This window comes from Coregonus lavaretus (genome assembly GCF_964263955.1).
Source record: "Coregonus lavaretus genome assembly, chromosome: 34".
NCBI lineage: Eukaryota > Metazoa > Chordata > Actinopteri > Salmoniformes > Salmonidae > Coregonus > Coregonus lavaretus.
The window spans coordinates 20,078,535-20,150,623 of NC_140021.1; the positions used below are offsets into that span (position 1 = coordinate 20,078,535).

General features: G+C 41.9%; 1 protein-coding gene across 5 annotated transcripts; it reads left to right on the forward strand.

Annotated features, from left to right (window-relative positions):
- The first annotated feature begins 12,208 nt into the window (after nt 1-12,208).
- On the forward strand, nt 12,209-49,352 carry pfkpa (phosphofructokinase, platelet a). 5 transcript variants are annotated; one of them, XM_084151855.1, is made up of 23 exons: nt 12,291-12,469; nt 15,598-15,671; nt 18,818-18,898; nt 19,310-19,499; nt 20,178-20,343; nt 20,456-20,500; nt 20,712-20,820; nt 21,542-21,637; nt 25,365-25,457; nt 26,181-26,306; nt 35,687-35,751; nt 36,526-36,595; nt 37,207-37,353; nt 38,402-38,472; nt 42,314-42,401; nt 43,333-43,485; nt 45,066-45,218; nt 46,029-46,193; nt 46,561-46,622; nt 46,804-46,915; nt 47,033-47,132; nt 48,091-48,196; nt 48,376-49,352. In XM_084151855.1, exons 1-23 carry the CDS (start codon nt 12,373-12,375, stop codon nt 48,533-48,535), a joined length of 2,529 nt encoding a protein of 842 aa, XP_084007981.1. In that variant the 5' UTR covers nt 12,291-12,372; the 3' UTR covers nt 48,536-49,352. The 5 variants fall into 5 exon arrangements, with proteins under 5 accessions (XP_084007977.1, XP_084007980.1, XP_084007978.1 ...); XM_084151851.1 differs by lacking the exon at nt 43,333-43,485 and having other exon boundaries at nt 12,209-12,469; XM_084151854.1 differs by lacking the exons at nt 21,542-21,637; nt 45,066-45,218 and adding an exon at nt 21,123-21,218 and having other exon boundaries at nt 12,231-12,469.
- The last annotated feature ends 22,737 nt before the right edge of the window (nt 49,353-72,089 follow it).

The window sequence follows — 72,089 nt, forward strand, 5'->3', positions numbered from 1 at the left end:
GGGACAAGAAAGAGAGAGAACAAAGGAAAAGCATGGTCTTATAACTTGCGGGGCCCGACCCCCTGCCCAGACCCCCCCCCCCCCCTCCCCTGATGTCCACCAACCCAAAGGCCGCCTGGCACCGAAACAATCCAGGCATCCCCTTGATTGGCAGACAGCAGGGTGACTGGCATGCTGGACCCTGCGAAACTCATAAACATGACCATAAACTCATAAACAGTTACGCATAACTGACCAGGAAGTTCGCTACACAGCCCCCCCACCACAAAGTCCCTCGTCCCGAGGGAACAAACAAAGTGCCGGAAGTGACCTGGAGGTCTCCTTTGTCTGTGTGTGCGTGATGGGGGCAAAGTGTCCACTCGTGGCAAAGGGGGTTCAGTCTGTAGTAGGGGGATGTCCCTATGGGGCAAATGGGATGAGGGCAGGGACGGGGATGGGGACGGGGTGAAAGAATGGGGTCATAGGGGGACACCACTCAGTGACACAGGGAGTACAGGGGGAGTGGGCCGTCTGGAGCCCTGTCTGCGGGGCCTGGCTGTGTGGGGAATGTAATTGCCAGAGGAAGGGGTTGTTGGGGGGGGTCGAAGAGGCCCCTCTGTATGGGGCTTACCTATCCCGGTGCAGTTTCTCCCCCTGGGAGGCAGCTGGACACCACCTGGCCCATCCTCTCTAGGACCCTGTAGTCATTCATGCATTCCTGGCACACTCCCAATCCGCCTTACTGGAGTACCTAGCGGTTAAGAGCGTTGGGCCAGTAACTGAAAGGTCGCTGGTTCGAATCCCCGAGTCAGCAAGGTCGAAAAATCTGCTGTTCTGCCCTTGAGCAAGGCAGTTAACCCCCAACAACTGCTCCCCAGGTGCCAATGACGTGGATGTCAATTAAGGCAGCCCCTCACACCTCTCTGATTCAGGGGGGTTGGGTTAAATGCGGAAGACACATTTCGGTTGAATGCATTCAGTTGTGCAGCTGACTAGGTATCCCCTTTTCCTCTTAACAGCTACGGATGTGACCGGGGACTGGGTGCCGCCATGTTTGTTTACATTCTGAACCCCAGCCTTCCCGTCATGCAGTGTCGACGTCACACCTTCAGTCCGCCCACCAGAATGCGTGCGAAGAGCAGATGAGGATGCACCCATGCCCGCTTCAGCTGCCATCCATTTCGCGGTCTCTCTCAAGCGGGATTTGTGCCCCGATGCCCTTGTGAAATCCTCAACCAGATCCTTCTGTCCATCCACAAGCACCCCCATCAACGTGATCGTCCTCTGCTTCCTCCTTCACTCTCGGGCCGCCTTGAATCATTTTCAGTCCCCTCTATTGCTAGGCTAATCCACGTAGCAAGCCATCATAGTCAGCTAGCTAGCTCAATTTTAGCTTTTACTTCTGACACCAATGTAATGACCTCGATAAATCATAAATGAGCGAATGTCCACAACAGTTCTTGTGTTCACGAATGAAAACGGTTTATTGAACCAAACTCTCACAGGCTACTGTCTGGCCGTAGCCAAACAAACCCCTAAAAAAACAGCAACAACTAAACACGCACTTGTCGGGAGAAGAAAAGAGAGAGAACAAAGGATAAGCCCCCAAGCTGTCCACCAACCACAAGGACACCTGGCACTGAAACATTCCACGCATTCCCTTGATTAGCAGACTGCTGGGTGACTGGCATGCTGGACCCTGCGAAACCCTGTGAAAGTCATTAACATAACCATAAACTCATAAACATTTACACATAACAGACCAGGAGGGTCGCTACAATAAAATTGATTCCTATAATGAAGATATTCTGTAACTCTTTGACTTACAAAGCCCCAATATCCTCAACCAACCCTGTGGCTATTTTAGGTGTGGATTTGAGGAAACTTCTGGGTTCCGACTGCTTATTCAAACTGAGCTGAGACGACTGAGTAGGAGGAAGGTGCTGTATAGGAACTCATAACTCCTGCACTGTGAACCAATTCAAATTCACTTTGAAGAGAACTCTGGGGTGGAAGAAATCCTGTGAAGAACAGAGTTTGGTTTGTGTGTAGTATTCACCTAACGGGAGATGGAGAGCTAGCTACCTCTCCTTAGCTTGCATATCTTTTATTAGCTCTATTTCAACTATGGGGGTGGGGGGAGGGATCTGTTTTTTTGTCAATCTTTTAGGCCAATTCTGGGATAAATAATTCAGGGAAGGAGTAGGCATCATGCTAATGAAGAAGACTGTTTTCATTGGATATATTCAAACTGAAACACATTGAAGGCTGAGGGTGAATTTTCGGTTTTGTCTTTGTATAAACTTTACATTTATGTATTTTTTTAACCTGCAATCAGTGGTTATACTGCTCCTGGCTCATCCTCAGGTGAAGTCTTCTCTTCATTAGGCGTTTCAGCTCCCGTTCACTATACCTATAAAGGTAATAACAAAAAAATAAAGGAAATATGTCAATACGAAATACAATTCTCATTGTCCGTTTCTGTTATTTGATTGGCTGTTCCATTTAATTGAGGCCAACACAGAATACCTCTTATGGAGACAGTCCATAAATGTCTCCCGTTGGATTCCTAACCTGGTTTGTCACAGGTGGACTTGTGTGTGTAACATTCTGGAAAGGAAATAGACCAGGACACCAGGTGCTGACAACAAGTGAAATGTGATTATTCCTGAAATCCCTCTCCCACAAGTCACTGCCGATGCCAGAGATGAGAGTGCAGTCTGGTAACAAAGAGACAGACCTCACCACCGAAACTGTCAGCACTCAGATAGGACTCACAGCATTGGACAGTTTGTCCCCTGTTATATCCAATAACATTGAATAATGTGGACCTAGTACAACTATTTTGATGTCATAGTGCATTGTTTTATAGTGCATCTCTTTGGATATCAAACATAATATTATGTAAAAGTGAAGTATTTGAGGAGAAATAGTAAGGATATGGAAGTTTCCTAGAAAGAGTTAAGGAAAGGCACCACACCCTAATAGTCTTTTTTTTCACTTAATCATATCACAATTAACTTTTACCAGTTGAATAAAGACACCAATATAACACTTTTCTGCATTAAAACTTTTCTGAAATTTTTTATTAGAATATGCAAATGAGGCAATATAACATTAAATATGTGTATATTTGTATATACCACAAATCCATTTTTCAGTACACTGGATGAAGTCAGCCGTAATATTTTCATTTCATTTTGTCATGACAATCCAGGATCGGACTTCTATAGAGCAGATTGTGGATACATACTTTTTTCATCTTTCTATCTGTAAAATACTAAAGACATGTACATCAACTGCATTTTTGGCACGTTTCCTTCTTTAAAAAAAATCTAGAATCAACATTTGACAACATATCAACAATCTACATATCAACAATTCCATCTATACAAGTCTGGATAATATATCTATGGACAACCACACAACACTTGGTGAATGCAGATGCGTCTGAAGCTGAGAAAAATGAGTTGGCGTGTGGGAAGAGTCTGACTTAAAGGGAAGTACAATGAATTTAGCCTACCAATCGCTAAACGCCCATTTAGACACACTCACGATCTCTTTAAAATAAGTTACTACTTATAGTCCAGTTTGTAACATTCTCAATGAAATGGGCTTTTAAATGGTGTATGATTACATGCAGTGAGCTTTGAAATGATTAATTTCAGTCCATTTGAATGTGGTTAAAATTCATGACATTTTGATGATGGTAGTACTATGATAAACAAAATAAAATATACATTTACATCAGGTTTTCAAAATATATATTTTAAATGTTTTATACTAATATTAAAGGACCAAAATACTCCAAAATCAAAAATGTGGTGCCTCGCCTTAAATATGTATGTTTTATTTCACATCATGAAATAACTAAGGACGATTATCCGGACAGATTTTAACTTGAAGAGAGGCTTGAAGGTTACAATATATCAAATGCATGTGCGTAAACCTGGGACCTCAAAAGAAAAAAAAAACGTTATCATTAAATAAAATACAAATGGTAATCCATATTCATATCAACAAGAACTGTAAACTAGTTCAGTCTATTTAACATAGTCAAAGTTAGATCAGGATATCAAATAAACAAGACTTGTTGTGTTTCAGTGTGGTTTTACCACTCTCTAGTGGTCAGAGAAATGAATTGCATACAATTACACATCTATAGAAATCTACAATTTAGTAGTAACCATTTATAAAGTCTTATCTGCTATCTATGCACATACAGTGCACTACATCATTGTAATACTTTTACCTTGAACAGTTTAATGTATTCTGGAAGGTATTCTAAAAATTCTATGTAGCTCAGTTGGTTGAGCATGGTGTTTGCAAAGCCAGGGTTGTGGGTTCGTTTCCCATGGGGGACCAGTATGAAAAAAAAATGTATGCACTCACTAACTGTAAGTCGCTCTGGATAAGAGCATATGCTAAAATGACAAAAATGTAGCAACATACACTGCTTCCATTGTCTAAGAAAGAAGGCCACATTCCCTGTTATATCAGCCATTCTTGTTACACCAATATAACTCCCATTATCCTGGACTAATAGCTTGTCCAATGGTGCAGTAAGTTATGTGGCTTCTCTAGTCAACCAACGCACAACTCATTAGCACAAGCGTTACATTGCAATGCAACATAAAGCCCATGCCTTTTGTGAGGATCCAACACATTAACTTTGCTATATGACATATTCCAACAACAACAGCAATATATCAAATGATTTCTGGGCTGACTAGCGTAGCTTCCACCACGACTAGTGCTATACCACCACCCCCCAGTCTAAACGCCTTTTCCCTGATCCCCGTTTGAGTATAGAGGCAGTAAATAAATTAAACATCTGTCATTGAGCATGCTAAATGGCTTGCAACCAAAATTATCTAAATAATTATGAGTATACCATTAAAGTGAGCTAGATGAATGGTATAAAGGGTTTTATGGGAAAAAAAGGTAATGGGGCAACATTTTATATGGGGAGAAAAAATAAAATGAAAAGAGGTGAAGGAAAGGGAATGCAGCTTTCTTTGCCATCGTTCCTTTTCTTTCTCATTCGGGTAAAAGACGTATAGAGAGAGAGTGCTGGGTGACAATGGGTTGATTAGGCTAATCAGAGACATAGTGGGAGTCTGGGTAGTGGGTACAGCTGCTCAGTGCTGTCTTTCTATCCACACACACACATACACACACACAGACACACACACACATCCACATTGCATTAATCAGCAACCTCAGGCGCTGGAAATCAGTTCAGCAAATCTGATTCGCTCTCACTTGTTCCCATGTGGCAATCTAAGAAAGACAGAAAGAGAGAGAGAGCGCGAGAGAGAGAAATCAGTCCAGACTATAAGTAGTCTCCCCCATTATCTGTACATTAAACTCAAACATTTTCTTTCCTTTTTTCCTTCTCTTTTCTGTTTTTACCCTTGACAAATCAGTGAAATTCAACTGTGCACGATTCACTGTGTGACTATGGGATGTGACCTCCATGTAACCCCAATTAACTTTCAGCTACAGGCAGTTCTCCAGTGCATCTTTGACAAAAGTATTACATTCATTAAATTATTAATGCATTAGAGAGGGACACATTGTTTTGTCTCATATCATCACAGTAATAGAGAGACAGATACTTATGTCTGTCATCCGGTGTTACTCCTGTCCCGATTAGGAAGGTTGGAGGTCATGGTAAGACAATCAGACTTGGCATACTAATAGCAGGGTAGGGGTCAATTCAAATTGAAGCCACTCAATTCAGGAAGTGATTTTAATTTAAAATGAAAAATAAAATACAACTTTTGAAATAAATAGCTTCTACTACTCAGTTTATTGAGAAGTAATTGAAAATAGATGCCTTTTTTTCCATTTTTGAATTGTAATTTCAGTTTACTTCCTGAATTGACTGCCTTCAATTCGAATTGACCCTAACCCTGACTAGTTGGTCTTAATGTAAATTGTCCGTCAACTAAATGCACATTAGCAGAAAATGATGGCAACCATATTAACCCAAACTTGCACTGTGTGCACTGTATTGTGAACTGTATGTACAATAAGATGATGATGTCATTCATGTGCAGTAAATGGATCAAGTGATGTACGATAGCACTAACTGACTTTGTACAAATTCCTAAAAGCATTTCCATTTAGAAGAAACGCCTCAGGAATCTGGCGCATCAAAGCTCCAAGCTAGCTCCACTATGTTCATTCTGTAACCAAACTCTCCAAATCACACTATCTCTAATTCTGGAAAAGGAAACTCATCGACGGTGTGCCTTAGATCTCGACCTTGATAAGCATTACAACATGATGCAATTTACATTTCCTGCAAACCATGTCATCTCTCCAAGGTATTACATTAATCACAACTGATCCAAACTATACTGACTCTATGTTGAAATGTACTTTGCTTAGTTAGTAGCAAATGCAGTTATAGTTACTTTTTCTATGAAAAGAAAGACAATAATATATTCCATTAATGGTTTGCACCATGTGCAGCTGATTCTAAGTGGGCTAATTGTCACTAGGCGTAAGATTGCTGACTGGGAAAGGGTTGTTGATCCATGAAATACAATAGTTAGAAATCCCAAGTCAGTCTCAGGGGACTGGGGACAATCTTGAAGCCCATCTATTTGGCAGCAAACTCATCCTGGACACTAGCTATATTCTAACTAGAAATAAGGCAAACTTCAGTAGGTAATCAATTTAATCCAAACCCACTGGTGTGTAGGCTATATAGTATGTGATTTCCCTTTGGACACAGCCAACCGTCATACGATGATTTCAGAGGTGAGCCATTCCTTATAATACCCCTCATCTCCACAAACAGCCAATGTAATTTATTGGACAGGAGGTTTTCCTCCCAAGAGGACTCTGGGTCAATAATGCTGTCTGGAGTGACCTGTGAGAGATGTGGTGGCCATTAGCTTAAGACCAAGTCCCACATATTTACTAATCTATCTACCACACTACAATGACTCAAACTCACTAACAATTACTTGGCAGTATCCAAGCAGACTTGGCAGACCTATTTTATTTTCTCTATGACCACAACTGGGGGTAATATTGTACATGGCAGAGGCATGTTTTCTCTAGTGAACCTGTCTTTGACATGCAGGTGTTCCCTGGATTCCCAATGCAAACAATAGTGACGGCAATGAGCAATGGCTGCTTGACATATCATCACAAATGGACCAACTGCACTCTACAGTACCAAGCAACCTCTACTACAGTCCTTGTCTGCATCACAAATGACACCCATATGTGCCCTGGTCAAACGTAGTGCACTATATAGGATATAGGCTGCCATTTGGGACACAGTCCTTCTCTTTAGAGAGCTGGAATTATTATAACAGATATGCTAGTCTCAGGCCTTTCATTTCCAGCTCAAGCCACAGGAGAGGTTAGCTTGACTTCAGTGCTCTCTGTGAATGTGGTGATGGAGTTTCAGGGAAATTACACCTGTCACTCCACTTTGCAGCAGTGCATGTTAGGACATGCCAGGCTACTTCAGGCAACTTCCTTCTGTGTGTGTGTGTGTGTGTGGGGGTGTGTGTGTATGGGGGGGGGGGGGGGGGGGGGGGGTTGACTGGAAAGGTTTCCTCTCTACACCCACACAGAAACAGCTCGGAAGTGCTTGCAGTGCCCGTTCCGGTTTTACAAATGTTTACACATCATTTTAGGAGAAAAGGAAACTTACTGAGAAAATTGCACACAATATTTTAAAAAGCCATTTATTTGTATGCATTTTTGTGTCACATTTGACCTCTTTCACCATCAAAGTAGGTATATTGCCAATTACACTCAACAATAGATAGATCAATACTTTATTGTATACTATTGTATAGCAGTATCAGAGTCCCTTTAATGAAGACGACTCTAAAATGACACCAAGGCTATTGTAATGGACAATTCCAGCAATACCTACAAGTTTCCGTTAGGATATACTACCTGCAGCTTCAGCTGTGATGCAATATCTTATGATATAATTCTACCTGTTCTCAGTTTCATTTTCAAGTGAGGCACCAACTCATATCCTTGGCAAGCATCCCATGGGAAACCATATTATTGCTGTCAATGCCTTGGGGGGTCTGGGGAAGCTGTAACTAAATTATAGGCATGGAGACCTCTCGCTGTAGATAGATTGGTTTGTGAATAACTCTCAGTTATATGTGAGAAATGAAGAGTATGCCAACATGCCATGATAAAATGGCAGACATGGGCAGGAATCAGATGCATCCTGGAGGTATGAATGAGTTTCACCACCAATGGTTCAAATGGATGCAGTCCAATTAAGAATACACTGATTTACAAGAGCAGGAGATCTGACTCTAGATCCAATTTTTTTATTACATAGTATTACACATTATTATAACCCATTTAAAGCGATGTTAGTCATATACTGCAATTAGGCCTGATTCTAATAAAACAGCATGAAAATAATATGATGCACTTACAATAGGATGTTTGGACAGCAACATTCCTGATATTACAGATCACTATTTTTGGAATGGTGACGAGAAAACACCTTTTTGTGCCCGTTTGGGATTTCCACATGAGGTACAGTAATAGCAACATCAGGTAAGGCACAAAGATACAGTGTAGTTTCACTATGTGTAAGCCCAACAGGTGTGGTATCCCAGAAACAGCATCACTTTGGTATAAAAGTACCATGGACTTGCAACGAAGAGCATCACGAAATCATCATCTAAATCAAGGAACCGAACCAGACGGAGCATCTTACTGCTGAGAAAGGACATCTACTCTGAGGTAACGTTCACTTATTTTTTTATACATTCTGTTGATGATAGAAAAACATAACATTTTAGGACAAAATCATTATTATAACCTTCAATGGATCTGACCATTCTAGATGATAGATATACTACATAACCAAAAGTATGTGGACACCTGCTCGTTTAACATCTCATTCCAAAATCATGGGGATTAATATGGAGTTAATATGGAGTTGGTCCCCCCTTTGCTGCTATAACAGCCTCCACTCTTCTGGGAAGGCTTTCCACTAGATATTGGAACATTACTGCGGGGACTTGCTTCCATTCAGCCACAAGAGCTTAGTGAGGTGGGCACTGACGTTGGGCGATTAGACTTGGCTCGCGGTCGGCGTTCAAATTCATCCCAAAGGTGTTCGATGGGGTTGAGGTCTGGGCTCTGTGCAGGACAGTCAAGTTCTTCCACAACAATCTCGATAAACCATTTTTGTATGGACCTCACTTTGTGCATGGGGGCATTGTCATGCTGAAACAGGAAAGGGCCTTCCCCAAACTGTTGCCACAAAGTTGGAAGTACAGAATCGTCTAGAATGTCATTGTATGCTGTAGCATTAAGATTTCCCTTCACCTAGCCCGAACTATGAAAAACAGCCCCAGACCATTATTCCTCCTCCACCAAACTTTACAGTTGGCACTATGCATTCGGGCAGGTAGCGTTCTCCTGGCATCCGCCAAACCCAGATTCGTCCGTCGGACTGCCACTGCTCCAGAGTCCAATGGCGGCAAGCTTTACACCACTCCAGCCAACGCTTGGCTTTGTGCATGGTGATCTTAGGCTTGTGTGCGGCTGCTCCGCCATGGAAACTCATTTCATGAAGCTCCCGACGAACAGTTATTGTGCTGACGTTGCTTGCAGAGGCAGTTTGGAACTCGGTAGTGAGTGTTGCAACCGAGGACAGACGATTTTTATGCGCTTCAGCACTCAGTGGTCCCATTCTGTGAGCTTGTGTGGCCTACCACTTCGAGGCTGAGCCATTGTTGTTCCTAGATGTTTCCACTTCACAATAACAGCACTAGCAGTTGACCATGGCAGCTATAGCAGGGCAGAAACGGTGTCACGTTGAAAGTCACTGAGCTCTTCAGTAAGGCCATTCTATTGCCAAGGTTTGTCTATGGAGATTGCATGGCGGTGTGTTCGATTTTATACACCTGTCAACAATGGGTGTGGCTGAAATAGCCGAGTCCAGTAATTTGAAAGGGTGTCAACATACTTTTGTATATATAGTGTATCAACGTATCTTATTAAAATCTAAATACACCTTTATTCCAGGGATCATGTGTTGGATAAGAGTTGCTGTCATCTGTGTTCTGATAAGCCTGGTGAAGGCTCAGAAAGAGTGCTTTAAACTTGTTGTATGGCGCGATCTCCTCCACAGCTTAAACAGCTTGGTAAATATCCTATACAATGCATGAATATAGTATACAATGATACATTTAAAAATTCATGCATAACCTATCCACAAAATATTTTTCGATATCCTTTCCACATCCATGTGACAATATGCTATGTTTTGTACCTCTCATCAGGGCAGTAAAATCTCCCATGAGTGTGTGCATCACTATGATAAGGCCAGTCTCTGTGATCCTCAACTGATGCTCGGTCAGGTAAGAGAAACAGGTTGACATTGTCATGAAATAGTCCATCACTTTCCATGTATATGATTTTGACCTCTGTAATAAAACATAGGATCACTCAAATTAAACTGCTCCTAGATGCCTATTAGCCTGGATCCAACTTCAATTGCTAGGTTTTATCATTGTTCTGAGCAATTGAGTTTGGATCCAGGTTGATGTGTTTGATAGCCTACTAACATAATTAAATCAGGGAGATACAGAGTTTGAAGTGCTTTTCTCTATTTTCAACAGATGGAACACAAAGAGGTAGTTCTGGCTGACATCATGAAGAAGGCTATGATCATGTATGAGAAAAGCCCTCACTCTCACAACTTCAGGGAACAATTGGCCATTGCGCAACATAAGCTAACATCTTGTGTGAGTGGCTAGAACAAGCTTTCGCCTGTATTGCTAAGATCATATTCACATTTTAGTTTTCCACTTGTTCTTTTAAATTTACTCATAACTCACATTTATTCTGACCATAGGCAGTGGCACAACTTCCTTCAAATGCTGACCATGAGCCAGTGACTACATGCTTTAACAAACTTGAGAATTTTCTCAAACACAAAAAGGTCAGTCTCACAATATTACAAGTGATCAAATGGTGTTGGATAGACTGAATCCAATATGTGATGACAATGGGCAGTAAATGACAAATTAAGCTGATTATAAACTGTTATATCTTATTCAGGCTCATCTACATTGTGCATGGGAGATTATCCACATCACAGTCAGAGAAATCCTTCAGAGATTTGAGAACCGCACCGTCAGAGGACTACGGCGAAGATGATGATTGAATCATTTTGTTCATTACAGCAACATTGAAAAAAGATAGCTTTGTATTTTAATTAATTTGTATTGTTTTATTGGGGGAAAACATGTGTTAGGGCCTGTTTATCAAATAAAAATATGTTGATTGAAATGTTAGAGGTAGGCAATCATTTTTGGAGTGTGTTATGAAACTTTAACTTTTATGTTGTTTGATATCCTTGGTAGTTTGTGCATTTGGCCACCAGATGGCGACAACGCATATTGAACAAACATGCCACTAGAGGGTGCAAATATCTTGCCAAATGTATCATATACATTTTATTATAGTGGCATGAATGTTGTCTTAATTTATAAAGAATAAGATACAGTTTCAGAATGGCAGTTTAAACTGGTCAATGTGGAAATATGAGGCTTCATTCCAAACTGCAAAACCACCCTGATGGACTGCATAACATAGATTAACCTTTATATGATGGGTTTGGGGGCACCACTACAAATGAATAACAACACACACACGAACGCACATGCACCCACGCACGCACACACACATACACGATACAGAGGGAGAGAGACAGAGAGAGACAGAGAGAGAGAGAGAGAGAGAGAGAGAGAGAGAGAGAGAGAGAGAGAGAGAGAGAGAGAGAGTCAGCCATTCTGAACGTAAATACCAGTGGTAGCTTTGAAATATTAAGGGATCTCAGGTATCTGCAGAGTAGGTTTATTTTTTTGCTCAACAGTTTTGAGTTTTGAATAATATAGGTAAATAACCGAACTCATGAAGTGAACTGTCTTTTATGGGCAGCCTTTATTCATTCAATGTGAGCATCCATCAAAATGTGATTAGGCCTATTCAATTTATTGCCACATACAGTAGTTTACAGTTAGGTTGGCCTACAACTGTATTGCTCATAGGTACCTCCCATTTCATCACCTAATCCGCCCACCCACAAGTCTCCGATTGGTCCAAACACGGAAAGGTGTACGTGAATCGAAAGCTCATTTGCTGACGATTATGTCAATTTATCGCGAACTCGTCACTCTATGCAAATCGCTGACTAGCCTACAGTACATGCGGAACAGACAGTTGGAGAATATCGGGCACGGGTAGGGAGAGAGGAAAGGGGGCGGACGACAATTTTAGCCCTCCATTAACGGCACAATTTATACTGTTTGAAATATAACTGTACAACTACCAATTTAATCATAAGAAGAATTGAAAGCCGCAAACATGGCACAGCCAGACAACCAAAGCAAGAGATTCTTTGAGAGTCTGTCGGGAGCGGGGAAATCCATCGCAGTGCTGACTAGCGGAGGGGATGCTCAAGGTAAGGTTACTGTGACAGATGACAGCGCGAGAGAATGTACCCTGTGACATTGTATCAGTGGAGAGGCCCGTAGAGGGCGAAAAGCACCCATTTGAACTGAAAAGAAACACATTGTTACATTGTATATTGAATCAACTAGCCTTGATACAATGTTTCAATAAAAATAGCAATTCTTTGAAGTAATGTTACAGTAGCAGATATCACAGGCGCAGTTAGCATTTTGGTGGCTAGCTAGCTCTGATTATCCACATTTGGAGCATTTTCTCACCACCACTAGGCCAGCTGCAAGCTCCCGTCAAGGTGAAACACATATGCCGACATAGCTAGATAGCTCGACGTCTATTCGATTATCAGGCCAATCATCTGATTTGTATTGATTTTACACATAACATTAACAACAATTATGACACCGGGCTACGTGTGGAGAGAGGAGAGGTGATTTAATTTTCGAATTCTTGCCACTGCATTGCAGAGTTTCGTTCTGTTAGTGTGATCACGTACTGTAGCATTTGTCCTTTAATAATATTGGTATGCTTCATAGTAATATGTTACATTATAACATCGGGTTGATGAAGGAATTAGTGAGGATGATGACGACGACTCCTCCCAACCAGGAAGTCACTAAAAACGATGGTGTTCATGCTGCTATCTTCATCATTTTAAAAAGGAATAAACGTCTATCTCTGAAAAGCAGACGTTCACTATTATGATTATTCTGAACAAGAATGTCATTTAAATATGTTATGGGACTGCAATAAGCTTCAGCGATGCCCTAGCCTGTGTGCGTTGCCTACGTGAGGAGCAGCAGGCATCATAGCAGGCTGCGTCAGAGGAAACCCATTGTCATATGCTCTGTCTACTGTTACTTTATGAATGTGGCTTGTGCCTTAGTCAAAATAGGGCACGTTTTCATGGTTATCAAAAGAACAAGAAGAAGCACTAGGAATCAGCTCAAACGACTTGAGTGAGTCATAGAGAAAGCAGAACAGCTTTCAAGATTGCTGCAGTAGGCCTTTGCTTATAATATAACTTTATTATGAAAGGCCTACTGCAGCAATATTGACTAATGAACCTTGGTTGGAAGCCTATCTATATTCCACACGGGCCATCACATTGCATTGCAGTATCTATTTGAAATGCCTTTGCCCACACACCCCTACAATGAAGACCAAATGCCCTTACCCAATGCACTGCAGGATACTACATGATGGTCATCACTGTAAAAATGGTCCCTGTAAATCTACAGCATTATACTGGCAGCAGAGTTGCCAGTTAAATACTGTAGTTTTGCTTTACGGCAGGGTTGCTGTAAAATGTTTTACAATAAGAAAAACAGTGATGAATTATACAATACAGCTCTATCTGTCTGTCTGTCTGTCTCACTCACTCACTCACTCACTCACTCACTCACTCACTCACTCACTCACTCACTCACTCACTCATCTGGCAGCATGAGGTTGGTGCCTGAAACTGAACATTTGAATCTCCATTGGGCACAAGGTATTACTGTAAAGAAATACTGTACTTTTTGGAGGAGTCTTCCAATTCCAGATAATAACAGCATTATTTGCATTTTACCCATAATGCATTTTACTGTGCATTCTACAGTGTTTTAATATTGAAATTACAGAAAAGTCATACAGTGCAGTCAAGATGCCTTTGACTCAGCCAGGAATGGCCAGGAGTACACTGATCGATCCCCTGTGGGTGGGAGGCTTTATAATGCCATAGCAATGTTGTCTACCTCACTGCGCTGCAGGGTTCACTGTAGCTGCAGGCCTTACTGCACAGCCTCTGTTAGGCCCCAAACATGAGTCTTTGGCCTCAGAATGTACAACTAGAACTCATCTGGAGGATCAGAGAGCATTCAGGCCGTCTGAAAACAACTTAGAGCCATGCATGATAGGAATGTCAGCTTCAGAAAGACATCCCACTGGGCACAGATGCCAGCTCAATGTCTAGTTTTGATGTAAATTTGGTTGAGTTGTCAACTAATGTGAAATCAACAAAACATTTCAAAATATAATTGGAGTTAAGTTAAATGTTGGGAGAAAAAAAGAAAAAATTCCCTTACGTTGATGACTTTTTGCAAATCCAATCAGTTTTGGATGTTGATTCAACGTCATCGCATTCATTTTTTTAGTTGAAATGACATGGAAACAACGTTGATTCAACCAGTTTTTGCCCAGTGGGATGAGTCAGTCAGACTTGTAGCTTACAATACCCATATGTTCTCTCTGGCTCTGCCGCACTCATAATCAGATGGTTTACAAGAGGTAATATGAATATAACTATGCTATTCATATGAATGTAGTTACATAACAGAACAGAGATGATCACTTGACTTGTAAAGTGGCAACTGATGATCCCTTTATGATGATTATGCGTGAAAAACTATGGATCTGTCATTATGTAATAGCTTTTATAATACACTCAATATAGGCTAGGCCCTATGAGGTTCATTTAGAGAAGTCTGTACCTGTTCTTATCATTTTTTTCTCCCCTGCTTTCTTGCTTTCTCTTTCATATCCTCCTGATGGTCAATCTCAGAAGTGTGTTGCTTAGTAACAGCTTAGCCGAGCTACTATGACACTGTGAAACCAAACGTTTATCAGATTGTGGATAAGCGCCTCCCCCGGGCCTAGTCAGCCAAGTTCCAAGGATCTGCATGGTCTACAGCACATTAACCATTATTCCTACTGTCTAAGAAGTTAGGTTAACCTGACATTAGAATTCTAGGCACAGAACAACATCTTTACAGTTCTCTCCAAAGCAACTGAATATGGCAGTGGGAACATGGCAGTGGGAGACTGGGATTCCTGCAGTGGAAGCGGACTGCACAGTGTTGGGATTTTTGAAAGCGAGGCTCTTTCTTATGGTGATAAAAGATTCAGACTTCGGCCTGAAAGGGGGCATGCCATTACATGTTGAGCTATTCACCACTTACGCTCATAAGTGTATGCACAGGAATCATGTGTTTCATGTGGCCATACGTTCTCTTGTTGAATATAATTAGGCTATATAGGACATGTCGCTACAGAAGTCTTAAGCAGTATTCAAATGTTGCTATTTAAAAATGCCTTATTCAAGAGAGTGCGAGTCAGTCGTTTTGTTTTTCTCTTGGCTAGGAATGAATGCTGCTGTCCGGGCAGTCGTTCGAATGGGAATCTATGTGGGAGCCAAAGTTTACTTCATTCGTGAGGTGAGTCTAGACACTCTGTATACACAGCAATACTTTACAAACCAAAAAAGCATTCCTTACCCAAGGATACGTCAACAGGTGTGACGATCCAGGCAAAGAAAGAAATAGGAGCACTCTGTCTGCATTGATCTGAGTTTTATTCATGGGACAAAATACTTTATAAACACCTTACTGAGCTGAATATGTTCCTACCACCCAGGATGGTTTTGTATGTAGACAAATAAAGGCTGACTGATGAACATTTGGAATCTCCTCAATATTTGCTGATTAGAGGCTACCACCCATCATTTGACCTGCTCTTGCATCCATAATGTGGAAGCCGAATTACAAACAGAAGGATACATGCCTACAGTAGGCTACAAGGCAATGTTTGTGTTGTATATTCTAATCTCTGGATGGAACCAGACCATCTATTTCACATATAGCCTACACACTGACAAATGGGCTGTGTTCTGCTTATGCCTAGGTCTAATGATGACCCATATGTTGATTTAATTATGAAATGTTAATCCTCTATGCAGCTCATTTCCTGAGTAGTTCAGGGCCTAAAATGCCTGCTCATTCTGTCATTTGTGTACATGGTGGTCTACACTGTTATGTCACCGACTAAAGGCATTAGTCGACAGATCACATGTATTTCCCTCTCGGTCTGCTCAGGTAATCTGTTTGGCTTCCATGTCCGTTTAAACAGGATGTGAAAGCCAAAGACCTGATACACAGTATGACATATTTGTTTTATACAGTGAGGGAAAAAAGTATTTGATCCCCTGCAGATTTTGTACGTTTGCCCACTGACAAAGAAATGATCAGTCTATAATTTTAATGGTAGGTTTATTTGAACAGTGAGAGACAGAATAACAACAAAAAAATCCAGAAAAATGCATGTCAAAAATGTTATAAATTGATTTGCATTTTAATGAGGGAAATAAGTATTTGACCCCCTCTCAATCAGAAAGATTTCTGGCTCCCAGGTGTCTTTTATTCAGGTAACGAGCTGAGATTAGGAAGACACTCTTAAAAGGAATGCTCCTAATCTCAGTTTGTTACCTGTATAAAAGACACCTGTCCACAGAAGCAATCAATCAATCAGATTTCAAACTCTCCACCATGGCCAAGACCAAAGAGCTCTCCAAGGATGTCAGGGACAAGATTGTAGACCTACACAAGGCTGGAATGGGCTACAAGACCATCGCCAAGCAGCTTGGTGAGAAGGTGACAACAGTTAGTCCGATTATTCGCAAATGGAAGAAACACAAAAGAACTGTCAATCTCCCTCGGCCTGGGGCTCCATGCAAGATCTCACCTCGTGGAGTTGCAATGATCATGAGAACGGTGAGGAATCAGCCCAGAACTACACGGGAGGATCTTGTCAATGATCTCAAGGCAGCTGGGACTATAGTCACCAAGAAAACAATTGGTAACACACTACGCCGTGAAGGACTGAAATCCTGCAACGCCCGCAAGGTCCCCCTGCTCAAGAAAGCACATATACAGGGCCGTCTGAAGTTTGCCAATGAACATCTGAATGATTCAGAGGAGAACTGGGTAAAAGTGTTGTGGTCAGATGAGACCAAAATCGAGCTCTTTGGTATCAACTCAACTCGCCGTGTTTGGAGGAGGAGGAATGCTGCCTATGACCCAAAGAACACCATCCCCACCGTCAAACATGGAGGTGGAAACATTATTCTTTGGGGGTGTTTTTCTGCTAATGGGACAGGACAACTTCACCGCATCAAAGGGACGATGGACGGGGCCATGTACCGTCAAATCTTGGGTGAGAACCTCACTCCCTCAGTCAGGGCATTGAGAATGGGTCGTGGATGGGTATTCCAGCATGACAATGACCCAAAACACACGGCCAATGCAACAAAGGAGTGGCTCAAGAAGAAGCACATTAAGGTCCTGGAGTGGCCTAGCCAGTCTCCAGACCTTAATCCCATAGAAAATCTGTGGCGGGAGCTGAAGGTTTGAGTTGCCAAACGTCAGCCTCGAAACCTTAATGACTTGGAGAAGATCTGCAAAGAGGAGTGGGACAAAATCCCTCCTGAGATGTGTGCAAACCTGGTGGCCAACTACAAGAAATGTCTGACCTCTGTGATTGCCAACAAGGGTTTTGCTACCAAGTACTAAGTCATGTTTTGCAGAGGGGTCAAATACTTATTTCCCTCATTAAAATGCAAATCAATTCATAACATTTCTGACATACGTTTTTCTGTATTTTTTTGTTTGTTATTCTGTCTCTCACTGTTCAAATAAACCTACCATTAAAATTATAGACTGATCATGTCTTTGTCAGTGGGCAAACGTACAAAATCAGCAGGGGATCAAATACTTTTTATCCCTCACTGTAACTCTATGGTTTAATTTGCGACCATTCTGATTGCATTGGCTATGCTCCTATAAACATTGGTAGTCTGTGCTGCCTGGAGTTTTGATTTGGTAGCACAAGTCCGCCTAGAAGTATATTGTCCCAGATGAACATTGAATGGCAAAATTATGTTTGTGCCATTTGGAGTAGCCTAAGCAAAGTTGCTACATTTGTATCGTTTCGTGTCGGTAGGCCTACGCTCTGGCTGTTGTTACATTTGTATAATTATTTGAGCGGTACAAAGTTGGTGCATTGTATCATTTCAACTCACCTGTGAGGGTGAACAGGAAATTCAGCAACTCTTGGAGGACAGTAGAAGTTAAAAGTCGAGTTGACTACTTGACAGTGGAAGTTTTACACATCAAAAAATGAAGGAGGCTTGTATATATTTGAAAATGTCATCCTATGGGTTCAGGGACCAATACAAATGGGAATACAAACAAAACATGATGTGATTGGTAAATTAGTTCCAAAAATCTGACTGAATTTGAAATGACAACTTGTGCTACTTCATATTGTTTGGTGGTGCTAACCAGTGCTACCAATAAAAAAAAAGTGTATGCCCTGCTTATTGTAATAGTAGCCTACATCTTGAGAAATTTAATATCTTGGACAAGGACATTTCTAATTTGATTCTATGCAGGGATAAGACATGAAGATAATGATTAATATACAAGCTGCATGTCAGTCCAGATATTACACATAGTGGGGGGTTGTTAAGCCTAAGAAGTGTGTGTGCATGTGTGTACTTTATGTGACATCTGTGTTGTATCTACAGGGATATCAGGGTATGGTAGATGGTGGAGAAGAGAACATAATGGAGGCCAGTTGGGAAAGTGTCTCCAGCATGTTACAAATGGTGAGTACTGTACCATCCATGTAGGACAGAAATACACTACCAGTCAAAAGTTTGAACACTCCTACTCATTCAAGGGTTTTTCTTTATTTTTACTATTTTTTACATTGTACAATAATAGTGAAGACATCAAAACTATGAAATAACACATATGGAATCATGTAGTAACCCAAAAAGTGTTAAACAAATCAAAATATATTTTATATTTGAGATTCTTCAAATAGCCACCCTTTTCGTTGATGACAGCTTTGCACACTCTGGTAATGTAGATGACCACACACTGAATCACAGTAGCCTATTTACAAAACCCATAGACATAGACATAGCAATAATTGATTGGTGTGAGTAGGCATCTTGCATCTGTGCTGTTTTTTTACATCCACGTTCAATGTTTGTGTAATGCCACCATGCCAGGGTGGCACCGTCATTGGCAGTGCCCGGTGCAAGGAGTTCCGGTCCCACGAGGGGCGTCTGAAGGCAGCCCACAACCTGGTGCAGCGTGGCATCACCAACCTGTGTGTGATCGGAGGGGACGGCAGCCTCACTGGGGCCAACCTCTTCAGAGAGGAGTGGAGCGGACTGCTGGAGGAACTGGTCCAGCAAGGTGGGGAATTGGGCTGGTTTTGTTTTTTACCAGGGACAGGAGAGGGGTTAGGGAAAAAAGATCGCAAGGTGGGGACTGGCACTTTGTTTCTAGTGGGGACAGGAGAGGAGTTAGAGAGAGCGGGATGGCAGAGAAAAAGGTGGACTGCAGAAGGGTTTGTTTGTAGTGGGGACAGACAGGGGCATGAGGTAGGGGTCATTGAGAGAGAGCTTAGAGAAAGGTAGGGGCTGTATAGAGAGAGGTCATACTGACAGGGTGACATATTGACCCTGAAAAGAAGTGGAAATGTCAAGTTTGGTAATGTGGTAGGCTGAACAGTCTTAAAAGTGTATTTGCAGATGAGTTAATCCATTGTGAGCTTTCTGCTAGAACAGGATAATAAATCCCCAAATGTTTTTAATCTGAAAGGATTTGTCCGGGAAGGCAAAAACTCTGTCCTATGACATTGTTTTTATTTGAGAATGAATTGGTCGTAGTTTCTCATTGTGTACCTGTGTTGGCTGTTTCATATCCTACCTCAGAATGGAGCTACAATGTCAAGTTAGTCTTTCTGCATAGAAGTTATGGCTAATCCCGCCTCACATTGAAGAGACAGGGATCTTGGAATAAATAGCTTTCTTTTATTTCAATCTTTGTCACAAAAGTATATAATTGTATTGTTTTTAAACTTTGCAACAGGGTTGATTAATGAAGATGCTGTCCAGAAGTATTCAGCCCTGCACATCGTCGGGATGGTGGGGTCTATCGACAACGACTTCTGTGGCACCGACATGACAATTGGGACGGACTCTGCCCTGCACAGGATCATAGAGGTGGTGGATGCAATCATGACCACTGCACAGAGGTTAGCAATAGTAGCTTTAACAAAAGTTGTTCGAGTTTTTACTTTATCTGGGTTAGCTGTGAACATATGATTCTCTCAAATGTCATCTTCTCACTCGCTATCTCTCTTTCAGCCACCAGAGGACATTTGTGCTGGAGGTCATGGGCAGGCATTGTGGGTAAGACAGACACAGACTTTTAAACGTATTTAAACATTGATATGCTAACACACCTTATGTGTGACCTTGTGTGTGAGTTCAGATCCGTCCCGTGGGGCCAATGGGTGCTGTTTTATGACTAGTGTGTGTTTGTGTGTGTGTCCATGTTTGTGTGTCCGTGCGTATGTGCGTGGGTGTGTGTCTGTGTGTGTCTGTGTGTGTCTGTCTCCAGATACCTGGCCTTAGTGAGTGCCCTGGCGTGTGGTGCTGACTGGGTGCTGATCCCTGAGATGCCCCCTGAGGACGGCTGGGAGGAGAAGATGTGTCAGAAACTATCTGCGGTAATGTATTAACTTAGCACTCCTTTAACCTCACAACACTTCTCACTAATATGTAATGCTCTTTCACTATCCAGTTCGCTCTGTTTCGTTGTTGTAGTATATATTGAACAATTTACAATAAATTATTACTTTTAGAATAAAATGAAGTTAGCCTAACCAAGAATTGCAACAAGTTCAGTTCAATGTCACATAAGGCTAACATTGAGATACGATCTGATCTGCAGTTATTTGGTAATGTTACAGTAATTTACTTGTGTGTTATTGTGCTGTTTTCTGTTTGGAAATAAAATGTTATGGTCCAGACTCGCTCCAGGGGTTCAAGGTTGAACATAATCATAGTGGCTGAGGGAGCCATTGACAGACATGGGAAAGCTATAACCGGTAGTGTTGTCAAGGACGTGAGTACCTTAGCGTGTTACAGGGCCAAAACCAAAAGTACAGAGGCCCAACAGCGTCAAAACAGTCCACTGGCAAACGAGCAGAGTATTATGGGGTTGGTGTCATATTATGTGTTGACACCAAGTTAGTAAATTATTTGATAGTAAGGACATTTTCAAATAAAGAGATTATGACAATCTTTGGTTAATATGTCGCCAAGAATTAACACTTGCTCTCTGGTCCATGGACAATTTTCTCACAGTCTGGCCCTCTGTCTTTTGCGAGCCAAGCCAAACCTCTGTTTTAGTTTCTGTCATGTGTCTTCCATCCCTCCCTCATATAGAACCGGGCAGGAATGAAAAGGCTGAATATCATAATAGTAGCCGAGGGGGCAATTGATTGTAACAACAAGCCCATAACGACAGACCATGTCAAGGATGTAAGTACAGCTATCTCAGGCCTATAGCAGACAACTCCTGCTAGGCCTCTATTGCTACCCTACTGCCCTTGGTGTGGCTTCACTCTCGCTGACTGTGCCCTCTGGTATGAATGCTCTGATGCACACACACACTCTGTGGTAAGACAGCATTCACCACTGCTTCCTGAGTGGCCTCAAACTTAATTTACAGCTCATAAACTGCTTTGCCCTCTACCATCTTGATTTGCTGTATGACAGCTTACCCAGATACGTTTTAGTAACCTACAGTGCCTTGCAAAAGTATTCATCCCCCTTGGTGTTTTTTCCTATTTTGTTGCATTACAACCTGTAATATAAATTGATTTTTATTTGGATTTCATGTAATGGACATACACAAAATAGTCCAAATTGGTGAAGTGAAATTAAAAAAATAACTTGTTTCAGAAAAATAATTACGGAAAAGTGGTGCGTGCATATGTATTCACCCCCTTTGCTATGAAGCCCCTAAATAAGATCTGGTGCAACCAATTACTTTCAGAAGTCACATAATTAGTTAAATAAAGTCCACCTGTGTGCAATCTAAATGTCACATGATCTCAGTATATATACAGTGGGGATAAAAAGTATTTAGTCAGCCACCAATTGTGCAAGTTCTCCCACTTAAAAAGATGAGAGAGGCCTGTAATTTTCATCATAGGTACACGTCAACTATGACAGACAAATTTAGGAGAAAAAAATCCAGAAAATCACATTGTAGGATTTTTTATGAATTTATTTGCAAATTATGGTGGAAAATAAGTATTTGGTCACCTACAAACAAGCAAGATTTCTGGCTCTCACAGACCTGTAACTTCTTCTTTAAGAGGCTCTTCTGTCCTCCACTCGTTATCTGTATTAATGGCACCTGTTTGAACTTGTTATCAGTATAAAAGACACCTGTCCACAACATCAAACAGTCACACTCCAAACTCCACTATGGCCAAGACCAAAGAGCTGTCAAAGGACACCAGAAACAAAATTGTAGACCTGCACCAGGCTGGGAAGACTGAATCTGCAATAGGTAAGCAGCTTGGTTTGAAGAAATCAACTGTGGGAGCAATTATTAGGAAATGGAAGACATACAAGACCACTGATAATCTCTCTCGATCTGGGGCTCCACGCAAGATCTCACCCCGTGGGGTCAAAATGATCACAAGAACGGTGAGCAAAAATCCCAGAACCACACAGGGGGACCTAGTGAATGACCTGCAGAGAGCTGGGACCAAAGTAACAAAGCCTACCATCAGTAAAACACTACGCCGCCAGGGACTCAAATCCTGCAGTGCCAGACGTGTCCCCCTGCTTAAGCCAGTACATGTCCAGGCCCGTCTGAAGATTGCTAGAGTGCATTTGGATGATCCAGAAGAGGATTGGGAGAATGTCATATGGTCAGATGAAACCAAAATAGAACTTTTTGGTAAAAACTCAACTCGTCGTGTTTGGAGGACAAAGAATGCTGAGTTGCATCCAAATAACACCTTACCTACTGTGAAGCATGGGGGTGGAAACATCATGCTTTGGGGCTGTTTTTCTGCAAAGGGACCAGGACGACTGATCCGTGTAAAGGAAAGAATGAATGGGGCCATGTATCGTGAGATTTTGAGTGAAAACCTCCTTCCATCAGCAAGGGCATTGAAGATGAAACGTGGCTGGGTCTTTCAGCATGACAATGATCCCAAACACACCGCCCGGGCAACGAAGGAGTGGCTTCGTAAGAAGCATTTCAAGGTCCTGGAGTGGCCTAGCCAGTCTACAGATCTCAACCCCATAGAAAATCTTTGGAGGGAGTTGAATGTCTGTGTTGCCCAGCGACAGCCCCAAAACATCACTGCTCTAGAGGAGATCTACATGGAGGAATGGGCCAAAATACCAGCAACAGTGTGTGAAAACCTTGTGAAGACTTACAGAAAATGTTTGACCTGTGTCATTGCCAACAAAGGGTATATAACAAAGTATTGAGAAACTTTTGTTATTGACCAAATACTTATTTTCCACCATAATTTGCAAATAAATTCATAAAAAATCCTACAATGTGAAGTAAATCTCATTTTGTCTGTCATAGTTGACGTGTACCTATGATGAAAATTACAGGCCTCTCTCATCTTTTTAAGTGGGAGAACTTGCACAATTGGTGGCTGACTAAATACTTTTTTTCCCCACTGTACACCTGTTCTGAAAGGCCCCAGAGTCTGCAACACCACTAAGCAAGGGGCACCACCAAGCAAGCGGCACCATGAAGACCAAGGAGCTCTCCAAACAGGTCAGGGACAAAGTTGTGGAGAAGTACAGATCAGGGTTGGGTTATAAAAAAATATCTGAAACTTTGAACATCCCACGGAGCACCATTAAATCCATTATTAAAAAATGGAAAGAATATGGCACCACAACAAACCTGCCAAGAGAGGGCCGCCCACCAAAACTCACGGACCAGGCAAGGAGGGCATTAATCAGAGAGGCAACAAAGAGACCAAAAATAACCCTGAAGGAGCTGCAAAGCTCCACAGCGGAGATTGGAGTATCTGTCCATAGGACCACTTTAAGCCGTACACTCCGCAGAGCTGGGCTTTATGGAAGAGTGGCCAGAAAAAAGCCATTGCTTAAAGAAAAAAATAAGCAAACACGTTTGGTGTTCGCCAAAAGCCATGTGGGAGACTCCCCAAACATATGGAAGAAGGTACTCTGGTCAGATGAGACTAAAATTGAGCTTTTTGGCCATCAAGGAAAACGCTATGTCTGGCGCAAACCCAACACCTCTCATCACCCCGAGAACACCATCCCCACAGTGAAACATGGTGGTGGCAGCATCATGCCAAAAGGCATGTGGGAGACTCCCCAAACATATGGAAGAAGGTACTCTGGTCAGATTAGTTAGTTAGTTAGTTAGTTAGTTAGTTAGTTATGCACGCTCAAGTTTTCTGCTTTTTTGTCTTATTTCTTGTTTGTTTCACACAAAAATTATTTTGCATCTTCAAAGTGGTAGGCATGTTGTGTAAATCAAATGATACAAACCCCCCAAAAATCAATTTTAATTCCAGGTTGGTAGGCAACAAAATAGGAAAAATGCCAAGGGGGTGGATACTTTCGCAAGCTACTGTACATGTCTAGCCAGGCCTATGGAACGCATTGTAAAGAGATACATTTTGTACAAAACGCATCAGCACAGCTGTGAAATAGACTATAAATGGAAAATAATTTAATTGCATTGTTAATAATTTAGAAAATTAAGTCCTTTATAATCTAGCACAGGATGACACAAGAATTTAGGCAAAGCATTTAATCCAGCTTGTGCTTGAATGTCTTTTTATTTATTTAGTTGTATCACATTTTGAAAGTCAACCTTTTTTAAGCATGGGATCTTTGGTCTGTGCATCTTATAAAGACCCCACTAACATGACTGAAAATAAGGAGGATAGATTGCATGTGCATTGTGTTTTTACCTTTGCTCAACCCTTCAGCTTGTGAGAGTATTTTCTCTTCGTGGTTTATTACAAATGTGTGTGTCTAGAATATCTTATGTAAAATAGACCTTCATAAAAATAAAACAATTCTGATAGTTTACTTACAGTACGTGAAGAAAAAAAAAAGTGCTTTAGTATTTAGCCTAGTATTAGATCTAGCATTAGTATTTTGCATTACCATTACTCCTATACCATTACTATAGGACAGACTTTAAAAGATTGTCGCTAAAACATGGTTCCTGTTGTCCCAGCTTGTTGTCAGATGCCTGGGGTTTGACACCCGTGTGACAATCCTGGGCCACGTCCAGAGAGGAGGAACCCCCTCTGCCTTCGACCGTATCCTGGTAGGTATTCTGACCGTATTCTGACCATATTCTTGACCGTTTTCTACATCTACAGTACTATAGTGTTCTAGCCTGGTCCCAGATCTGTTTGTGCTGTCTTGCCAAATCCTATGCTTGGCGTGATAATGACCATAAAAGCTGAGAGGACAGTACAAACAGATCTGGGACCAGGCTAGTAGTGTACAGCAGTCCCACTAGATTAATCCTGTGGAAGACATGCACTCACTAGGCCTGGGGAGGAAACAACTGCTGGTTTTAGGTTAAGCACATTAACAGATTTGATGGCAAGGCATGTGTGCTGATGTAGGCCTACTGGTGTATCATAGAGAGAGGGAGAAATCCAGGGCTGAAAAGCTCTTCCATTTTGCCTACATCCTCTGAAATACAACAAATGAAAAGAGAAAGCGAGAGAGCATGAAAACATCCAGAGGAAGAGAGAGAATCTGAGGGAGAAAGAGTGAAACAGAGAGTGAAAGAGCTAATCCTTGTGTGAGCTCAGGCAAAGAGGAAGAGATGTCGGTATCTGTTTAATGTGGTCCTGTTTGGCTCAGTTGCTAAGAGCATTACCCTAGCAATGCCAATGTCTTGGGTTCAATTCCAACAGGGATCACCTGCTGTACATGTACTAAAATGCACTCGCTGTATTGTACATTGCTCTAGAGAAAAGTGTCTAGCTGTGGCATCTTTCCTATCTTATGATGTGTGGCTGTGTGTCCTCTCCAGGCCAGTCGTATGGGTGTGGAGGCTGTCATTGCCCTGTTGGAGACTACAGCTAACACACCAGCCTGTGTGGTCTCTCTGTGTGGAAACCAGGCGGTGAGACTGCCTCTCATGGAGTGTGTACAGATGGTAGGTAGACAAGAGTACTGTAGCCAGGACAAGGCCTCTTACTACTACACACATACATACATACACACACACACACACACACACACACACACACACACACACACACACACACAGAGGAATGAGAGAATTGCCTGATTGGAAACATAAGTGCATAAATTGGGATCTGGGATAAGTGTTGTTTTGTTCTCTGAGCAAGGTGTTTTTTTGGTTCATCGTTATCCAAGGCATGTGGCTGCCTGTTGCTATTTTTTTTATTTTTTTTTATTTCACCTTTATTTAACCAGGTAAGCCAGTTGAGAACAAGTTCTCATTTACAACTGCGACCTGGCCAAGATAAAGCAAAGCAGTGCAATAAAAACAACAAACACAGAGTTACATATGGAATAAACAAAACGTACAGTCAATAACACAATAGAAAATCTATATACATTGTGTGCAAATGTAGTGAATGATGGAGGTAAGGCAATAAATAGGCCATAGTGCAAATTAATTACAATTTAGTATTAAGACTGGAATGATAGATGATGTGCAAATAGATATACTGGGGTGCAAATGAGCAAAATAAATAACAATATGGGGATGAGGTAGTTGGGTGGGCTAATTACAGATGGGCTGTGTACAGGTGCAGTGATCGGTACGCTGCTCTGACAACTGATGCTTAAAGATAGTGAGGGAGATAAGTGTCTCCAGCTTCAGAGATTTTTGCAGTTCGTTCCAGTCATTTGCAGCAGAGAACTGGAAGGAATGGTGGCCAAAGGAGGTGTTGGCTTTGGGGATGACCAGTGAAATATACCTGCTGGAACGCATACTACGGGTGGGTGTTGCTATGGTGACTAATGAGCTAAGATAAGGTGGGGATTTGCCTAGAAGAGATTTATAGATGACCTGGAGCCAGTGGGTTTGGCGACGAATATGTAGTGATGGCCAGCCGACGAGAGCGTACAGGTCACAATGGTGGGTAGTATATGGGGCTTTGGTGACAAAACGGATGGCACTGTGATAGACTACATCCAATTTGCTGAGTAGAGTGTTGGAAGCTATTTTGTAAATGACATCGCCAAAGTCAAGGATCGGTAGGATAGTCAGTTTTACGAGGGCATGTTTAGCAGCATGAGTGAAGGAGGCTTTGTTGCAAAATAGGAAGCCGATTCTAGATTTAACTTTGGATTGGAGATGCTTAATGTGAGTCTGGAAGGAGAGTTTACGGTCTAACCAGACACCTAGGTATTTGTAGTTGTCCACATATTCTATGTCAGACCTGCAGAGGGTAGTGATTCTAGTCGGGTGGGCGGGTGCAAGCAGCGTTCGATTGAAGAGCATGCATTTAGTTTTACTAGCGTTTTAAGAGCAGTTGGAGGCCACGGAATAATTGTTGTATGGCATTGAAGCTCGTTTGGAGGTTTCTTAACACAGTGTCCAATGAAGGGCCAGATGTATACAAAATGGTGTCATCTGCGTAGAGGTGGATCTGAGAGTCACCAGCAGCAAGAGCGACATCATTGATATACACAGAGAATAGAGTCAGCCCGAGAATTGAACCCTTTGGCACCCCCATAGAGACTGCCAGAGGTCCAGACAACAGGCCCTCCGATTTGACACATTGAACTCTATCTGAGAAGTAGTTGGTGAACCAGGCGTGGCAGTCATTTGAGAAACCAAGGCTATTTAGTCTGCCAATAAGAATGCGGTGATTGACAGAGTCAAAAGCCTTGGCCAGGTCGATGAAGATGGCTGCACAGTACTGTCTTTTATCGATCGCGGTTATAATATCGTTTAGGACCTTGGGGGGGCATGGGCAAGTTTCAGCGGAGGGTGCAGAGCTGGTGGCCGGGGTAGGGGTACATTTTACATTTTAGTCATTTAGCAGACGCTCTTATCCAGAGCGACTTACAGTTCGTGAATACATCTTTTTTTATACTGGCCCCCCGTGGGAATCGAACCCGCAACCCTGGCGTTGCAAACGCCATGCTCTATCAACTGAGCTACATCCCTGCCGGCCATTCCCTCCCCTACCCTGGACGACGCTGGGCCAATTGTGCGCCGCCCATGAGTCTCCTGGTCGCGGCCGGCTGCGACAGAGCCTGGATTCGAACCAGGATCTCTAGTGGCACAGTTAGCACTGCGATGCAGTGCCTTAGACCACTGCGCCACTCAGGGTAGCCAGGTGGAAAGCATGGCCAGCCGCAGCAAAATGCTTATTGAAATTCTCGATTATCGTAGATTTATCGGTGGTGACAGTGTTTCCTAGCCTCAGTGCATTGGGTAGCTGGGAGGAGGCGCCCTTATTCTCCATGGACTTTACAGTGTCCCAAAACTTTTTGGAGTTAGTGCTACAGGATGCACATTTCTGTTTGAAAAAGCTAGCCTTTGCTTTCCTAACTGATTGTGTATATTGGTTCCTGACTTACCTGAAAAGTTGCATATCCCGGGGGCTGTTCAATGCTAATGCAGTACGCCACAGGATGTTTTTGTGCTGGTCAAGAGCAGTCAAGTCTGGGGTGAACCAGGGGCTATAGCTGTTCTTAGTTCTGAATTGTTTGAATGGGGCATGCTTATTTAAGATGGAGAGGAAAGCACTTTTGAAGAACATCCAGGCATCCTCTACTGACGGAATGAGGTCAATATCCATCCAGGATACCCGGGCCAGGTCAATTAGAAAGGCCTGCTTGCTGAAGTGTTTTAGGGAGCGTTTGACAGTGATGAGGGGTGGTCGACTCATTACGGATGCAGGCAATGAGGCAGTGATCGCTGAGATCCTGGTTGAAGACAGTGGAGGTGTATTTAGAGGTTAAATTAGTCAGGATGATATCTATGAGGGTGCCCATGTTTACGGATTTAGGGTTGTACCTGGTAGGTTCCTTGATAATTTGTGTGAGATTGAGGGCATCTAGTTTAGATTGTAGGATGGCCGGGGTGTTAAGCATATCCCAGTTTAGGTCACCAAGCAGTACGAACTCTGAGGATAGATGGGTGGCAAGCAATTCACATATGGTGTCCAGGGCACAACTGGGGGCTGAGGGGGGTCTGTAGCAAGCGGCAACAGTGAGAGACTTATCTCTACAGTAGATTGCAACTCCGCCCCCTTTGGCAGTTCTATCTAGACGGAAAATGTTGTAATTCGGGATGGAAATTTCTGAATTTTTGGTGGCCTTCCTAAGCCAGGATTCAGACACTGCTAGAACATCAGGGTTGGCAGAGTGTGCTAATGCAGTGAATACCTCAAACTTGGGGAGGTGGCTTCTGATGTTGACACGCAAGAATCCAAGGCTTTTACGGTTACAGAAGTCAACAAATGATAGCGCCTGGGGAGTAGGAGTGATACTGGGGGCTACAGGGCCTGTGTTAACCTCTACCTCACCAGAGGAACAGAGGAGGAATAGACTAAGGATACAGCTAAAGGCTTTAAGAACTGGTCTTCTAGTGCGTTGGGTACAGAGAATAAAAGGGGCAGATTTCCGGGCGTTGTAGAATAGATTCAGGGCATTATGTACAGACAAGGATATGGAAGGATATGAGTACAGTGGAGGTACACCTAAGCATTGGGTAACGATGAAAGAGGTAGCATCCCTGGAGGTACCGATTGAGCCGGTCTCCGCGTGTATGGGGGGTGGGACAAAGGAGCTCTCTGAGGCTGGTTGAGCGGGACTGGAGGTTCTACAGTGAAATAGTACAATAAGAACTAGCCCAAACAGCAATAGGCTAGGCATATTGACATGGGAGAGAGGCATAACGCAATCACAGGTGTTATTCGAGAGGGCTAAGACAACAACTGGTAATGGCGACGAAAGTTTGGGCTGAGGCTAAACAGATAAACAGGATATGGTACCGTGCAAAAGAACAGTCCAGCAGGCATCAGCTGTGTAGCTGAGTGATCATAAGGACCAGTGAACAGCAATAGCTATGTCCGGGAGCAGTTTGTAGGCTGCTACAGCACAGGCGAGCAGGAGGCACGGCTGTTGATTGCGCGTGCTAGCGGGCCGGGGCTAGCAGATGGAACTTTGTGGTCGTCGCAACGGGAAGCCTGTTGGAACCACATCAGACGATTATGTCGGCAGACCAGTCGTGATGGATCGGCGGGGCTCCGTGTCGAAACTAGGCGGTCCCGTCCGGTTGACAGAGCGGTAGATAGCCGGGAGATGGGCCTGGCTCGAGGCTAGCTCAAGGCTAACTGGTGCATCGGGACAGTGGTGAATTAGCCAACAACAGCCATTTGGTTGCAGCTAGCTAGTTGCGATGATCCGGTGTTAAGGTCCAGTGATTCATTGATTCCGGCAGAAAATCCGATATGCTCTGGGTCGATAGCACGCTGTGCAGACCGATAATTGTCCAGGCTAGAGCTGGCTGGTAGGTAGTGCAGGCCACGGACAGTGGTGAAGACCGCTAACAGTGGCTAATAGCAAGTATTCATGGCCTGCGATGTGATGATGTAATGTCATTTAAGCCTGGCTAGTTCAACTACACCGGCTATTCCCCCAGGGGTACAGTTGAAGTCGGAAGTTTACATACACCTTAGCCAAATACATTTAAACTTAGTTTTTCACAATTCCTGACATTGTATCCTTGTAAAAATTCCCTGTCTTAGGTCAGTTAGGATCACCACTTTATTCTAAGAATGTGAAATGTCAGAATAATAGTAGAGATAATTATTTATTTCAGCTTGTATTTCTTTCATCACATTCCCAGTAGGATTTCTTTCATCACATTCCCAGTACCGTTGCATTGACTATGCAACGGTACCCCCCTGTATATATAGCCTCCCTACTGTCACTTTATTCTATTGTATATATAGCCTCCCTACTGTCACTTTATTTTTTACTTCTGCTCTTTTTTTTCTCAACACTTTTTTGTTGTTGTTTTATTCTTACTTTTTTGTTTAAAATAAATGCACTGTTGGTTAAGGGCTGTAAGTAAGCATTTCACTGTAATGTCTGCACCTGTTGTATTCGGCGCATGTGACCAATAAAATTTGATTTGATTTGATTTGATTTGAGGTCAGAAGTTTACATACACTCAATTAGTTTTTTGGTAGCATTGCCTTTAAATTGTTTAACTTGGGTCAAACGTTTCAGGTAGCCTTCCACAAGCTTCCCACAATAAGTTGGGTGAATTTTGGCCCATTCCTCCTGACAGAGCTGGTGTAACTGAGTCAGGTTTGTAGGCCTCCTTGCTCGCACACGCTTTTTCAGTTCTGCCCACACATTTCTATAGGATTGAGGTCAGGGCTTTGTGATGGTCACTCCAATACCTTGACTTTGTTGTCCTTAAGCCATTTTGCCACAACTTAGGAAGTATGCTAGGGGTCATTGTTCATTTGGAAGGCCTATTTGCGACCAAGCTTTAACTTCCTGACTGATGTCTTGAGATGTTGCTTCAATATATCCACATCATTTTCCTTCCTCATGATGCCATCTATTTTGTGAAGTGCACCAGTCCCTCCTGAAACAAAGCACCCCCACAGCATGATGCTGCCACCCTCGTGCTTCACGGTTGGGATGGTGTTCTTCGGCTTGCAAGCCATCCCCTTTTTCCTCCAAACATAATGATTGTGGCGGGAATGTAGTCATAGCGGGTTGTACACCTATCAGTTGGTGTCCAGTTCCTGGAGGAGGAGAAGGAAAGGACGTATTCGTTCTGTGGCACCATAGAGTACATGGCTCCAGAGATCATCAGGGGGAAGTCTGGTCATGGAAAGTCGGTAGATTGGTGGAGTCTGGGGATCCTGATGTTTGGTCATTATGGCCAAACAGTTCTATTTTTGTTTCATCAGACCAGAGGACATTTCTCCAAAAGTACGATCTTTGTCCCCATGTACAGTTGCAAACCGTAGGCTTTTTTATGGCGGTTTTGGAGCAGTGACTTCTTCCTTGCTGAGCGGCCTTTCAGGTTATGTTGATATAGGACTCGTTTTACTGTGGATATAGATACTTTTGTACCTGTTTCCTCCAGCATCTTCACAAGGTCCTTTGCTGTTGTTCTGGGATTGATTTGCACATGGTGTTTATACTTGCGTACTATTGTTTGTACAGATGAACGTGGTACCTTCAGGCGTTTGGAAATTGCTCCCAAGGATGAACCAGACTTGTGGAGGTCTACATTATTTTTTCTGAGGTCTTGGCTGACTTCTTTTGATTTTCCCATGATGTCAAGCAAAGAGGCAGAGAGATTGAAGGTAGGCCTTGAAATACATCCACAGGTACACCTCCAATTGACTCAAATGATGTCAATTAGCCTATCAGAAGCTTCTAAAGCCATGACATCATTTTCTGGAATTTTCCAAGCTGTTTAAAGGCACAGTCAACTTAGTGTATGTAAACTTCTGACCCACTGTAATTGTCATACAGTGAATTATAAGTGAAATAATCTGTCTGTAAACAATTGTTGGAAAAACGTATTGTGTCATGCACAAAGTAGATGTCCTAACCGACTTGCCAACTTGTTAACAAGAAATTTGTGGAGTGGTTGAAAAACGAGTTTTAATGACTCCAACCTAAGTGTATGTAAACCTCCGACTTCAACTGTACACGAAATGCCGTCGGGGGTACACCAAATAAAAATGTGATTCACATTTTCAAACAGTCCATTTAGATTTTACAACAGGGCTATACATTTGGGTGATGTTTTTTTCTCGCCTGAGTAGCCTAATTTCACTGCCAAAAATACAATTAAACCATATAGTGTTCAGCTAAATAACAACACAATGTCAAATACAGGTAGCCTGGTCAAATATTTAACATCCAATCACATTGACAGTTACTCTCTCGCGGGAATTCCACTAACTTTCCATATGTAGCCAAACGTAGCTGCTGCTCATTCCGTTTGCTCGAAAATGGATAAAAGGTAAAAAAAAGTACGGCCCACGTCCATAGAGACTCATACCAGCTCTACTGGTAGTGCTGCTACTACCAGCAATACTACACCTGCACCTGTCGACGACACAAGTTGTTCTGCTTCCACCAGCACATCCAATGCTAGCATCAGTAATTCTACATTTGTTGCTAGCCCAGCTAGCATGGACCCTGACAGTTATGGATCTGATGCAGCCGAAGAGCTACTGCCCCCTTACCCGGGAATGCACCGAACAACAGACAGGGACGTTGGACCATCGAAGAGGCGCAAGTATGATGAGAACTACATTGATTTGGGGTTCACTTATATTGGGAGTAGTGCCTTTCCTCAGCCACAATGTGTTATTTGTGCAAAAGTACTATCTCACAACTTAATGAAACCTTCACTCTTGCACAGACATTTAGAAACGAAACATGCCAATTTGAAAAATAAGCCACAGGAGTTTTTTGAGCGAGAATTATGACCATTTTCGATTAGTAAGACATGTATAAAAGCAATAGATACCATTAATAAGAAGGGGCTAGAAGTGTCTTATATGGTGAGCTACCGAGTGGCTAGGACAGGCAAGCCCCATACTATTGTGGAGGACTTAATTCTTCCTGCTGGGGGATATGGCTGGGACAATGCTGGGGGAAAGGCCAAAAAAACTATACCGACAATGCCTTCATCAAACAACACTGTTTCACGACGCATCAGTGACATGGCAGGAGATGTTTTGAAACAATTACTGCTTTGCATACAAGCAAGTGAATTCTATGCGTTACAGCTGGATGAGTCAACAGACGTGGCGGGCCTGGCACAGCTCCTGGTATATGTCCGTTACGTTTATGGAGGGTCAATTAAGGAAGACATCCTCTTCTGCAAACCACTGGAAACCAGGAGAACAGGAGAGGATATTTTTAAAGTACTGGACAGCTTTGTGACATCAAATGGACTTTGGTGGTCAAGATGTGTTGGTATCTGTACTGATGGCGCAAAAGCCATGACAGGGAGACATAGTGGAGTGGTAACGTGCATGCAAGAAGTTGCTCCCGACGCCACTTGGGTACACTGCAGCATCCACCAAGAGGCTCTTGCTGCCAAGGGAATGCCTGGCAGCTTGAAATACGTTTTGGACACTACAGTGAAAATTGTTAACTTTGTTAAAGCAAGGGCCCTGAACTCTCGTGTATTTTCTGCATTATGCAATGATATGGGCAGCGACCATGTAACGCTTTTACAACATACAGAAGTGCGCTGGTTATCAAGGAGCAAAGTATTGAGACGTTTTTTTGAATTGAGAGACAAGCTTAAAGTTTTCTGTACTGACCATAATTTTCACTTGTCTGACCGCTTGCATGATGACAAGTTTCTCACACGACTGGCCTATCTGGGTGATGTTTTTTCTCGCCTGAATGATCTGAATCTAGGATTACAGGGTCTCTCCGCAACTATATTCAATGTGCGGGGCAAAATTGAGGATATGATTAAGAAGTTGGAATTCTTCTCTGTCTGCATTAACAAGGACAACACACAGGTCTATCCATCATTGTATGATTTTTTTGTGTGCAAATGAACTCAAGCTTACGGACAATGTCAAATGTGATATAGCGAAGCACCTGAGTGAGCTGGGTGTGTAATTACGCAGGTACCTTCCCGAAACGGACGACACAAACAACTGGATTTGGTATCCCTTTCATGCCCTGCCTCCAGTCCACTTACCAATATCTGAACAAGAGAGCCTCATCAAAATTGCAACAAGCAGTTCTGTGAAAATGTAATTTAATCAAAAGCCATTGCCAGATTTCTGGATAGGGCTGCGCTCAGAGTATCCTGCCTTGGCAAATCGCGCTGTTAAGACACTGATGCCCTTTGCAACCACGTACCTATGTGAGAATGGATTCTCAGCCCTCACTAGCATGAAAACTAAATACAGGCACAGACTGTGTGTGGAAAATGATTTAAGACTGAGACTCTACAATACAACCCAACATTGCAGAGTTATGTGCATCCTTTCAAGCACACCCTTCTCATTAACCTGGGGTGAGTTATTCACAATTATTGATGAACAAATAAGGTTTTATATGAAAGATGGCTAAATAAAGAGCAAAACTATTGATTATTATTATTTGTGCCCTGGTCCTATAAAAGCTCTTTGTCACTTCCCACGAGCCGGGTTGTGACAAAAACTCACACTCATTCTTATGTTTAATAAATGTATCGTATAGTGTGTGTGGCAGGCTTACAATGATGTAAAAAAACAACATTTGAGAGTGTGCTGACCCTGGTGCTAGAGGGGGTATGCAGCTGGAGGTTGAATGTTTGAAGGGGTACGGGAACCACTGAACTACAAAAAGCAGCTCTCAACTACTGCCCTGCAAAACATTTTGATCTTACCTAGATATCTCTTACCATTAGAATGCATTGACTTGACGTCTTACTAAGGCAGGAATCATATACACATTCGAATAATGTATGAACTCACTGTATAAGTCACTCGGAATAAAAGTGTCTGCTAATTAGCATGCAAATGTGAATCTGCTTTGGTTCACCAGACTCAAGAGGTGCAGAAAGCCATGGATGAGAAGAAGTTTGAAGAGGCAGTGAAGCTGCGCGGCAGGTACAGCAACATCACCAACCACTGTAGTGGCTTTGTACAGCTGCAGCCACAACCACCAGCCCAGTATGAAATATTAGGGACAGTGACCTAACGGTTTCTCATGCTGATGCTAGTAGGCCCCTGACACATGACCTACTGGGGCGATGACACACACACACACACACACACACACCCACACCCACACACACACACACACACACACACACACACACACACACACACACACACACACACACACACACACACATACAGAGCGAGAGAGAGGAGCGGCCAGCGTGAAAGGACCTGGTCAGGCAGTAAATTAGATCACTATGTTACGTCAGGGTCACCCAGTTTGTTCTAGCTCTGCCTCCCAGTTTGGAATGAGTTGGAGTTCACTGAGGGACATCCTCTTCACCAGTTAGGACATTGCATCCCCATTTACAGTACAACAGTAGTGGGCTAATGGGGAGGAACTTGTTATTATTAGGGACAGGAGTTTTTCCTGACCACCTGATCTGGTTAAGAAACACTCTGGACCCTAGTGATAACCTAAAACTACTGCAGGACCTAGAAGTGTTCCTGGTCATGTGGTCATGAATCACTCCTGGTCCCACTTATTAACAGGATGCTAGGATCAATTGTATGGGTCTGTAGGGCCTTATTATATCATTGATTTTGGTCTCAGTTTGTGCTAATGTGCCTAAGTGGATTTGTATTTCTTTGTATTTGTGCAATTTGATTTGTATTGTATCTATATTGTAAGACGTCTTTCCCTTTTTTGTCTAATTGCAGGAGTTTTGAAAACAATCTGAAGACATACAAGCTCCTGGCTCATCGAAAACTAGAATCTGAACTCCCACATGTAAGTCAATCACAGGTCATGAGTTGTTTTATGTTTGCTGAAGTCTCCCTCCCCATATTCCTGTAAAATCTATAACAGGAAGAATGTTTATTTTGCACACGACTTCCACTCCCAAGTCCATTGTCCAGAATCTTTTCCATCAATGTTGCATGTTCTAACATATCAGCATGGTCTATCTGGCTGTCTAAGCTAGCAAGAGGTATGCCTATGGCCTAGCCTTAACATTTGATTTATTTAACTAGGCAAGTCAGTTAAGAACAAATTGTTATTTACAATGCCGGCCTACCCCGGCCAAACTCGGATGACGCTGGGCCAATTGTGTGCCGCCCTATGGGACTCCCAACCACGGCCAGATTGTGATACAGCCTGGAATCGAACCAGGGTCAGTAGTGACACCTCTAGCACTGAGATGCAGTGCCTTAGACCGCTGCGCCACTCGGGAGTCAACATGTGCGAATGAGGCCAGAAAACTATTCTCTCCCTGCCCAGCTCTGTTGCCCCTTCCCCCGTCCCAACCTAGCTCTGTTACCCCCTGCTTAAAAGTTGTTTTTATTGTTTTCAGTTGACCGTTTTGGTTATGGTGTCTCCTGTTCCCCTTCTCCTCCCTGCAGAGTAACTTCAACATTGCTGTGCTGAACGTGGGAGCCCCCGCGGCAGGCATGAACGCTGCTGTCCGCTCTGCCGTCAGGGTGGGCATCTCTGAGGGACACAAGATGTTCGCTGTCAACGACGGCTTCGAGGGATTCTACAAGGGACAGGTATGATAAACAGACAGACAAATAAAGTAGTATTCTAATGTTCTTCTAACAAGTTATAACATATAATTGGGACTAGAAGATGCCACACAGACTCAGAGATTCACGTACAAGAATATAGATTAGATTGACTGCAATCAAACAAGATTTGCTGCCACAGGATGACACACTGACATCACTTCCCCTCCTAGGTAAGAGCAGTACCACTCTGCACCAACAGGGGACCACATGACATGGCTGACACATAATACCACTAGTTCAGTGGAGTAGGCTTGTTTTGTTATTGTCCCCCTGTGCCATTCATTTATAAAAGAGGATTCATTCCAATGAAAGACCATGATGTGTCTTGTAAATCTAGTTCTACTGGTCTTTCCCCACTGGTACTGAACTAGAAAGTCTCAGTCTCAGCTTTAGTTGCATCTAAACTCACAGCAGTAACACAAACAATTCAGTACATGGATTTGAAGCACCTGCCCAGTAGTCCCTAGATGTATTTGACAGTCATCACTGGTGAGTTTAGAATCCCCTCCTAGGTTTCTTAGACTAATATGCACAGGTTTCTTAGAGAGGGTTACATGCAGCTATGTAGTCACTGCACTCAGTGCACTGCACTGGGCAGGCCATTGAGTCCAGGTAACAACACCTTCTGACTGTAAAGAGATTACCAGGGGGATGAAATTGACTGCTGCGCTACACTGCTTCTGAGTGGCTGTCTGCACTTTGTCTGCACACTACAGAATTGTGTTTCTCACTTCCTCTGGTCAAATTCTAACTAACTGTCTGTACCTCCTTCCTATAGTCTGTTATGGTTGACTGTCTGTTGATTGATGGAGGAGTTCCAATTGAACACAATGCAAATAGTGCCTGTAAAACACAACAAAAAAAATCAATCATATGACAGTTTACATAACATGTATTTGAAGATGTAGGCTACTGAATGTTTTTGACAAAATACTTATTTGGGTATAATTTGTATAGGGTAGACTGGTAAGGGCAATACAAGTTGAAGTAGGCTACAATATTTGCTCATGATGTGTTTTTGTCCCTTCAGATAAAAGAGATCAAATGGGCAGATGTCGGAGGATGGACTGGGCAAGGTGGATCTCTGTTGGGAACAAAACGGTAAAGGCTCCATCCCAAATGCAAACTTATTTGATATAATATGTCTAACTTGATTATAATATTATAATAGTTCATAATACAGCATTCAGAGAAACGTTCCTTTGAATTGAACCACAGCTCAGTGCAATTGGCTGTGGAATGTTGTTTACTGCTATATAGTCAGTAATGTAAGGGACAATTAGAAATGTACAAAAAGTATAATTGTAAAGTGGTTATCCCACTGGCTATAGGGTGAATGCACCAATTTGTAGTCGCTCTGGATAAGAGCGTCTGCTAAATGACGTAAATGTGCCCTTGAGCAAGGCACTTAACCCTAATTGCTCCTGTAAGTCGCTCTGGATAAGAGCGTCTGCTAAATGACTAAAATGTAAATGTAAATGTACTGGGGTGGAGGGGGCTGGTCCAAAATATGGGAGGGTTGTCAATTGTATTATTTATTTTCTTTGGGGGGGGGTTTTCGGGGGTTTACATTCCCCATTTTGTAGGATTTACTATATAATTTCTTCCATATAGCCACATTTCCTCATCAGCTTGCATGCATATCCCCTATTAAGGTGTTTTGGTACTTCCCTTATGAGCTACGCTTTTCTGTACGCTTACTATACAGTCAACTCTATCCTGCCCTCTATCCATAGTGATAATAGCGGTAGGTGGATCGTTTGTCCAGATCTGCAATTGGTTAACTAGCAATCATATCACACACAAAGTCATTCAAATCTGCACACGTTTTCAATATGAATCCACAAGAAGAACATGGAGGAGTAGCTGATTGGCAGCGCAGAGGCTGGTGCGACATTGCGTATGAAAGAACAATAATCACATGAGACACTCAGCTCAAAAAGCTCCCATATTGATCTTGTTTAGGCCATACAGATTTAAATTACTATATAACAGATGCCCCTCTTCACATTTCTCAAAATGGTAAAAACAAAAATTCCCTGCCCCACCCTTCGATACAATACCAAAAGGCTAACATCTCTTGGTGAGGTCACTAGGTGTTGCAAAAATGTTGTTTAGTATTATTACAGGGGGTACCACTTTTATTGTCATTTTTTATTACGATTGTATATTTGTTCGTTGACTTGCATCACTTCTAAATATACAAATATGTTATACAGTTGATTAAATGATCCTACCTAGACTAGCCTACAACACCACAATGCAATGAATATTTGCATTATTGTTTTCTTGTACAATTATTGTTTTGAGTACAATTACACTCTAGGCTGTAAACTGCAGTGAAAATGTCATTTGAATAATGGAGCAAAAGCCCTGAATGTTTACTTCCATTCATTCCATTTGGAACAGTTGTGGGTCTACTCTCGACAGATTATAAGGTCTAGAATGACACAGTACAGGACAGTCTGGCTGTATTTTTACTTATTTTACTGATGCGCTGTCTGTTGCCCGTCATCATTCTCACAAGTTGTCCTGTGGCCACATAGGCCTATGGGCCCAGCAGTCCCAGTTATTCAGAAAAGCTTCATATGTAACTTTTTGGCCGACCCGACAAAATCCACATAGAAATGTGTGTTATAGATCTGTCATTCTCATTGAAAGCAAGTCTAAGAAGCAGTAGATATGTTCTATGAGTGCTATTTCTATGCTTCCCGTGCTGAAGTTTCGTTTTTGCGTCTTTTACTTTCGGTTTTGTACACCAGCTTCAAACAGCCAAAAATACAATATTTTTGGGTTATGGAAAATATTTCACAACGGTTTAGATGGTACAATGATTCTCAACACTATACTATTAGAATTTTAGCAAATAAAACACAAAAATACCTTATTTACATAAGTATTCCGACCCTTTGCTATGAGACTTGAAATTGAGCTCAGGTACATCCTGTTTCCATTGATCATCCTTGAGATGTTTCTACAACTGGATTGGAGTCCACCTGTGGTAAATTCAATTGATTGGACATGATTTGGAAAGGCACACACCTGTCTATATAAGGTCCCACGGTTGACAGTGCATGTCAGAGCAAAAACCAAGCCATGAGGTTGAAAGAATTGTCCGTAGAGCTCCGTGACAGGATTGTGTCGAGGCACAGATCTGGGGAAGTGTACCAAAACATTTCTGCAGCATTGAAGTCCCCAAGAACCCGGTGGCCTCCATCGTTCTTAAATGGAAGAAGTTTGGAACCGCAAACACTCTTCCTAGAGCTGGCCGCCCGGCCAAACTGAGCAATCAGGGAGGTGACCAAGAACCCAATTGTCACTCTGACTGAGCTCTTGAGTTCCTCTGTGGTGATGGGAGAACCTTCCAGAAGGACAACCATCTCTGCAGCACTCCACCAATCAGACCTTTATGGTAGGGTGGCCAGACGGAAGCCACTCCTCAGTAAAAGGCACATGACAGCCCGCTTGGAGTTTGCCAAAAGGCACCTAAAGACTCTCAGACCATGAGAAACAAGATTCACTGGTCTGATGAAACCAAGATTGAACTCTTTTGCCTGAATGCCAAGCATCACGTCTGGAGGAAACCTGGCACCATCCCTACGGTGAAGCATGGTGGTGGCAGCATCATGCGGTGGGGATGTTTTTCTAGCGGCATGGGAGACTAATCAGGATCGAGGCAAAGATGAACCGAGCAAAGTACAGAGAGATCCTTGATGAAAACCTGCTCCAGAGCGCTCATACCTCAGACTGGGGCGAAGGTTCACCTTCCAACAGGACAACAACCCTAAGCACACAGTCAAGACAACGCAGGAGTGGCTTCGGGACAAGTCTCTGAATGTCCTTGAGTGGCCCAGCCAGAGCCCGGACTTGAACCCGATCGAACATCTCTGGAGAGACCTGAATATAGCTGTGTAGCAACGCTCCCCATCCAACCTGACAGAGCTTGAGAGGATCTGCAGAAAAGAATGGGAGAAACTCCCCAAAATACAGGTGTGCCAAGCTTGTTGCATCATAGCCAAGAAGACTTGAGGCTGTAATCGCTGCCAAAGGTGCTTCAACAAAGTACTGAGTAAAGGGTCTGAATATTTATGTAAATGTGATATTTCACATAAATTAGCAAACATCTCCAAAAACCTGTTTTGCTTTGTCATTATGGGGTATTGTGTGTAGATTGATGAGGGAAAAAAACAATTTAATCAATTTTAGAATAAGGCTGTAATGGAACAAAATGTGGAAAAAGTAAAGGGGTCTGAATACTGTCAGAAGGCACTGTAATTCCAGCATCCAAACTGCGCACTGGCCATTCGATGAATGTAAAGAAACATCTGTTACAAAACACCAGGAAATGTAATGACATTCAGAGATTGCCAAGCCTTCGATAATGAGTAGAGAGGGATGTATTTTCTGTTAGTCGAGATTGGTATAATTTATTTGATTGTGGTGTTGAAAATGCAAACCATGATGAAGCGCTCGGAGTCTGTAATCGGTATGCAGTTATGCGTTGCTTATTGGGTGTGTTGGCACAGAAACCTGTTGGTGTAAAATCGTTGCATTTATTTTATATAATTATAAATATAGCATCAAAATGTAGAAAAACTGATTTCCCCTAGCAGATTATTGTCTGCAGCCGGCTCTGATCGTAGTGTAATGAGACGGGCAGGGAAAGTGAACTCGTCCGTGGTGGTCGGGCGAACCCTCAACCTTTCTTGCCCGTAGCCCTGTGTGACATCGACTGTGCCACAAAACCATGCTGAAGTGCACATTTCTTTTTACAGTACAAGAGGAGGGTCATGGGAAATATTTATAACGTTGGGGAGGGGTGCATTTTTTTGGACACCTCCAGTTGGACCCCCCCCCCCACCCCACACAAACACACACTAAATGTAGAACTGTCTGTAACTTTTTTGTTGCTTTATCCTGTTTACTTTTTTTCTTTCTTCAGAACTCTTCCTGCAAAGCATGTTGAAAAAATTGCTGAGCAGATGCGAGCACATAACATAAATGCATTGTTAGTTATCGGAGGATTCGAGGTATGTTGACGCCTGTTGTTTTTGCTAAATAGTAGATATTATTATATTTTTTACCACTATTGCATGTATTTTACAATATATATATATATTTTTAACAAAGTTTATGACCCAAATAAAAAATGAAAAATACAGTACATTCACATTTATTATTCTGTAGATGTAAATTATTAATATGTAACTTTGTAATGTTTATTGTGTAAGTTCATCATAGAGAACATTGTTATGTTGATTTTGCCAACCCTTTCCATCAATCTGCTTCTTTGTAGCATTGGCTCGTACCCACCTGCTTTAATGCATAGCCATGCACATTATTAGGTACTTCTTGTTGCATCAAGTGCACAAGTAAATGAATAATCAGTTACATTTAAGAATTCGAAAAAACAGTTGTTTCATTGTTCAGTTTTTGATTTTGAGTGTCTCGTTAGTTCAAAACCTAGAATAGATCCTTTAATTGAGGCATTCAAAACATTAAAATGAAAAGTGAACCAACGTTCTGAAACTTAAAAGATAAGTGATAATTTGGTCCCTCTGGAAAACACAGAGAGCACATTAAGTCACATAAGTCATTTCACGCACACCTGTGTAGTAGGCTCACCAGCTTTCTATATATGTGTTGTATGTGTTTGTAAGAGTGTGTTCAATTGAGTGCGTGTGTGTGCATTTGTTTGTGTTTGTGTGTGTGTGTGTGTGTGTGTGTGTGTGTGTGTGTGTGTGTGTGTGTGTGTGTGCCTGTGCGCATGTATGCACATGTGTGTTTGAACACTGTGTGTGTATGTCTGGAGTGGTACCTGTCTGTTTCACGCTGCTGTCCGTTGTGATAGACTTGGCTCTCCCCTTGGCATCCTTTCATGTCTCCTCCTCCCTGACTGTCAGTCTGCTTCACCAGCACCACCTCGTAACTAAAACCCCTGGCTCTGGCTCTGCCCTGCAGGCCTACCTGGGACTCATGGAATTGTTAGAAGCCCGTGGGAAATATGACGAGTTCTGTGTGCCAATGGTCATGGTGCCAGCCACTGTCTCCAACAATGTGCCGGGTTCAGACCTCAGCATTGGCGCTGACACAGCTCTGAACGCCATCACTGATGTAAGCGAGGCTGGGAAAAAAAAGACATAGCCACACCTACTTCCTGGTAGGCTCAGCCAATCACATAAAGGGGCAACGCTGACCTGGACCAACCCGCTCGGCCTTCCATTTACCAGCATCAACCAATCAGCTATCACGATCAGCTATCACGGCCAACATTTGCATTGATACCGTTGACAGGGCAAAAGATTTTGGACCTGAATAGGAAAATGTTCTATTTTATTTACTGTACTAAATTTGACTAAATGTAACAATTGATTCAATAATACCATTACTGCAATTAACAACCATGCAGTGAATGTTGGCTAAATATTTCCCTCAGTTTATAACTAACAGATAAACATTCATAGCACATAGTTTGAATTTGAATAAACTTTATTGATCCCCAGAGGGGAAATTGGATGGCTGGTAAACCAAAGCCGAGTTGTCCTGTATCTCACGATACATGGCCCCATTCACTCCCAGGTAAGTGAGTAATGACATGGAGGCATGCTGTGACCGTACCTATGTGTCGTGGTGGCCACCATGTTTGCTCCAGCCTGCCCCTTGACTGTGTGTGTAACTACCTACCTACCTCATTAACGAAGACCAACGGTCAACAACGTTCAGGCATTACACTGCTTAGTGTTTAATAGAACGCTCTCTTACCCTCTAAAGTGCACAAACTAACATGTAGTTGTTAAGTTGTAGTAGCTAAGAAGTTAGTAGCTGTTTAAGCTCTAGCTGACCGCTAACTGCTAACATCACATTGATACTAAGTGTGTGCTATTGCTAACTTTGCATATATATTTTTTTTAGCAATCCCTTAGTAAGTGTTTTGTGTAAGGATTACAGCAAAATAGTGAACAGTTCTTTTTTTAGCACACAGCTAAATAATTTAGGGAGTGTTCATCCACCAGAATCTAGTCCAGCTATTTTTTACAAGGGTCCTTGTACAAGAGTTACTGTACAAGAGTCCTCTTTAAAGGATTATATACAGCAGTTAGGCACAACATCACAAAGTTGTTGCATGCAGTCCAAACAGCATGGTGTGAAACAACAAGGCAGAGGTCCAGTCTGGGCTACAAGTTGACCGACATCTCTTCCTCCTTCATCTCCGTCCCCCCTCCGTCATCATCCTCTTCCTCTGTTTGCTGACTTGACCAGTGCCTGTTCTGCCACCTGTGTGCCTTGCCTCCAGCCACCGTTCTAATTGGCTGACAAGTAGGCCCCGCTCCAGTGCAGTGTCACCAGCCGCGTTGAGTTGCGAAACCCAAACAGAGTTTCTGCCTCTCCATCAGATTAATCCCTTCTTCTTTCAACCCTCCAACCTCGAGTCCCCCTCCTCTCTCCTCCCTACTTCCTCTCCCAGCTCCTTACCTTAGCCTTTTCCTCCATCCTTCCCTCTCTCTTTCCTCCCTCCTTTCCCCACCCTCACACTCTCTGCCAATGGGAAGCCATAGCTGCTATCACACGGAAAGAGCCCGGAATAGCAGGGTACACTCGATCAGTGTTTCTGAGAGGTGTGTTCGACCGTCTCTCAGTCAGAAGTCTCCCTCCTGGTTGTCTAATACGTGTTCTGCTACTGCCTACTGCTCCAGGCGCTAGAGTGTCTTCTGCAGCTGTATGCGGCTCGGTCCAGCTATGAGGAGTTTTGCATCCCCATGTGTATGCTGCCTGCCACCATTAGTAACAATGTGCCTGGCACTGACCTTAGTATTGGGGCAGACACAGCCCTCAATTCCATCGTGGAGGTAAGGGACAAACCCCCACCAAGATCACACTACTAGGATGTATGCACTCACTAACTGTAAGTCGCTCTGGATAAGAGCGTCTGCTAAATGACTAAAATGTAAATGTAAAATGATTTCAAAAATCCAATATACTATCTTCATATCTATTGAAAGCTCTCTTCTATATGTTTTCCCTCTGTTATAAAATATAACAAGATTTGTGATGTTTAGACAGTATCACACACACTGCATGTAATGTTACATGTTTACATTTTAGTCATTTTAGCAGACGCTCTTATCCAGAGCGACTTACAGGAGCAATTAGGGTTAAGTGCCTTGCTCAAGGGCACATCGACAGATTCTTCACCTAGTCAGCTCGGGGATTAGAACCCTCTTAACTACTAAGCTACCTGCCGCCCTGTTTACCTCTAAACAGTATATACTTTTGATCCTTCTACAGGACTCCAGTCTTTTTTGTGAATGAACGGGCCTATGTGTGCCTGAGTATAGCAAGCAAGCTATGTCGTTGTATCATAACCACTCAATGACCTGCAGCAGTATCAGAATGCTTTATGATTGTCTGCTTTGAGTAGGGCGGTGTAACGCTATGATGAGTGATGTATTATCACAAAGCCTGGGTTGACTTATTCACTTCAGATTTATACATAGCGTGTAATGTCAACAATCCAGGAATTCTCAGAATGAGAAAGAACGTTTTTAACACCTTCTGTTAGGGCAGTAGTCTGCCTGGAATAATGTGTATGTTCATTTGATCTCAGACAAATGCTGTAGGCGTCTGTCTAACTCTGTGATTGTGTTTGTGTGTGTCAGACATGCGACCGCATCAAGCAGTCTGCCAGCGGGACCAAGCGGCGTGTGTTCATCATTGAGACCATGGGAGGGTACTGTGGGTACCTGGCCAGTGTTGGGGGGTTGGCTGCTGGGGCGGACGCTGCCTACATCTACGAAGAACCCTTTGACATCAGGGACCTTCAGGTGAGACAAACACACTTAAAGAAACAGAAATATATGTGCAAGTTAATTCAGGAAAACCTCTTCAAACCTTCAACTTGAACCCTCCATCTGCCTCATAGCAGTCTCATAACCATGACATACTGTAAATGGAATATGTCCTAAGCAGTTATAACAGCTAACCTCAGGTTATGACCATCTGCCTTTGCAGAGACTGTTGTTTAGGTAAGATACTTAAGCTGCTCTATTTGGCTAGCAGTACAATATTATAGTAGAGCATGTGTAAGTGGAACAGAATGGATTTGTGCCCAATATAGATGTTTATAAGGTGCAGTTATGCTTTTTGCTGGTCAAGAGAAGGAACACTGACTCATAGCATGTTTTCTTTCAGTCCAACGTTGAGCATCTGACAGAGAAGATGAAGGGAGCCATTCAAAGAGGATTGGTCCTCAGGTAACGCAATGCCCTGACTCACTGGATGTGTCCCAATATCTCCTTTTTGATTAGGGGATAAGAAAAGTGTACTCTTTGGGAGAAAGGAGATATAATTGGGACGTATCCACTCACTCACCGCCTCATTCAATCCCTCCCTCACTCACTCACTCACTCCTTCACTCTTGTTTTGGTGTTGCAGAAACGAGAACAGCAACGAGAACTACACGACAGATTTCATCTACCAGCTGTACTCTGAGGAAGGGAGAGGAGTGTTCGACTGCAGGAAGAATGTACTAGGACACATGCAGCAGGTAGGTAACCGTAGAATACTCTGTGGTTGTGTCCCAAATGGCACCCTATTTCCTATATAGTGCACTACTTTTGAGAAGAGGAGAAGATAGTGACAGCTGTTGTGATTGTTTTGAAAGGGAGGGGCACCATCTCCTTTCGACCGTAACTTTGGGACAAAGATCTCTGCCAAAGCCATGCTATGGCTCACCAAGAAAATGAACGAGACCTTCAGACAAGGTACAGTAGTAAAGAGCATAGTCATGCCAGTAGACTCCCAGTGTCCTCATAGAAGATTGTGATCGTGATGCAGCACCTTTACCTGGATCTGTCATGGAGTCATTCAATAACCTTTTAGGTGTTTTAGGTTGTTTTGTTCACAATGCATCCATCACACAGCAGATTTAAAATTCCCTCCGGTTTCATTTGCATATTTGTTATTTAATATAATGTGTAAGGGCTATGTTGAACGCTTTGCATGTTGGAATTGCAAGTAACTATTCTATAATATATGAAAGTGACAATTGCACTTACAGTATACTGCACTATAAGTACATACCACACCATGTAAATATTTAAATATTACTTATTTACTAAGTAAATAAATACTAAAATAAGTACAGACTACACTATTCTAGGTTCTTGATTAAGGCTAACGTTAAAACATTACATTCTTCTTTGTTTTTTGTCTATTTGCTGTGCACATGGATGACATAAGATGAAGGTAAATGACTTTATTAATTGACGCTGGCTCCATGACCATCTATTTCATTAGATCTAGTTCCATGTCCCTTTACCCATCATGCCCTGGTAGTGTTTCATGTCTCAAATAGTGTTTAGTTGGTGTTTGTAGCAGTTGGAGGTTCTGAAGAAAAACTAGAGTAGATATTATATTTCGACATAATATCTGGATCTGTGTATTGTTCATTTTTCACTTTGCTCTTATACAGCACTCTGTTGCAAGACTCCTAGATGTTTCATTCTGTCAAACCCAAATTAGAACATTATTCCCCTTTCCCATTTAAACATTATCCTAGATCCACATAGACAGTGTAGTGACATGCCCATTGTAAGAAGTTGACTTAAAACACCATACCAACCATTTCCATGATCATTTACTGGAAACTTAGACCTTAACCGTGAAGTGGCGTATAGACCATGCATGAGTGTGTGAGTGCTGACTGTTGTTGTTTTGCAGGGAGAGTGTTTGCCAACACAGAAGACACGTGCTGTCTGTTGGGGATGCGTCGCAGGGCCCTGGTCTTCCAGCCCGTCGTACAGCTAAAGGATGAAACTGACTTCATGTGAGTCCCTTTACCTCCGACAGCTTCTGTCACTGTACAGCACCCCCTGACAGTAACACCTACATCTTTAGTCCCACTTGAAATGCCCCTTTATGTGTTTTTACATTAAACATCTCAAATAATCAATCCAGTGTAGTTCTGTAGTTACATTATCTCCCTCTCTGTCCATCCCCCTGCAGCCACAGGATCCCTAAGGAACAGTGGTGGCTGAAGCTCCGCCCCCTGATGAAGATCCTGGCCAAGTACAAGACCAGCTATGACGTGTCTGACTCTGGCCAGCTGGAGCACGTGGTCCGCAACATCAGGCCCAAGGAGTCGGACGCCTCCAGCGCCATGTGAGCCTCTGATGTCATAGGTCAGAGGTTAATAGGTCCAGTGTGTGTCTGTCTGACTGTCCCCTTTAGAACAGGGGGCTGTTTGTGTAAGAGTACCAACTAGCAACAGCAACCAATAGCAGCTTAAGAGTCCTCTGTTGGTCAGTCATCAGTCACATAGCGGCACTTTGTTTCTTTTTCTGTCTGTCTTTCATTCATCCCCATTGTAAAAGTCCCTCCTTTTTTGTTATATTTACAAACCGGCGTATTCAGTAGGACTAGGAATGTCTGTCTGTCACCGTTGAGAGCTCTCCAGCCTAACTCCAGTGCTTCTGTCTGTTCTCACACTGACCCACCTGCTCCAACAACCCATACCCCCCCCAGACCACTGCAACAACTCACCGTCGTCGTGTCTGTCCCCTGCCCTGTCAGTCACTGTGGCTGCGTTGTCAATCAGTGACCCTTCGTGTTAAACTGCACTTTCTCCTTCCTCCTCTGAAACCCTGATGTCTGTTCCCAAGACTAACCAGTCTGAGAATAGATAATAATGTACTGTAGTTCTGCCAGTGTGAAGTTACTGACCATATTTACGTACCTGTGAGACTGAATGAAATACAATCCTGATGTTGCAAGATACATTAAGAGCAGTGTTTTATTGGCTGTGGGTTTCACATCGCAAATGTTTTGTTTTTGTTTTAACTTAATGTTCATTTGTTTGAAACATGGATATATTATACAGGTACTATTTAGACACTACTAAAAGTAGGAGTCAAATGTAATGCACCATTAATTTAAATGTATAAGCCCAATATTCCCCACACAATAAACATTATTAAACATGGAAAATACAAAGGAATGGAAGTCGTTGCATTTTTGTATTAATGATCACATACCTGTGTATTTACTCAAACATACCAAAAAGTCATTTTATAAGTCTTATGCAGACTCGCTATATTAGGGAAAATGCAATGGTTTTCATTATACCTTCCTGGGCCTGTATTCATATAGTGTCTGTGAGTAGGAGTGCTGATCTAGGATCAGGTCCTCCTTGTCCATGTAATCTATTCATTATTATCTAAAATAATAAACTGATCCTAGATCAGAACTCCTACTCTGGGACTCTTTATGAATAAGGCCCAGATGATGAATCTGTAAGATCCCATATGTATTAGATGGGTCATTGGGTTCATTGGTTTTCTTTTCTTTGCCACCTGATGGCAGCAAAGTACTGTCTCTATTCACTTTAATAGCACCTGCAGTGTAGCCGAGGCTACATTTTCCAAGGAAGCGTTTTCCAACAAGCTCCCTACAATTTCTACCTATTCCATTCAGAACCATTTCAGAGCATGGGCTGTTGTAAAAAAAATAACAAATATGAAAGCGTGTACCTGAATTTGTGTGTCCGTGTGACCACATAGCCACCATAATAATGAATTTATCTTTTAATTTAAAGGGAATTTCAATTTCCCTGGGGTGTATTAAATGTAATAGGGACATTATTTCACACCTAAATGGATTTGCTTTGCTAATCATAAGCAGTTATGTGAGCGTGTATGCAGAGAGCAAAGACCACTGTAAAGTGACAGACAGTTACCCATAACCACCACCTTTATTCCCTTGGAAATCAGCTTTAACAAACTAAATTATACATTAAACTACAGTATAAGTCAATCATGCCTTCTTACAAAAGCTTTCTCTTTTTCATCATTATATAGTTTTCCTCACCTTCAGTGAGCAGGGCTCGGGGTGGAGGGAGGTATTATTCTCACATTGCTCCTCTGACCCTCCCACAGCACGAAATTAGCAACTCCAATAATTTGGGTTGATTTAAGAATGCAGAGGGAGAGCCTGTAGGGTCATATGCACATAGGTAATCAATAGTCATTACCATTTCATTTCTCCCCTCTTTCTGTTATAAAATCACACGCACACACACACCTGATCTCATCGGGCTGATTAAAGGTTGCAAATGAAGGGTCCTCTCCCTGGTTATGTATCAAAGCCGAACGCAACTTTGTCTTCATTTAATGTTGCATTCTCTTTAACCAAGGGCCCAATTATAAGATGGGACACTGAATCACTGAAATGGGCTGCTATATTGACCTTTACTAGATTAAAAGCGTGTTCTCCTCTTTGAGTTCATACACTTGAATTTAAGGGACAATGAATAATATTGGCGGAAAATTATTCTAGCTGTAAATGGCGAATAAAGGCTACCCACCATGGTGCTAAAATAGATTACTTTGAAAGGTATTGTGATTACAATAGTAACGACAGCCAATAAATCTTTGCTTGTGTTATTAAAAAAACTATATATTCCATTCAGATAAATCATGTATACGTGACATGGGAAAGATGAATATTTATGAACGAAAAAAAAATATATATGATACTAACATAGCTAATACATTACAGCACAAATATCTGCACCATGCAGGAAAATGCATAGTGCCTATAGCTGTAGCGGTGGAGATGGATTGTAAATATGAATACAATTTCCTCCGTTCTCTGGATCCATGCAGGATTGAAATAGTTATACTACCGTGAAGCTGGTTGATTTAGAACTACACAGCTCTCGTTCTCAGACCCAGTTGAAAGCTATATTGAACATGTTGTAAAGCACAGAGAAGTGTAGTGTTGGCTTAGGCAGGTGCAGTGAGTTGAACGTCATTTTAGGATTTTCACAATTTACTGAATGAGTGGATACTGGAGACTGGTCACTGGTCATCACCTTTGGCTATTAGGGCTTCCATGAGGGCATGAAAAGCTGTAATATTACATTGGTCTCTATGTTGTTTAACCTGCTATCTGTCTACTCATCCCTAACATAGTCATTACTCCATTCAGTGGCATTTGCCTCAGAAGTGATATGTGAAATCTACATGGAAAAGCAATTTCCTTTCATTTCTCTCACACACACTTCAGTGGCATCAGACAGATATAAGGAATTGTATTGGAGCCGCTAATGATGTTCGCTCTGCATCATTTAAAATGTTAATCTTTTGAAGAAAGCGACTTGCAGTTTGTCTCTTTATTTACCCATCTGTATGTGACAAATAGAGAGAACAGAGTAGGTTATATTGACGGTGGCGGTGTATTGCTGTATTTAATGAAAGGAGAGGAGCTTTAGTTGGCAGTCAGCTCTGAGACTGCAGCTCTCCTTTGATGTATTGGAGTTAATATCTTCCTGACATTTCTCAGGACAGATTTTCATCGCAGGATCATCTATACTTTTGGACCTGTGTGATAAATGATTCAGGACATTCATTTTCCTCTCTGTCTCATCTCTCCTCTCCTCTGTGGAAGAATCAAAACTGTGTGTGTGCGTGTGTGGGCGAGTGTGTGGACCAGTGTGAGTGTGTGTGTGTGGGCACGTGTACGCCTGCATGTCTGTGTGTGTGGGTCTGTGCATGACTTTGCGTGTGCGTGTCTGTGAGAGAGAGAGAGCGAGTGAGCGAGACCCGGCGCGGCATGCAATGAGGAATAGACGGCAGCATTAATGGAATTGACATTAATTTGACAGAGTGCTCACTAACATGTGAAGTCACTCGCAGTTCATAAGAATAATATTAACTTGCAATTAGTATGCCAAGCGGCTGTCAGCCTCACCAGACGCTAGGCATTTTGGGAAGTCAGAGCCATGGCCCTGTTTCAGTCTGGGGTTATGAGTTAATCCTAAAGCTATGCACAACAAGAAAATCCTCATTCCACTCACTGTCCCAGACGTAAATAGCCCACATTGTGCAAAGATGACAAAGAGCCTGCTCTGGGATTGTAACCCATAGATGTATTACAACACAGATACCCTCTGACCAACAGCATTCTCTGACTAGCTAAAAGCGTTAGTGAGAGGGTATTGATTTGGTTTAAGACCAAACCTAGGGCGGAATCAAGTTTTAATGTCATGTGCACATGTACGTGACAATGCAGTAATCAATCAATATTATTTCTCTCAAATTCTACGCACAAGTTTGTTTATATCACTGTTCGTGAGTATTTCTTCTTTGCCAAAATAATCCACCCACCTGACAGGTGTGGCATATCAAGAAGCTGATGAAGCAGCATGATCATTACACAGGGGAAATAATAAAGCCCTTTTGCGGGGAAAAACATATTCTGACTGGCTGCACCCCTGCCTAGTCATGTGAAATCCATAGATTAGGGCCTAATGTCCTTATATGAACTGTAACTCAGTAAAATTGTACTAAAAATAACATACACTGTTAGAAAAAAGGGTTCTAAAAGGGTTCTTTGCAGAGGGATAGGGTTATACCACGAACCATTTTGATCAGAAGAACCCTTTTTGGTTTTTTGTAAGGCAAAGAATTCTACCTAGAACCTTTAACATCCTAAGAACCGTTTTAGGAAAAAAGGGTTATTTGATGATTCTTTGGAAGGCAAGAAGGGTTCTACATAGAACCATATACAGTGCATTCGGAAAGTATTCAGACCCCTTGACTTTTTCCACATTTTGTTATGTCCCCCCCCGCTCTCTGCTCCAGTTGCAGAAGGACCAGGTTGGTTTTTAATAGAATAATTTAGGTTTTTCCTATTGTTTTCGTTGCTTGAACAATTACTTTAGAAAATATGTCTTCCCACTAGGTTTCTCACTTAACCCTTTTTAAGGACATAACCTAGACAAAACCTACCTTGTTGACTGAATAAGTCAAGGCAAGCTTTTTGCAAAACTGATTGTATGGAGATACCCTACTGTTTTGTTCATTTTGTTTGTTTGGTGAGCTGAAGCCATATTCTAAAATATATATACAGAGGGGAAAAAAAGTATTTAGTCAGCCACCAATTGTGCAAGTTCTCCCACTTAAAAAGATGAGAGAAGCCAAACTTCAGACGGGCCTGGACATGTACTGGCTTAAGCAGGGGGACACGTCTGGCACTGCAGGATTTGAGTCCCTGGCGGCGTAGTGTGTTACTGATGGTAGGCTTTGTTACTTTGGTCCCAGCTCTCTGCAGGTCATTCACTAGGTCCCCCCGTGTGGTTCTGGGATTTTTGCTCACCGTTCTTGTGATCATTTTGACCCCACGGGGTGAGATCTTGCGTGGAGCCCCAGATCGAGGGAGATTATCAGTGGTCTTGTATGTCTTCCATTTCCTAATAATTGCTCCCACAGTTGATTTCTTCAAACCAAGCTGCTTACCTATTGCAGATTCAGTCTTCCCAGCCTGGTGCAGGTCTACAATTTTGTTTCTGGTGTCCTTTGACAGCTCTTTGGTCTTGGCCATAGTGGAGTTTGGAGTGTGACTGTTTGAGGTTGTGGACAGGTGTCTTTTATACTGATAACAAGTTCAAACAGGTGCCATTAATACAGGTAACAAGTGGAGGACAGAGGACCCTCTTAAAGAAGAAGTTACAGGTCTGTGAGAGCCAGAAATCTTGCTTGTTTGTAGGTGACCAAATACTTATTTTCCACCATAATTTGCAAATAAATTCATTAAAAATCCTACAATGTGATTTTCTGGAAAAAAATATCTCAATTTGTCTGTCATAGTTGACGTGTACCTATGATGAAAATTACAGGCCTCTCTAATCTTTTTAAGTGGGAGAACTTGCACAATTGGTGGCTGACTAAATACTTTTTTTCCCCACTGTATATTTTTACATCCTCGTCAATCTACACACAATACCCCATAATTACAAAGCAAAAACAGGTTTTTAGAAATGTTTGCACATTTATTACAAATATAAAACTGAAATATCACATTTACATAAGTATCTAGACCTTTTACTCAGTACTTTGTTGAAGCACATTTGGCAGCGATTAAAGCATCAAGTCTTCTTGGGTATGACGCTACAAGCTTGGCACACCTGTATTTGGGGAGTTTCTCCCATTCTTCTCTGCAGATCCTCTCAAGCTCTGGCAGGTTGGATGAGGAGCGTCGCTACACAGCTATTTACAGGTCTCTCCAGAGATTTTTGATTGGGTTCAAGTCCGGGCTCTGGCTGGGCCACTCAAGGACATTCAGAGACTTGTCCCGAAGCCATTCATGCGTTGTCTTGGTTGTGTGCTAGGGTCGTTGTCCTGTTGGAAGGTGAACCTTCGCCCCAATCTGAGGTATGAGCGCTCTGGATACGTTTTTCATCAAGGATTTCTCTGTACTTTGCTCCAATCATCTTTCCCTCGATCTTGACTAGTGTGCCAGTCCCTGCCGCTGAAAAACATCCCCACAGCATGATGCTGCTACCACCATGATTCACCGTAGGCATGGTGCCAAAGAATGATGCTTGGCATTCAGGCAAAAGCGTTCAATCTTGGTTTCATCAGAATCTTGTTTATCATGGTCTGAGAGTCCTTTAGGTGCCTTTTGGCAAACTCCAAGCGGGCTGTCATGTGCCTTTTACTGAGGAGTGGCTTCCGGCTGGCCACTCTACTATAAAGGCCTGATTGGTGGAGTGCTGCAGAGATGGTTGTCCTTATGGAAGGTTCTCCCATCTCCACAGAGGAACTCTGGAGCTCTGTCAGAGTGACCATCGGGTTCTTGGTCACCTTCCTGACCAAGGCCCTTCTCCCCCCAATTGCTCAATTTGGCCGGGCGGCCAGTTCTAGGAAGAGTATTGGTGGTTCCAAACTTCTTCCATTTAAGAGTGATGGCCACTGTGTTCTTGGGGACCTTCAATGCTGCAGACATTTTTTGGTATCCTTCCCCAGATCTGTGCCTCGACACAATCCTTTCTCGGAGCTCTACGGACAATTCCTTCGACCTCATGGCTTGGTTTTTGCTCTGACATGCACTGTCAACTGTGGGACCTTTATATAGACAGGTGAGTCATGTCCAATCAATTGAATTTACCACAGGTGGACTACAATTAAGTTGTAGAAACATCTCAAGGATGATCAATGGAAACAGGATGCACCTGAGCTCAATTTCGAGTCTCATAACAAAAGGTCTGAATACTTTTATTTTTCATAATTTTGCAAACATGTATAAAAACTTGTTTTCGCTTTGTCGTTATGGGGTATTGTGTGTAGATTGATGAGGGGAAAAAGTATTTAATCAATTTTAGAATAAGGCTGTAGCATAACAAAATGTGGAAATAGTAAAGGTGTCTGAATACTTTCCGAATGCACTGTATAATATTTATGTTCTAGATTTTCAGAATTGTTCTTTTTACTGTAATATCTGTGTTTTTGCATTTACATTGATTGGTTAATACATTTTATGCTACACAAAGATAAATATCATACCGTTTTCTAAACTTTCCAATCTGTTGGATTAATTGCACCCATTACTGAGATGGTTGTTCCAGTTTAGATGATTGAGGTAGTCTCAGTATTCTATCTTCCCTACCCTTGCAGTCATACTGAATGCAGGTTGCAGATGATTAACAATTTCACTTGTTGGATATCCTAACTAAGGTTGGATTCCAATAGGAATTACACATCACTTTACAAGCCAGCATAATGTGACTTGCAGGCCTGATGTGGCCTGTAGATCAGAAGATCCCTAACATCACTCTGTTAGGGAATAACTAAGCCCTCAAATAAATTCCTTATGATATACAGTACAAGTCAAAAGTTTGGCCACACCTACTCATTCAAGGGTTTTTCTTTTTTTAAACTATTTTCTACATTGTAAAATAATAGTGAAGACATCAAAGCCATGCAATAACACATATGGAATCATGTAGTAACCAAAAAAGTGTTAAACAAATGAAAATATATTTTATATTTGAGATTCTTCAAAGTAGCCACCCTTTGCCTTGATGACAGCTTTGCACACTCTTGCTATTTTCTCAACCAGCTTCACCTGGTATGCTTTCCCAACAGTCTTGAAGGAGTTCCCACATATGCTGAGCACTTGTTGGCTGCTTTTCCTTCACTCTGCAGTCCAACTCATCACAAACCATCTCAATTGGGATGAGGTGTGGGGATTGTGGAGGCCAGGTCATCTGATGCAGCACTCCATCACTCTCCTTCTTGGTCAAATAGCCCTTACTCAGCCTGGAGGTGTGTTGGGTCATTGTCCTGTTGAAAAACAAATGATAGTCTCACTAAGCGCAAACCAGATGGGATGGTGTATCGCTGCAGAATGCTTTGGTAGCCATGCTGGTTAAGTGTGCCTTGAAGTTCAAAAATCACAGACAGTGTCAACAGCAAAGCACCATCACACCTCCTCCTCCATGCTTCACGGTGGGAACCACACATGCAGAGATCATCCGTTCATCTACTCTGCGTCTCACAAAGACCTGGAGGTTGGAACCAAAAATCTGATTTCCACCGGTCTAATGTCCATTGCTCGTGTTTCTTGGCCCAATCAAGTCTCTTATTATTGTTGTCCTTTAGTAGTGGTTTCTTTGCAGCAATTCGAACATGAAGGCCTGATTCACACAGTCTCCTCTGAACAGTTGATGTTGAGATGTGTCTGTTACTTGAACTCTGTGAAGCATTTATTTGGGCTGCAATTTCTGAGGCTGGTAACTCTAATGAACTCATCCCCTGCAGAAGAGGTAACTCTGGGTCTTCCTTTCCTGTGGCGGTCCTCATGAGAGCCATTTTCATCATAGCGCTTCATGGTTTTTGCGACTGCACTTGAAGAAACGTTCAAAGTTCTTGAAATGTTCCGTATTGACTGACCTTCATGTCTTAAAGTAATGATGGACTGTCGTTTCTCTTTGCTTATTTGAGCTGTTCTTGCCATAATATGGACTTGGTCTTTTTACCAAATAGGGCTATCTTCTGTATACCACCCCTACCTTAGTTGTCACAACACAACTGATTGGCTGAAACGCATTAAGAAGGAAAGAAAAGAGTGTGCAAACCTGTCATCAAGGCAAAGGGTGTCTACTTTGAAGAATCTCAAATATAAAATATATTTTATATAGAACCAACCCTCGGCAAAGGGTTCTACCCAGCACCAAAAAGGGTTTCTATATGGGGACAAACCAAGGAACCCTATATTGTTCTTGTCACGCCCTGGCTCTGGGGACGCTTGTATGTTGAGCCAGGGTGTGAGTTTTCTTTGTTTGTTCTAGTTTTGTATTTCTATGTTGGCCAGGGTGGCTCCCAATCGGAGACGGCTGTAGCTCGTTGTCTCTGATTGGGAGCCATACTTAGGTAGCCGTTTGGCATTGTTTTATGTGGGATCTTGTTCCAGTATAGGTTTGTGTTAGAACCGAGGACGTCACGTTATCGTTTGTTGTTTTTGTTCGTGTGTTCATACTAATAAAAATAAGTATGTTCGCAAATAACGCTGCGCATTGGTCCACTGTTTCCTCCGACGATCGTGACAGTTCTACTTAGCACAATTTTTTCTATGAGTGTATGGTAGAAGAACAAAAACACATGAGAAATCAAAATAAGAAATAATAAGAACTAATTTATATACAGGGTCAGTTCCAGGGTCAGTTCCAATACCATATTTACAATGTGCAGGGATACTGGAGTGATAGAGGTAGATATGTACATATAGGGGTAAGGTGACTAGGCATCAGGATATATGATAAACAGAGTAGCAGCAGCATATATTATGATTATATGTGAGTGTGTGTGCGTGTGTGTAGAGTCAGTATAAATGTGTGTGCATGTTATGTGTGTGTGAGCAAATGAAGTGCGTGTGTGTGTGTGTTGGAGTGTCAGTGTGCGTGAGTGTGTAGAGACCTGTGAGTGTGCATGGAGACGGTGCAAAAAAATAAGTAAAATAGATGGGTCAACTCAGATAATCCGTGTAGCCATTTTGTTAGCTATTTAGCAGTCTTATGGCTTGGGGATGGAAACTGTTCAGGAGCCTGTTGGTGTCAGACTTTATGCACCGGTACTGCTTGCCGTGCGGAAGTAGTCCACACCACCCTCTGTAGCACCATGCGATTGAGGGCAGTGTTGTGGCCATACCAAGCAGTGATGCAGCCAGTCAAGATGCTCTCAATGGTGTAGCTGTACAGCTGTGCAACTTTACAAATTCCCTTGACTTGCAAAAGGCTTGAAGTCACACACACACACACACACACACACAAAGTAAACACACACACACAACGACAATGTTGAAAGCAGACTTGAATCATGAGCGTTGGGTGTTACAGCCAAATGCCATTAAAGGCCTCCCCCATTAACACTAATCAAAAACCACTTTAGTTGATAAGAACCCTGAGGTGGCCCACTACCTAGTGGCCACATCCCTCTTCAGCTAATATTGACCAGCCACAAACAAGCTGCCAGTACTAACCAGCACCAGGGTGATAAAGAGATGGAAGGGCTTCTAATTGTCCATGAAAAGGCAGTTCCTCTCCACTGCAGGTCTTTGGGTGGTGTGGATCATGGTGATTTGTCTCTCTGGTAGAAAGGGGGTTCATTGGGCTGCTGGGCTCTCTCTCCATACAATATGGATTCGGCATGGCTGAGCTGCTCATGAAAGATGCAGTTATGCAGATGTGGTTTGGAGTGAATGAATGCACCCCATAGGGGCCTGATGGGTCGACACGGGAGGGAGGCTGGTCCTACACTACTGTACCATTGTGTGTGACCTACAGAACCCAGCTAGCACATTTGATTCCTTGGAAGTTGTGGGAACGTATGTTTTTGGTTTCGCATTGGTGGTGGGAATAAGGCCATACATTTCCTGACCGGGGAAACATTTTTTAAACATTCTGAGAAGAGAAGTCAAAATTTCACCTGTTCTGGATATGTTTATTTTTAGGTTGCAGGGAGGTTCTTAGAACATTTTACTCTGGTTCCTTGAAGTTTTCCTGGGAGGTTTTATTAACATTGAGGAAAAAAATGTATGCACTCACTAACTGTAAGTCGCTCTGGATAAGAGTGTCTGCTAAATGACTAAAATGTAAACATTTAAAATTTGAAGGTTTTTAAATAACTTCCTTAAAACTTTCACTGAATGTTTCAGTAAGACTTTTAATAACATTGCAAGCCTGTTTTGGGTAAAAAAAACAATTCAATTCCAAGCACCGATAGGATACATGGAAATTCATTTCCATAAGCATTGATCATGCGAACAAATTAATTTTTTCTTGTGATACGACATCAGTGATATTCAAACCTATAATCTTCTGTTCTCTATCCATGGATTAGTCTACTGCACCACCAGGATGGCGCTAGCATGCCATGTTTTGTCACGTATGCAAAGCTGTTAATTTTTAATAATAAATAAATAATATGCCATTTAGCAGACGCTTTTATCCAAAGCGACTTACAGTCATGCGTGCATACATTTTTTGTGTATGGGTGGTTCCGGGGATCGAACCCACTACCTTGGCGTTACAAGCGCCGTGCTCTACCAGCTGAGCTACACCATTTCAAAGGAAACAAGCATTCATTTGGTAGAGCATGGCGCTTGCAATGCCAGGGTTGTGGGTTCGTTTCCCACGAGGGGCCAGTATGAAAAATGTATGCACTCACTAACTGTAAGTCGCTCTGGATAAGAGCATCTGCTAAATGACTAAAATGTAATTAAGATCAGGTGCAGCTAATGAGTGGACACCTGAACACACTTTAGAAGATTCAGAGAGTTTTGTTGAGAATGTGTATGTTTTTAAATAACATTCTTAGAGCGTTCTCTGAACGTTACTAAAGTTTTCTTGTGTTTTTTCTGGAAAGTTTTTTTAACGTTCTCGGAAAAATGTGAGAACATGACTTTAAATAGAACCATGAGGAACCTGTAGGAAACGTTATGCTGAAGTACTGAAATTCCCACAGAAGAATGTTATTTCTTAACATTCTCAGAACTATTTGAGAACATTCCCAATGTAAAACAAGTTGTAGAACATTCCTAGAACAATCAATATTGAAATGAAATGTAACCATGTTTGAACTTTTAGGAAATGTTCTGTTAAAGTAATGAAATACTAAGAAAAAACCCCGCTTTTTTGTCAAGTTCCTTAAATGTGCTGAGAATGTTCCAAAGCCAAGCAAATATCCTGTGCCATTCCCAGAATGTTGTGGGAAGGTTGTATGCTAAATAACCATGAGACAGCCAGGCTCTCACCAAGCTCTAAGAAACATATGGTTCTCAGAAAGTTATGCTAGCTGGGAAGGCTTCAGAGCCAGCAGCAGCAATAGCATAACAAACACTGTGTATGTATGCCCAACATTTCAGAGAAAGACAGAGACAGGGGACACAGTGTGCCAAATAACTCAATGAGACAGAGACAGAGGAAACTGCCCAGCTAGCACATAACGTTCTGAGAACCATATTTCCTTAGAGCTTGGTGAGAGCGTGGTTGTCCTATGGTTATTTTGCATACAAACTTCCCACAACTTTCTGGGAATGGTGCAAGATAGTTGCTTGGCTTTAGAACATTCTCAGCACATTTAAAGAACTTGACAAAAAAACATAATTTTCTTTCTATTTCATTACTTTAACAGAACATTTCCTAGAACTTCAAACATGGTTACATTTCATTTCAATTTTGGTAATGTTCTAGGAACGTTCTCCAACTGGTTTGACATTGGGAATGTTCTCAAATTGTTCAGAGAATGTTAAGAAACAATGTTATTTCAGTACTTCAGCATAGCGTTTCCTACAGGTTTCCTCATGGTTCTATTTAAATAAATGTTCTCATATTTTTCGGAGAATGTTAATAAAACTTTCCATCAAAATCTAAATCAAACGTTAGTAACGTTCAGAGAACGTTCTAAGAATGTTATTTTACATTTAACACAGCATCAACAAAACTCTCTCTATCCTCTAACTTGTTAAGTGTGTTTAAGTGTGTAGGCCATGCACACTAATTGGCCACACCTGATCTTAATTAGTACTTGTTTCCTTTGAAATGGGGAATGTTTGAATAGACTAAAATGAACAGATTTGTATGAATAAAAAAAAACATTGGAATGCTACAGTAGCTCCATCGTGGCGGCGCAGCGGACTAATTCCATGGATAGAGAACAGAAGATCATATGTTCGAATCTCACTGACGCCGTGCCACAATAAAAAAATTAATGTGTTTGCATGAGTAATGCCTAAGCAAATTAATTTCCATGTGTCCTGTCTGTGCTTAGAGTTCAAAACAGTTAACCCAAACTAAGCTAACAGTGTTATTTAAAGTCTTATTGAAACATATTCTCAGAACGTTATTTAATTACCTTCAAATAACCTATAATTTCCCTTCTCAGAAAGTTAATAAAACCTCCCAGGAAAACTTTCAGGGAACCATTTAAAAAAGTTCTCCGAAATGTTCACTTCCGTTCTCAGAACGTTTAAAAAAACGTTCTGTTTTACCGGTCAGGAAGTGTATGGCTTTGTTCCCAGAACCAATGGGAAACGAAAAACTTACATTCCCAGAACTTCATTCCCAGAACCAATGGGAAACCAAAAATGTAAGTTCCCACAACTTCCAAGGAACCAAATGTGCTAGCTGGGTGGTACCTTTATTACACTTAGGGACAGTTTCCCGGACCCAGATTGCAATAGCCCGTACGTGCACAATGGAACATCACCATTGAAAGCAGGGGTTGAAACTGAAATTATTTCCCAATAATTTCATACTGAACAGAACAATTATTTTTTACGTTCTGTTACACTGTTTTCCGACCAGCAAAATAAAGTTCTGAACTGATTCGAACCCCAAAAAAGTACTGGTTTATATAATTCCTTTCTGTTCCTTTCTGTTCCTTTTTAAACCTCTGAAATTGTCAATTATTTTACATCTAGCTCAACATTAACCTCTTAAGGATCGTATCCTTTTTTTCAATTTCCGCCTAAAATGACATACTCAAATCTAACTGCCTGTAGCTCAGGTCCTGAAGCAAGGATATGCATATTCATGGTACCATTTGAAAGGAAACACTTTGAAGTTTGTGGAAATGTGAAATTAATGTAGGAGAATATCACACATTAGATCTGGTAAAAGATAATACAAACAAAAAAACATGCGTTTTCAAATTATAGTTTTTTGCATCATCTTTGAAATGCAAGAGAAAAGCCAGACAGTGATGTAGGAATCTAGGTGTAATTTAGATTTTGTCCACAAGATGACAGCGTTGTGTGTGCAAAGTTTCAGACTGATCCAGTGAAGAATTACATTACTACACAATATTTTGTGAGCCAGAGACAGCAGGGGGTCAAACTGTAGAACCCAGTTCCTATATTTTGATATAAAAATGGATTTTATCAAACCAAACTATGCTACATTTTTCTCTGGGACCCTCAGGATGACAACTCAGAGCAAGACTATTGAATGTAAGTACATTATTTACCTTCAGAGGTGAATGTATCATACCAGTTGCCGTGACAAAAGTGTTTTGTTGTTGTGCACTATCCTCAAACAATAGCATGGTATTTTGTTGCTGTAATAGCTAATGTAGATTGGACACTGCAGTTAGATTAACAATAATATAAGCTTTCTTCCCATATAAGACATGTCTATATCCCGGAAAGTTGGCGTTGTTTACAACCATTCTAGTCACATATCGCATATTGAGTAGCAACCGTCCCGGTATAGGGACACCGATCCCGTAGATCACTTCACCAATCAGAGCGGATAGATCAGCTTGCTATGGAGCAGGCAAGCTATAGTTGTTTGCATGATGGAAAGACAAGTGTAGGGCTGGAAATTAATGCCCAGAATGTTATTAACTGGTTCACATGCTTTTAAAATAACGTCTCTGTTCCGGAACAGTATAGATCACTTTCGTACCCTCTTATGATTCTATTCCTTGAAAATGTTTGTTATTTTCCGGTTTTCTGTTCTGTTCCCTGAACCGGTTCCAACCCCTGATTGAAAGTACTTTTTGGTGCAGAACTAGGCTCAATCTGTGTCCGGAAAATTGTTTAACTCTATCCAGATGAACATACAAAACAACCACATGAATAGTTTACATTTTGGACCAGAGGTCAAAGTCAGACTGCATGATGATTGCATGTGGTTCTGTTCTGTATGATGAATTTAATTTCAATGGTAGAAAAGGAGAGGATCATGTTAGAAAACACTAACCACAGTACAGTGGTCCACATTTACACCCCATCATACATACTATACTGTACATCATTTCATTTATTGTTTCCAATTTAATTTCCTAAATATTCATGGGTAGGCGCTTGGGGCAAAGTTGTTCGTATTTGGTGGATCAAACCCCTCGTTTTCTTGCAACTGGTTTAGTCCCGACCTCTTTCTTTTTTTCCCTTCTCCCTTTTTTAATGAGATCAATACAAAAATGCTACCCAGCTTTCTGTTATACCCCGTCATCCTAAATTAAAGAATGAATTCAAGGTTTGATACAAAAGAAGATGAAGGCATATTTGAACATTCAAAGAGAGGGAGAGCGTCTACTAGCAGCATTCCCAAAATTATTTTTAATCTCCAGGGTTCATGCATATTTAATAGGTAGCGGTAGAATATCACAGGGTAATACAATCCCAGCATGCATTGAGTCGAGAGGGAGATGGAAAAAAACTTCTGCGATCGTTGTCATGGGCAATAACTCTCTGCAAAGCTGGGAAACAAAATAGCCAGAATGCTTTGATGAGGAAAAAAAGAGTGGTAGGATACAGTGGAGGTTAAATACTGAGGAGGACTGGTCCCTTGGATGCTTGGATGCTGTCTTTGTTCAGTTGAGACCAGCTCAGAGGCAGAGGGGTGTACATTGATTAGTGAGTGACACTAGTTGACAAGCCCAGTGGACACCGTCCCAGGGGTTTCTCTCTTTCCCTGCTGCCCCCAATCGTGTAAACACATCACAGAATCAGTATGCACACACAAACACACACACACCCGCACACGCACACCTCAGTTCTCTCACACACAACTGTCCCCTTAAAGATGTCCAGCTTTCAGAACAACAAACACATTCATTATTTCCATGCGTTTACACAAGAAGCCCAATTCTGATCTTTTGACCAATTATGGGCAAAATAGCTGATCTGATTGATCAAATTAACAATTAGTGGGAAAAGGTCAGAATTGGGATGCATGTGTAAACACAATCTAATAAGTTCTGTATCCGCTATAGATAAGCATGAACTGTAATATAGGTGTGGCTGTATGTTATTAAATCTGTATCCTAGAACTACCGGTATCTATTTACCCACTGTAGTTGCCATGATTATTAAGCATTCATCACACGTGTGTAAAATGAGCCATGAAACAGCGTTGTCATGCTGAACAGAATTTTAATTACAGATCGTCTCCTCCCTTTAGAGTACGGTCCAATTGGTCTGAAATAACAGCAGAAAAAGCCTTTCTGAAGGGAGAGACAGTGCCATTAACATTAGCTATCAGGGGTGATATAAAAGCTATATCAGAGAATAATTAACACAGGCAGCAAAACTACCATTTAAGCCAGCTTAAAGAAAAGGAAAGCAAAAACCTTATCAATTCCTAGCAGGGGAATATCCAGTCTGGAATATTAAGACAGGGAGGGAAATGAAAAAGGAAAACATATTTTTTAAATGCGTCTGTTCATTTGCATTTAAAATGTGGGTTTTTAATTGAAATCGGTTGGATAATTAGGGTGCAGATTGAGGAGGAGGAGGAGATGGTGTTTGGTTGGATCCCATAGAACATTCCAGCCCAGAAAATGAATGAAGGGGCCTCTCTCTCTCTGTTTGCCAAACAGAGATGAGTCCCATATCTCCCCCTCCACATAACCCAGTGGACTTTGATTTTCTGCAGGATTTGAAGCCAAGGCTAAATAGGCTGATCTAAATAAACCTGTTGATTAGCCGACCCTCCCTCCTTCTCCTGCTTCCTCTCCTGCACCCTTCCACCCCCATGCAGAGATCATTGACAGAAGACCTCCACTAACACTAACTCATTTGGACCTGGGACGCTTTTATTTTGACGCTTGATACCTGCTTGTTTTATATCCTGACGGCTAAATTGAGTCGTAAAGACTTGTAAAAATAACGATGGTCAAGAGTCCTGATCGACAGTTCAAGCCACCCCTTTTTTAATTTCCCATAGGTCCCCCGTGGGCTGTTAGCTGGCGAATTAAGGCCCAGACACGTTAACAAGTGTGAAGATATTTACGGGAGGCTGACCTCGACCCAAGCATAGCTGGTTTTGTAGTTCAGTCGGTGGTGGTGGTGTCAAAGAGCGCTAAAATTTAAATATTCCCCAATCATTCACAGTGACCTGTCCATAATCCAGATGTATGTTGGCCCATAGAAATAGAATCACTAGAACGGGAATTCCTATTCAAGTCCTATTCTACTTCCATGTTTCATCCACAACATCTGATATGTGGGCTCTGTTTACCCACGTGGATATTCCTCTAGGGATACTGACTGTAAGGAATGCCAATATGAACTCAAGACTCCTCTTCAATGGCTGCTCAGGTCCCTGTGTGAAAACAGACGATAAATCCCAAATCAAATATAATTGTATTTATCACATGCTTCGTAAACAACAGGTGTAGACTACATTTACATTACATTTTAGTCATTTAGCAGACGCTCTTATCCAGAGCGACTTACAGTTAGTGAGTGCAATGCTGACTTACTTTCCAACAATGCAGAGAGAAAAATAAAATATAGAAATAATTACAAGAGGAATAAATACACAATGAATAACAATAATGTGGCTATTTACACGGGTTACCAGTACCGAGTCGATGTGCAGGGGTAAGAGGTAAATGAGGTAGATCTGACAAGGTAAATAATTCCTTTTGTATTCTCTCATAGGGTTACTCATGAACTCTCTGTCTAAATCCCAAAAGGCACCCTATACCCTATATCGTGCACTACTGTTGACCAGGGCCCATAGGGCTCTGATTTAAAAGTAGTGCACTATATTGGGGATAGGGTGCCATTTGGAACGCAGGCTCTGAAACCCCCAGTATCAGCACCATTGATTGGGCAGACAAGCAGTTAAAGCGTGTTTAACAAAGCAGTAAACAAGGGGAGTGCTGTAACACACTGTAACGAATAGGCACCCCTATTCATTGATTCATTAGGCGTACCTCATAAATCACATCACATTGGGTGGTAGTGGTGGTGCTAGTATTACTGTATGGTATTGTGGTGTTAGATTAGATATTAGACAGTTGTACTAATCTCATTAAGGTATTTATAAGTCATATTCTTTAAAATCACTGGGTAAATTTCAATAGTTAAATGTACTTGAAATCTGACTGACTTTTTAAGATGGTGAAATGGTCTGGTAGCATGACTCTGGCTAGAGAGTTAATATGAAGGGGTGTATTTGTGGTTGAAAAGACTGGACATCTTACAGACTGTGGTTTTAAAGATGAACACTACAGTCTTCATGGTGTTGTCTGATCTGTATAGCACGACTCTCTGGCGAGTTCCTGCCGGCTATCTCTACCCTTATGGAAAAACCACATGAATTTCACGTGAACACGTGATGTCTTGTGATCACATGTGCTTTAATGTGAAGTTAATGTGATAACATATGACAACATGTGAAGCAACACGTGATAACATAAAACTACACGTGACATGTGAGCATATGTGAGAACATGATCTCGTGAAATGTATGTGAAAAAAATGTCACAACATGGGGATGCAACATTTCAACACGTGATAACATGAAACTACACTTGACAGCATGTGAGCACATGTGAAAACATGATCTCATGTTAAATAAACAGGGATGCAAAGTGTCAACATGTGATACCATAAGACTACACGTGACAACATTTGAGCACGTGAAAACCCAGGTGTCAAATGTAATTTAGAATATTTTACTTTGAAAGGCATAAATGAAATTAATTCAATTTAAACAGTCATGGTCTCCGGCAGGTTTTGTCTAGTTCCCGGTTTGTTTCAGGGACATCCTCAAGTAAGATTTTAGAATATTATGTCATGGTCCCCCTGGAGGGTTTTGTCTAGTTGCAATGAAAATACAGTACATCTAGTTACTGTATTTTTACACCTATATTCAGGTATTAATGGACAGTATGCTGTTTACTTGGGACTCAACCTCACTTGGGATTTGAACTCCAAGAGTGTGCAAAGCAGTCATCAAGGCAAAGGGTATATATCCCAGTTAATGTGCTCCGTTCATTAACATTAAGCTTGTACACTGTCAGTTCTGTAACGTAATAATCACTTTCGTACCAGACCATCACATCAATGAGCGTGAGGGATTAGTCACAGTAAATTACTGTGAATTTTACAATAACCCTCTTGTAACTAGTTGACAGTAAGTTATTGAAAAGTAAACACTAACGTCCTGTGAACCAGCTGTCATTAAGCTACTGGAAAATGCACAGTGACCTCTTTATAGTGCAGCTCTTGAACGTCTCAAATTATTACAAAGATTGCAGAACTGACAACGGCAAAAGAGGTGCTCAACATTCATCAACATAACGATAAAACCACTTAAACTGGTACAACATTTCAACTGACAGCTGGCACAAATACAACATATTTTAGACCACGCCCCTAAATATGCTAATGAGCCCCCACATTGCCCCTACCTACATTTCTAAGTGCAGCAATGAGTGTACCTAATGCTGCATTCTTAACCAAGTGGGAAGTGGGAATTTACCACATACGACTGGGAAAACATGCTGACTTCTGCTGACATTACTCCCACATGCTGACCTTTGACGTCACCTACAGCATGATAGTTTATGGTTGACGCAGCTTGTTGGCCATTAGCAAATAGTCGTTTCCCAATGATTTCAAAGCACGTGAATGCATCCAACTGGTATTTACGACTTCACAACTGGTAAATTCCGACCTCCCACATGGTTACGAACGCAGCTTTATATTTTATATACTGGGTAGAAAAATTTACCATTAAACTAGATTATCCGCACAAGTACCATGTGAGTTCCTATGTGTACCTCTGAAGGTACCTTATGTGTACCTTTTACCTTTTTGTACACCAGGGAACAACACTGTACCGTAGCCATACTCTTATTTTTGAGTGTGTGGATATACACTCACTGGACAGTTTATTAGGTACACCCATATAGTACTGAGTCGGACCCTCCTTTGCCTCCAGAACAGCCTGAATTCTTCAGGGCATTCTACAAGGTGTCAAAAACATTCCACAGGGATGTTGGTCCATGCTGACGTGATGGCATCATGCAATTAATGCAGATTGGACGGCGGAACATTCATGCTGCGAACAGCCCATTCCATCTCATCCCACAGATGCTTTATTGGATTGAGGTCCGGGGACTGCGCAGGCCACTCAAGTAAACTGAACTCGCTGTCATGTTCCAGGCAATGTTTTTAAATTCCTCAATTGTCCAGTGTTGGTGATCGTGTGCCCACTGGAGCCGCTTCTTCTTGTTTGTAGCTGATAGGAGTGGAACCCGGTGTGGTCGTCTGCTGCAATAACCCATCCGTGACAAGGATCGATGAGTTGAGAGTTCCGAGATGCCGTTCTGCACACCACTGTTGTAAAGGACCGTTATTTTTCTGTTTGTGGCCCGCCTGTTAGCTTGCATGATTCTTGCCAGTCTCCTTCGACCTCTCTCATCAACAAGCTGTTTTCACCCACAGGACTGCTGCTGACTGGATGTCTTTTGTTTGTCGCACCATTCTCAATAAACCCTAGACATTGTTTCTGAGATACTAGAATGTGATACGTACAGTGGGGGAAAAAAGTATTTAGTCAGCCACCAATTGTGCAAGTTCTCCCATTTTTTTTCCAGAAAATCACATTGTAGGATTTTTTATGAATTTATTTGCAAATTATGGTGGAAAATAAGTATTTGGTCAATAACAAAAGTTTCTCAATACTTTGTTATATACCCTTTGTTGGCAATGACACAGGTCAAACGTTTTCTGTAAGTCTTCACAAGGTTTTCACACACTGTTGCTGGTATTTTGGCCCATTCCTCCATGCAGATCTCCTCTAGAGCAGTGATGTTTTGGGGCTGTCGCTGGGCAACACGGACTTTCAACTCCCTCCAAAGATTTTCTATGGGGTTGAGATCTGGAGACTGGCTAGGCCACTCCAGGACCTTGAAATGCTTCTTATGAAGCCACTCCTTCGTTGCCCGGGCGGTGTGTTTGGGATCATTGTCATGCTGAAAGACCCAGCCACGTTTCATCTTCAATGCCCTTGCTGATGGAAGGAGGTTTTCACTCAAAATCTCACGATACATGGCCCCATTCATTCTTTCCTTTACACGGATCAGTCGTCCTGGTCCCTTTGCAGAAAAACAGCCCCAAAGCATGATGTTTCCACCCCCATGCTTCACAATAGGTATGGTGTTCTTTGGATGCAACTCAGCATTCTTTGTCCTCCAAACACGACGAGTTGAGTTTTTACCAAAAAGTTCTATTTTGGTTTCATCTGACCATATGACATTCTCCCAATCCTCTTCTGGATCATCCAAATGCACTCTAGCAAACTTCAGACGGGCCTGGACATGTACTGGCTTAAGCAGGGGGACACGTCTGGCACTGCAGGATTTGAGTCCCTGGCGGCGTAGTGTGTTACTGATGGTAGGCTTTGTTACTTTGGTCCCAGCTCTCTGCAGGTCATTCACTAGGTCCCCCCGTGTGGTTCTGGGATTCTTGTGATCATTTTGACCCCACAGGGTGAGATCTTGCGTGGAGCCCCAGATCGAGTGAGATTATCAGTGGTCTTGTATGTCTTCCATTTCCTAATAATTGCTCCCACAGTTGATTTCTTCAAACCAAGCTGCTTACCTATTGCAGATTCAGTCTTCCCAGCCTGGTGCAGGTCTACAATTTTGTTTCTGGTGTCCTTTGACAGCTCTTTGGTCTTGGCCATAGTGGAGTTTGGAGTGTGACTGTTTGAGGTTGTGGACAGGTGTCTTTTATACTGATAACAAGTTCAAACAGGTGCCATTAATACAGGTAACGAGTGGAGGACAGAGGAGCCTCTTAAAGAAGAAGTTACAGGTCTGTGAGAGCCAGAAATCTTGCTTGTTTGTAGGTGACCAAATACTTATTTTCCACCATAATTTGCAAATAAATTCATAAAAAATCCTACAATGTGATTTTCTGGATTTTTTTTCTTCTCAATTTGTCTGTCATAGTTGATGTGTACAGGCCTCTCTCATCTTTTTAAGTGGGAGAACTTGCACAATTGGTGGCTGACTAAATACTGTAATCTACATTATTTTCTTTAATGATTTTCAATTTGAGCGTCATTATTTCTATATAGCCTACACTTTCTCATTCTGAACTTCTAACACGAGTAGGACAGTGTGGCTTCGCAACACCGATTTGACAGCTCTAGTGCAGTTACACTTCCGACACCGCCAAAACACCAGCTATTCGGGTGTCATCTATCGCGCGTTTATGCTTGATCTGATTGAATCTAGGCCTTGATGTCAAGTGTCACTGAGCACTGCAAATTTTTAGTTGGTGTTGTCAGATAATAGTACAATTATTGAATTGATTCCAGGCAACTTTTAGCAAAGTGCAGAAATGTATTCTTGCCAATAAATCGGTGGCCGATCTCTGTCATGGCCACAGACCTGGTGGTGATGCAGGAAATTCAGGTTGCTGTCATCTAAGAGGTTGTGAGTTCAAATCCCAGGTGTGGTTGTGTCCCAAGTGTTCTGACCAATGTTGAGGTCACTTCCATGTCAATTCAGAAAGCAAACCCAATTCCACATTTTTCGGTATAAAATTGGAATTTCGGTGTACTTCCTGAATACAGTTTGTATATTTACTGACAAAATACAGTTCAGCTGTAGAAATACATTAAAAGTTGTTTCTACTACTTTCATTACAACTCAGTAGCTGGTAACTTATTGTAAAATTACAGTTTGTGCATCTAAAATATCCTATAGGTTTAAATGCAATTGCAAATGAGGCATGCCAAGTTAATTTGCAGGACGGGCCAAAAAGTACCCAAGTACATTGCGTTTGACAGTAAATATATAGCAAAACACTAATATAGTATGTTATTACTGTATAAATTGACCGTATAATGACTGTAAAATTTACCACAAAATTAACAGCAATGGCTAACAGTGTCGTTTTGTGTTATCACATGTGGAATATCACATGATTTCACATTAGAAACGTGACATTTCACATGTGAAAAACGTGTTTTTGGAACACTACACGTGACATTTCACATGTGTTTTTGAAACACTGCACATGTGATCACGTTTTCAAATGCGCAATTCCATGTGTTATCGCTGTTCAGCTAAAATAAGGCCCCACCTGGAATTTGAACTCACAACCTCTGGATTTGAGGTACGCTGATGTTTCTGCTGTGCCACAAAGTCTGTAGTATCCCCCTAAACATTCAGTACCTATAATACATCTCTGCACTTAGCAAAAGAGTGCCATCTGCACTGCTATTTTAGTTATAAGTTATTCTGACTATTCTCTAATTTTTTATTTAATTTACTAATTTCAGAAATTTGAGGGTTTTCTGTTAAGTTGTGGGGCATATTATTCTGTTTTTAATGTTACTCCTGAGTCACTATGATAGATATAATTGTTTTCTTGCGTGTATTTTTAACAGAGACTTACTTTGAAGTCCAAAGTGTAGGAATACAGGTGAAATCAGTTATTGACACAGACATGGTGGAGTAGCAGGAAATCAGAATGCTGTGAACCAAGAGGTTGTGAGTTCAAATTCCAAGTAAGGACATGTTGAATAATAATTACTGTATAATTAAACATACACAATTAAATAATGTGTGCACTGTGTGTTAAAAGCACTGTGTGTACCATAAAGACTAATTTTTGTTTGCAGG

Coding starts and splice junctions, on each gene's coding strand:
- pfkpa (XM_084151855.1), top strand. CDS start 12,373: ATGGCACAGCCAGACAACCAAAGCAAGAGATTCTTTGAGAGTCTGTCG. Junction 21,638..25,364: donor CGACAGACCATGTCAAGGAT/GTAAGTACAGCT, acceptor CTGTTGTCCCAG/CTTGTTGTCAGATGCCTGGG. Junction 48,197..48,375: donor AAGGATGAAACTGACTTCAT/GTGAGTCCCTTT, acceptor ATCCCCCTGCAG/CCACAGGATCCCTAAGGAAC.